Source organism: Dryobates pubescens, chromosome 10 (assembly GCF_014839835.1).
Source record: "Dryobates pubescens isolate bDryPub1 chromosome 10, bDryPub1.pri, whole genome shotgun sequence".
Lineage (NCBI taxonomy): Eukaryota > Metazoa > Chordata > Aves > Piciformes > Picidae > Dryobates > Dryobates pubescens.
Genome location: NC_071621.1, coordinates 35,707,258 through 35,764,147, shown reverse-complemented (window position 1 = coordinate 35,764,147; position 56,890 = coordinate 35,707,258). Strand labels below are relative to the sequence as shown.

Here is a 56,890-nt window from a genome sequence, read left to right as displayed (position 1 = left end):
CACCAAGTGCCACGTCCAATCCCCTCTTGAACACCTCCAGGGATGGGGACTCCACCACCTCCCTGGGCAGCCCATTCCAATGGCTAACAACTGCTGACAGGGAGCTTGGGCTTGAAGATCTCCAGAGGGCCCTTCCAGCCCCTACCATCCTGTGACCCTGTGATCATGTCCTTAGTCCAAAAGGATACCAAATTATGACTGTCTCTGTAGAGCCTCTGCTTCTGATTTTGCTGTGCAGTTTACTGTCATGACAGATTGCTCAAAAGACTACAATAGGACAACAAAGATAAGACAGAGAAATGTCAGAACATCAAATCCCTTCATCTGACAGTGCCACTGGGGGCGTTGCTAAGGTCTTCAACAGGGGGTTATGTTTTGTGCCATTTGATCTGCCATTCTAGCTGAGGCCACCAACATGACTCAGAAGACTGTCCCACAGTCTGATGGTTTTCCTTAACACCTCATTCATTCCTAAGTATTTCTACTCCTCACATGAAATCCCTTTAGGCAAGTTACTGCAGTTAAGTCTTTATTTTACTTAACTGTTGGTCTTTTCTCATACAATGATGCAGTTTATTATATAATGGGAAGTGTTCTTATAAGCACACTTACTGCCCAGTTGTTCTCATGCAAAAGCAATTGGAGCAGAACCCTGGAGCCATGTCTGCCCTAGAGCTGTATCTTCCCTCAGACCTAGTTGTGCTAATAGGAGACATTGCTGTTTCTAACTGGTTTATCACAGCTGGCTGCTCCACTGCTCCTCTGGCCAGTGAAGGGTTCATGATGACAGTCTATAATCCACCTCTGGCAAAATTAACCTGGTTAGTTTTGATCATCATTTAGGCTAACCTAGAGGGTCTGATGTCTGCAGCAGTCAAGGGAGTAACAGCACAAATCCATTGTGTAGCAGCAGGTGGCAATGAACAGCTTCTCTTGAGCAGATGGATACGAAAAGAGACTCCCAAATTATGGAGATCCTCCCCTGAATGACCTAAGCTTTCTGAACACTGTATTCTCTCAACCCAAGAGATGTATTTTTTTATCCCTGGCCTAACCTTAGCATTGTTTTATTTAGGGTTTAGTTGGGGCCCATTTTGGCAATGGCTAGCAGATAACACACAATGGCAGGACCCAGAACCTCACAAAATCCTGAGATAGTTACATTTTCAAACTGCAGCAAAGTCCATTGGAGAAAAAATGTATCTGTAGGCTGTCCTCTAACCACTGCAGGGAACAAGGTATAGGGGTAGAAACTCTCGCTCTCCTATTGACCCTATCCTGCTGCACATAAAAGCATTTAAAGCTAGCTGGCCCAGAGAGAGGCTGGTTGTGAGAGTTTGTGTGATGTTTTTGGTGAGGTGCAACTGAAACTGTCCAGTGCCTTCTCCCAGGTCTGGGTCTGCTTTGTGATCCATCCTGGTTCAGTGAAAAAACCCACAACCTGCAGCAAATGAATTTTTCAAACAGATAAAGCTTTGATTACTTTTTTAGAAGACTGTCTTTAGATGGACTCTGTCCAGCTCCTGCCCCAGCCCCTAACCCAGTCTTTGAGAGATCTGAGATCAAAGACTCAGTGTTCCATGCTGTCAAAGAAGGTGTTTCCCACTTGCTTTGCAGCATGCAGCTTTTTTGATCTCCCTTCTGAAAAGCCTAATACTTCATGCTGACTCCTCGTGAGACAGCCACTGTGATTCTTACCCTTAGCTTCTCCAGCATGATCTTGGATGTTCCTGGCCCCACTACAGAAACCCAGCACAACTTACAGATTTATTATGACAGGCCAGAACTCTTTCTGGTTTTCTTCAATATACTGGGCTGCAACTTCAGACTGTTATAACAGCTGCTTCTGAGCTGGTAAGATATCTCTGCATCTTTATCTAGCACTTGCTGAGAGACAAGACAGACAGGAGTTGGTAAGCATGGTAGGTATTCCATGGTAAGCTGTTCACACTCCTAAGGGTATACCTTGGACTCCTTTGTGTGAAGAAGGAAGCACAGATGTCTAGTTCTGCAAGTCCTAAGTTAGACATGGCAGCATCTACTATTCAGACACATTATGACCCACTCTGAAGTTCTTGATCAATTTGTAAATTTAGAATCAGAATCGTTAAGGTTGGAAAAGACCTCAAAGATCATCAAGTCCAACCTGTCACCCAACACCTCATGACTAACTAAACCATGGCTTCAAGTGCCACATCCAATCCTTTTTTGGAATACTTCCAGGGATGGTGACTCCACCACCTCCCTGGGCAGCACATTCCAGTGGCAAATTACTCTTTCTGGGCAGAACTTTCTCCTCACCTCCAGTCTAAACTTCCCCTGGCACAGCTTGAGACTGTGTCCTCTTGTTCTGGTGCTGGTTGCCTGGGAGAAGAGACCAAGCCCCACCTGGCTACAACCTCCCTTCAGGTAGTTGTAGAGAGCAGTAAGGTCTCCCCTGAGCCTCCTCCAGGCTAAGCAACCCCAGCTCCCTCAGCCTCTCCTCACAGGGCTGTGCTCCAGACCCCTCCCCAGCCTCCTTGCCCTTCTCTGGACACATTCAAGTGTCTCAATGTCCTTCTTGAACTGAGGAGCCCAGAACTGGACACAGGACTCAAGGTGTGGCCTAACCAGTGCTGAGTACAGGGTTAGAATGACTTCCCTGCTCCTGCTGGCCACACTATTTCTGATGCTTTTTAGTCTTCAAGAACTTCTATGGAAACACTGATAAGAACATTCTTCTCTGTAAATAATTTCTTATTGCCAGTTTTGTATGGAGTACAGATCAGGCCACTGCAGCCTTCAGTTCCTCAAAGACTGTTTCAGGCAGTTGTGACTGGTGCCATTACTGGACAACAAAGGACAAAGCTAACTGCTGAATCTGCATGATTTGTGGATTCAAACCATATGCCAAAATGCATTGATGCATATGCAGCTGTCCACTTCCACTATGTGTCACTAGGGTTATCAGCTCTAAATCAGTTCTAAACAAACAAACAAGCAAAAAAACCCCAGAAAAGGACAATTGTGTATGCACTGAGGAATGCCATTTCACATGACTCATTTATCAGGATGATACAAAGGAGCAAGGGTCACATTCCACAGGTAGGAATAAAGTGAGGCCCACTGACATGTGCCAGCAAGTGCAGACATCTAGTTCCTACCAGACAAGCAGGGAACAATGGTTACATAAATAAGCAATATTCATTAACAGTCTGTTAGTGTGTTGTTGCAAACTCTGTAGTTGCACTCAGAACCATTTCCAGTCCATTGATTCTTAAAGGTCAAAAAACTGAACCAGCCTTATGAGCAAGGAGATTTATGCTATGAAGCAATCTACTAAGGAAAGCCCAGTGACAAGCCAGATACTCTTTAAGCATCTGTGTTCTTTGTTAGATCTGTCAGGGTATCTCAGTGGTATAGTTATTAGCTAACTCAAGCCCTGAGTGTGAAATCCTTTCCTATACAAGAAGTCAAGATAAGCTTTCTGTGCTGATTCTCCTTCAGTGAAGTGGAACTTTAAACAACATTGTAAGTGGGGGTTACTTTCCAGACTACTACAGTGAGTTGAAATTCATCCTTAACACTGCCAAGTGATCTTGACTACATTAGCTGTTTTGGCTCTCAAGCTGTGATACTATCCCAGAGTAATTGGCCAACAGGGACTGTTGAGTTAAGTAAAAAAACCTTAAATCCATTGTTAATAAGAGCAAAGGCCAAAATCAACCATGCTGAATTGTTTAGTTTATTGGTCACCCAACCTGAGCCAGCTTTTCATGTAACCAGATGTTTTCAGCTAGAGATGGCCATCAGCACAGTTGTTTACTATAATCGTTTGTTTTCTAAATGTGCTGTGATTAATACTTGGAAGAGCTAACATGGAATGTCAGAACATGCCACAACTAATAACTAATAGTACCAAGACTATATTTTAACTGGTGAAAGCCACTTGGTTGCTGCTATTGTTCATTATTAATATTACTGATGTACTTATGACTTTAGAAAGATGTAGGCATAGAAATAAATGCATTTCATACCTTCTGACTGGTGCTATTCTTACCTTCTTCCTCCACTGATGTTATCATCATGTGAGGTCTAATTTAGATAGTAATATCCAAAAGCTCCTGTCACTTTACTGTCTATTATGTGCCAGTCCTACACCTGTGGTGCTGTATAAAAGCTAATAATACATCAATATGCTCATTCTTTGCAAGTTCTGTAGGTGGAATTCCATCTGGTTTGTATATGTCATGTGAGATGTTAGTGTGAAAAGTCCTTGCTGTTCAGAGTTTGGGATGGCTTAGGAGCAGTTGGGAAGTGGCAGGGAAAAAGGATCACAAACGTGGACATGCTTATCATTTAAAAAAGCCATGCAGACATATGTTTAAGACAGTGGCTGTGACTGGTGCAGAATTCCCAAGTGCCATAAATCTTCTCTAATCTCTGCAAAGCCTCACTGAGGTTGTTTGGACATTAGCCAGTCTTTTCAGCTCTTTCTGGGTATTTTCAATATTTCACAACGTTTTGGTACTTGGAGCACTGCCATTTCTTTCACAGAATATATCACAGAATCATAGAATCAATAAGGTTGGAAAAGACCTCAGAGATCGTCAAGTCTAACCTGTCACCCAACACCTCAGGACTAACTAAACCATGGCACCAAGAGCCACATCCAACCCCCTCTTGAACACCTCCAGGGATGGTGACTCCACCACCTCCCCGGGCAGCACATTCCAATGGCTAACAACTCTCTCAGTGAAGAACTTTCTCCTCACCTCAAGTCTCCACTTCCCGTGGCGCAGCTTCAGACTGTGTCCTCTCGTTCTGGTGCCCTCTGCTTTTGGAGTCAGTGGTAAGAACTCAAAGCGTGACTATGCTCCCAGCAAAGTTTTCCTGTCTTCAGCCAGATAACTGGTCTTGCTTGGGCAGGTCCTCACTTCCAGAAAGATCATTTTTAGCTTCCAGGTATCCATGCAGGAGCCCAGGGAGAGTGTAGAAAATATGGAGATTTGATGATTCTGTAAAAATATCTTAACTATTCCATGGGCTGAAGTTGTGTCCTTTCCCATGAGGTATTTATGGATTTGGCTGAATTAGACTAGGAGAGCGTGACCCTAAGAACCTTGTAATCCAAAGTGTAAAAAGCTATACAGTATAGGGAACATTTCTGCAGCTTTTCCCAGTTGCAGATTGGATGATGTCTGGATGTCTCCCCATTGGCTAATTAAATTGTATTCTGAGTTGCTCTATTTATCACTTGCCAAGGATTTTACTTACTGTAACCATGGATTACAAGGGGAGCAGTTCAGTGCTTCATTGGTAAAGAGAACACAAGTTTTCCCTTCCTCCACTTCACCTCTTCACCACTTCTACTGAAACAAATACTGGTTGTGATGAAGCCTAAACCAGGAACTTTCAAAACCAGAAACTCCTGATAATTAATAAAAATTAGCCCTTAAATGCCACTTAATGCCTTGCTTGGTGTGCTGTCTAGATGGATATTTGTTTCAGAGGTACACATACAGCTACACACAAGCTGTCTTGTGGGGTAAGACTAAGAAATGGAGGTGTTTCATTGCACTCGAAAAAGTCGGATCGTCACTATCCAGTGATTAAGGCTGGTTAGGCAAAACGAGAGCTGGGAAGCACAGAAGCCAGGGCCAGCCCTGAGGCTGAGGGCGGGAAGAAGAGGAGAAGGAGGAGGAGGAAGGCGGCTGCTTGCCTGTCCTCCCCGCCGCCTGCAAAGCTGCAGGCAAGCAGTGCCCCCATGGCCAGGAGCGAGGCCACCCTCCGCACATGGCTGGGCTGCTGCGGGCTGCTGGGCTGTTTCTTGCTGGGCTTTCTTGCAGGTGAGTACAGAGACACCGGGCTTCCGCCCGCAGCCTTTGTCCTGTACGGAGACTTGGTGCAAGCCCTGATGCGATTAACTCCCCATCATGGAGCTTCTGCTGCTTTTTTAGGGACGTTATAAAACACTCTTCCCACTGCTCTCCCCAGAGATTGTTCTCTTAGCAGTCTTGGGCTTTGGGGAATGAGGAACAGAGGCGGCTGCGAGCTTCGGTCCAAGATCAGCCCTGGCGACTTGATGGCTTCTCGTAACGGGCAGTCAGACGCTCAAAGAGGAGAGATCAACAGAAGAGTTCTTAGACTTCAGTGCTTACAAACCCTCCTGGGCTATTTTATTTTATTTTAATCTGTACTTCCTTTTTTGTTTTTTACTGAAGAGCTCTTTAAATGCTCCTCTTCAGTTGCTGTTTCAGAGATTGAGGGCAGAATGCAGGGGAGGAGGAGTTTTGACTGACAGCCAAGAGTGGGGCTGCGGAATTTGTCATCCTGTACAATGAAGTTTACTAGAACAGTAGATTCTTTGCTGCAGTCACTTGCAGCATTTCAGTCTAAAAACTGCATGCCTGCATCCAGCTTTTTAAAAGTTGTGTTGTAGCACACACTTAAAGGTGAAGCATGAAGGGAAAAAAAATACATGAGGGCTATTAAGTAGATGGTTTTAAAACTAAAATGATTCTGGTGCTTGTGCTGTGCTTCTGCTTGTTCCTGAAAGCAAGATGCTGGGCAAGATGGACCTTTGGTCTGGTCTAGCATCGCTGTTGTATTCAGAGTGTTACCATAATTGCATTTTGTGTAACAGGTCATATATATTGTGCATGTGGCAGCACTGATACTTGGCTTTAGTATGACAGCAAGTCCCAGCTATAATAATAAAAGGATTTGTTGGGGGTTTTGTTTGCTTCTTTGTTTTTCTGGGGGTTTTTTGGTTGTTTGGTTTTGTTATTAAAGGCAAATTCATATAGTTTATATGCTCTCTTCTTTCAGAATTATGGCTGCTGAAATATCTTTTAACTTTTTAAATCTGACTTGGGTCACATTCACATTTAACTTCACTCTTTTAATTATCAGATAGACTAACCACACTCTCCAGCCTCTGTAGCTGTTATAATGCTGGCAGGGTGGCTGTTGAGTCTGACACCTTCACTTCAAATACCCTTATACATGGATTTGGGAATAAGTGTATAAATTACATAAATTTCATCATGAGCACCATGATGAAATGCATCAGGGGATCAATCCTCACACTGCAAACAGTTAACTGAGAATTTAAATTAGAGTTTCAAATGAAGCAAAGATGAATCTACCTTGGAAACAGTTAGCTGAGAATTTAAAACTAGCCTGGAGAAGAGGAGGCTCAGGGCAGACCTTATTGCTGTCTACAACTACCTGAAAGGAGGTTGTAGCCAGGTGGGGGTTGGTCTCTTCTCCCAGGCAACCAGCAAAGGAACAAGAGGACACAGTCTCTAGCTGTGCCAGGGGAGGTTTAGGCTGGATGTTAGGAAGAAGTTCTTCCCAGAAAGAGAGATTACCCAGTGGAATGTGCTGCCCAGGGAGGTGGTGGAGTCACCATCCCTGGAGGTGTTCAAGAGGGGATTGGACGTGCCAGTAGAAGCCATGGTTTAGTTAGTGATGCGGTGTTGGGTGATAGGTTGGACTTGATGATCTCTGAGGTCTTTTCCAACCTTATTGATTCTGTGATTCTAAACTAGAGTTTAAAGTGAATGATGAATCTACCTTGAAAAGATGACTACATTTACCAGAGATTTAGAATATACTCTTTCAATTATATTGCACCTTATTGGCAATTCAGTCAATGAAGTATACTTTACTTTTCTGCCTTGCTTCTACATTTGAGCCAGCAAATACTGACAGAGGGTGCTCTAAGCCCTGTACATTCTTGTGTTTTTAATAAGGCAGTTCAGAATGAGCAATGAATCTACCTTGAAAAGAGGACTGCATTTACCAGAGATTTAGAGTATACTCTTTTAATTGTATTGCACCTAATTGGCAACTCAGTCAATGAAGTATATTTTACTTTTCTGCTTTGCTTCTACATTTGAGCCAGCAAATACTGACAGAGGGTGCTCTAAGCCCTGTATATTCTTGTGGGTTTAATAAGACAGTTCAGTACTTCAGGTTGCATGTGGAGGATTTGTTTTCCTGCTAAGTGGGAAGCTCTTCAAATGTGTTTCAGGATGGTTTACAAAGCCGACCGAAAAACGCCCCGACCCTTCAGACGTCTATCAAAATGCACGACAGAAACTTGTGGCTGAGATGAAAGCAGGAAACATCAAGCAATTCCTCCAGTAAGTGCTGAGCAGCTTAGTTGTGAATAATTTTAAACAGTCACAAAATCCAGAACATGATAACATCAGCTCTGAGGAGCTGCCTCTGAAAGCAGAGCTGTTAAGATGCTTTGCAATTACTTGGGTTTGTGCAGAATGTCTGGGGGGAAGGAGAAGGCAGAGCCTCACAACCCTTCTGTTCCTCTCTTCCCCATTTTTGAAGTTGCCTGTTTGGAGTGCTTGTACTGTTCAATGCACTTCCCACAGGCTGCAGTTCTGCCAGGGCTTATGCTTTTTTACTCTGATTTTCCACACTGTAAATTTAATGCGGTGTCTGTTGGGGTTTTTTTCTCTTGGGTTTTTCCCCTTTTGTCTTTTTTTTCCTTTCTCAGAAGTGTCTGAAGCTCTAGCATTTGATAGCTTTGCTTTGTTTCAGACTGAGATTATTTTACTGTCTTTGGCATACACTGATTGCTATTACATTTGTTCGCTTCTCTGCTCAGTCTCTCATTAAACTTTCAGTTTGAGCAGCTAATAGAACTAGAAAAGTAATAGCTTAAAAATTATACAAACTTTGCAGGATGCTGAGTTCCATGTATACAGAGCACAAAATACAGAATACAGAATTAACCAGGTTGGAAAAGACCTTTGAGATCACAGAGTCCAACCTATCACCCAACACCATCTAATCACTAACCCATGGCACCAAGTGCCCCATCCAGTCTCTTTTTAAACACCTCCAGCGATGGTGACTCCACCACCTCCCTGGGCAGCACATTCCAATGGCCAATCTCTCTCTCTGGGAAGAATTTCTTCCTCACATCCAGCCTAAACCTCCCCTGGCACAGCTTGAGACTGTGTCCCCTTGTTCTGGTGCTGGTTGCCCAGGAGAAGACACCAACCCCCACCTGGCTACAACCTCCCTTCAGGTCTCCCCTGAGCCTCCTCTTCTCCAGGCTAAACAACCCCAGCTCCCTCAGCCTCTCCTCATAGGGCTTGTGCTTGAGACCTCTCCCCAGCCTCATTGCCCTTCTGTGGACATGTCCAAGTGTCTCAATGTCCTGAGGGGCCCAGTTCTGGACACAGTACTCAAGGTGTGGCCTAAGCAGTGCTGAGTACAGCGGCAGAAGGACTTCCATTTACTCTAAAACCAAAAGGTTTCATTTCTAGCATTGATTAGCTTCTTAAGTCTATAGGCCTTATCTTCTCTTGCATTTGTTGCTCTTGATTGATTGAAGAGTTTCTCAAGATTATGTTTGACTGAGAGGGTAGGCAACACAGAGATTGAGGGCAGCATGAAATAGCTCTGCAATTATGCTAAAGTTTCTTGTCCACAGGGTATTAATTGTATCTTTTTTGTCAATTTGCTTTGATGATGGGCCAAATGGTTCTTAGTGTTTGCTGGGTTTGTCCCTAAGACCAAATGCAAAGCAAGAACTGCAGAAAATAAATACACTAATGCACTATTCAGAAAGTTTGTTAAAACATTAAAATATGTGAGCTCAAACATTTTCATTGATAGGCTTAGTCTTTTGGGCTTTTAAATTTGCTTTTATGAAGTGGAGAAAATAAGCAATGAGTCTCAGAAAATGCAGACACTTTTACCTTAATATTGAATGCTAGCTCTGGAAAGGAAAAGTTAAAAGGCAGCTATCATGTGTTGTTCAATTCATTTTTCCTTATAGCATATGCAGTAGTTAAACTAGAGTGCCTGAGGAATTAAGAGGTACTTAAAACACTCTAGAAAATTAAAGTACAAAAAGACAGGCAGCAGGCTTTGGGAAAGCTTGCTTCCAGACCTCAGTGCATACCCTCATGGATTAAAGAGAAAGAAGGACAACAGTGGGGAGCAGAAGGATGTGGTCTATTCTGATGCCTTCAAATTCAGAGGGCAGGCAAGATCCACGTGAAAGAGCTGGATGTTACAATCTCAAGGCTGCTGTCTGTGAGTAGTTCTAGCAATTGAAAGAGATCCCTGGTGGCTGGAAAAGGCTGATATAAGTAAGGCAAGAATGACAACCTGGGGGACTGTGGGCTGGTCAGCTTCACCTCAGTCCCTGTAAGGGTGACCAAACATCCTTCTGAAATCTGTTTCCCAGTGCATGAAGGACACAAAATTAGTTAGGAGTAGCCAGCATTGATTTACTATTTGTTTATATGATACATAGAATAAACCAGGTTGGAAGAGACCTTCAAGATCAGCATGATCACCTTCTCTGAGGAAATAACTGGCTACAGAGGTGAGTGGAGACATTCAGGGGAGACCTTATTGCCATCTACAGCTACCTGAAAGGGAGGTTGTAGCCAGGTGGGGGTTGCTCTCTTCTCCTAGACAACCAGCACCAGAACAAGAGGACACAGTCTCTAGCTGTGCCAGGGGAGGTTTAGGCTTCAGGTGAGCAGAAAGATCTTCACAGAAAGAGTGGTTGGCCATTGGAATGTGCTACCCAGGGAGGTGGTGGAGTCACCATCACTGGAGGTGTTTAGGAAGAGCCTGGATGAGGCACTTGGTTTAGTTGATTAGATGGTGTTGGGTGAGAGGTTGGACTTGATGATCTCAAAGTTCTTTTCCAACCTGGTTCTGTTCTGTTCTATTCTATTCTATTCTATTCTATTCTATTCTATTCTATTCTATTCTATTCTATTCTATTCTATTCTATTCTATTCTATTCAGTGGCTGTAACATCTTTGACTTTAACAAGGCTTTGGACACCTTCTCCTGCAGCATTCTCATTTGGAAGCTGAGGAAATACATATTGAAGAACAAGCTGCTGTATGGGCAATAAATAGTCTGAACTGCCAGGCTGAAGAGGTACTAATCATGGTATTTGGTATCACTAATTAGTGGTAATTAATGCTAGCTGACATCTGTGGGGCACCTATTAACCCATGTAGGCTTCTGGGAAATTGAAGCCAGTGCTTAGTACCCAGCTGACAGCTCAGAGTTAACAGTAACAGATTTGTGTTGGGTGGCCCAGTGGGGCTGGATGTTGTTTCTGACTATTTATCATCATTATGTGTTATGTCTGCTCTGGATTTAAATGTTGCTAGAAGGCTTTTATTAGTCAGGCTTTTGATTAATTAGAAAAAAAAAGAAGAAATCTGTGCAGATAATTTGACATAATTATTTCCAAGTGGAACTTATTAGTATATATTATGCCAACAATGTGCAAGCTCATCATCAGATACCAGAATTATTTGGAGGACTCCTTTCTAAATGTGTGGCTTTTCTGTATCTGTTTCTGCTCCTTGCATACTCTTCATGTTTTTCCCCCTTGAGTATCTCTGATTTTTGTGGTTTGTGTGTAGACCTGGCTATTTCTGTTCTGCAGAGAGAACAGTTCAGCTGACTGATATTAAAGCCTCAGGAAAGCTTTTCTGCTCTGGCTACATTTTGTGCTTATCCTGATGCAGACTCTGATAAACAATTATGTTGCACAGCTCAGACTTTAACTGTAAGACCTTACTTTCCATGCATGTGACCTATAGATAAGCTTCATACACACTGATCCTAGTTCACCACTCTGCTTCTCTGTATTTGCTGCTTACTAATATCTTTCTCTTTCATTCTAGCTCATTCACCAGGCTGCCTCACCTGGCAGGAACTGAACAGAATCTTCTTCTTGCCAAGCAAATTCAAGGCCAGTGGAAGGAATTTGGACTAGATTCAGCAGAACTCGTTCATTATGATGTACTTCTTTCATATCCAAATGAAACTCAGCCAAACTACATCTCAGTAATTGATGATCAAGGAAATGAGGTGATACTTTTAATGATTAAACTGTATTTAAGACTTCTTTAAAGAAATAGTGTCTTCCTCTTTTCCCACCCTCTCATCCCAGCATGTGCTTTATAGTTTGATAAAAAATCCAGTGCAGAGGGAACTTATACTTACAAATGGTTTTCCAGGCTGCAGAAAAACAACAGTATGAGAAGTCTTAGTTCCCCAAACAGCCAGCAGAGGATGTGTGGAGAGGCTGCAATTAACAGCAACAAGCCACAAGGTGTAAGAATGGCCATACTGGTTCAGATTAAGGCCAATATCCTGTTTCAATAAAGAGTCATAAGTGGAAGCATGGGGAAATTCAAGCACAAAGAAATCCATTTAGGGCATGCACTTCTTCCAGTGTCTAGCTGTTTTCAGAGCAGGGATTCCTTGATGTGGTGCAATTAACCTCTTTAAGAATTCTCCTTAGAAATCTTTTCCAAATATTTCCCCAGTTAGTGACCCTCCCTGTTTCATGTACCTGTCCACTCTCTGCTTGACATCTGTATGCTTTTTGCTTCCACAACATGCTGAGGTAAGGAGTGCCACACAGCTACTATGCACGTTGGGAGCAGGTGTTGATCTGTTAGAAGGTAGAAGGGCTCTCCAGAGGGACCTTGACAGATGGGCATTGTCCAACATGATGGCATTTAGCAACTCCAAGTGCCAGGTGCTGCACTTGGGTCACAACAAACCCATGCAGTGCTACAGGCTGAGGACAGAGTGGCTGGAGAGCTGTCAAACAGAAAGGGACCTGGGGGTACTGGTTGACAGCCAGCTGAACATGAGCCAGCAGGGTACCCAGGTGTCCAAGAAGGCCAGTGGCATCCTGGCCTGCTTCAGGAATAGTGTGGCCAGCAGAAGCAGGGAAGTAATTCTGCCCCTGTACTCAGCACTGGTTAGGCCATACCTTGAGTCCTGTGTCCAGTTCTGGGCCCCTCAGTTTGGGAAAGATATTGAGACACTTGAAGGTGTCCAGAGAAGAGCAACAAAGCTGGGGAGGGGTTTGGAACACAGCCCTGTGAGGAGAGGCTGAGGGAGATGGGGTTGCTTAGCCTGCAGGAGAGGAGGCTCAGAGGAGACCTTATTGCTGTCTGCAACTACCTGAAGGGAGGTTGTAGCCAGGTGGGGGTTGGTCTCTTCTCCCAGACAACCAGCACCAGAACAAGAGGACACAGTCTCAAGCTGTGCCAAGGGAAGTTCAGGCTGGAGGTGAGGAGAAAGTTCTTCCCAGAAGGAGACATTGGCCGTTGGAATGTGCTGCCCAGGGAGGTGGTGGAGTCACCATCCCTGGAGGTGTTCAAGAGGGGATTGGACGTGGCACTTGGTACCATGGTGTAGTCATGAGGTCTGTGGTGACAGGTTGGACTTGATGATCTCTGAGGTCTTTTCCAGCCTTGCTGATTCTATGATTCTATGAACTAGGTGTCTTCTTATTGTCACCACCTTTTGGCAAATCTCAGCTACTTCTTTGCTTAGGTTCAGGCATTGACTGATAAGCATCTTCTGATAACTGATATATCAAGCAGTTCACAGCTGGACTCAGTGATCCTAAAGGCCTTTTCCAACCCAAATGATTCTCAGATTCAATGATTCTGTCTCTCTGCATTCTTTTGTAAGAATTCAGCTGTGTATCCCTAGCTGTTTTTCTGCTTGAACTTATGCATGCTGGTTGGAATAGTTTTGCATAGCACATCATTTGCAATAACCATGCTTAGTGTGCAAGCTTCTGCCTGCAGGCAGAGTGTTTGACCAAGGGTTCCTGTTATTTCTTGCTAGATTTTCAATACATCGTTGTCTGAACCACCTCCACAGGGGTATGAAAATGTCACTGATATACTGCCACCATATAATGCTTTTTCAGCACAAGGAGTGCCAGAGGTAAGAAAAAAAATATGTAAGAGTATTGTTAGCTGAAGCTGTACTTTCAAATAAACTTGCTGGGCTAGATTGCTCCAGCTTTTCTTGCAGTAGCTTTAATTAACCATTAGGATAAGAAAACCCTTGGGGACACCTAGGCCACACATTGTGCAAAGGTCAGAAACCTCCTCTTACAAAGAAAGCTTTCTCAAATTACCAGACCATAATAAGTGAAAGGCTTTTATCTTTATGGAGAAGAGGAGGCTCAGGGGAGACCTTCTTGCTCCCTACAACTACCTGAAGGGAGGTTGCAGCCAGGTGGGGGTTGGTCTCTTCTCCCAGTCAGGTAGCACCAGAACAAGAGGACACAGTCTCAAGCTGGGCCAGGGGAGGATTAGGCTGGATGTTAGGAAGAAATTCTTCCCAGAAAGAGAGATTGGCCATTGGAATGTGCTGCCCAGGGAGGTGGTGGAGTCATTGTCCCTGGAGGTGCTCAAGAGGGGATTGGCCATGGCACTTGAAGCCATGGTTTGGTTAATTCATGAGGTGTGGGGTGATAGGTAATAGGTTAGACTTAATGATCTCTGAGGTCTTTTCCAGCCTTATTGATTCTATGATTCTGTGGAAAATGCTGGATACCTCTCAGATTACTCCACATTACTGAATCATATGGAACAAACTTGTTTACATCTTAAGTAGAAATAGCTATATATAAATGAGGCTGGAAGACATTTCAGATTAAGTGAATGCCTGCAAAGGCCACAGAAGTCCCTCACTTAATCTGGTAATCCATCATAGAAAAACAAGTCAGGGACAAACTTGCATTGCATAGATGAATGAAATTATATAACAGGGAGTGTTTGTGGATGCAGGTCATACCACTGCTTTTTCATGGCCACACAAGTTTGTCAGCTTAGCAAAGACCTTTGGCTTGGTGTCCCACCTTAGTTTATAGGGCTGCTGTTAACTGCTGTTAGGTCAGCAGTTTGGGCCAAGGAGTCCTATAGAATAGGAGAGGCTAAGGGAGCTGGGGTTGTTTAGCCTGGAGAAGAGGAGGCTCAGAGGAGACCTTCTTGCTCTCTACAACTACCTGAGAGGAGGTTGTAGCCAGGTGGGGGTTGGTCTCTTCTCCCAGGCAACCAGCACCAGAACAAGAGGACACAGTCTCAAGCTGTGCCAGGGGAAGTTTAGGCTGGAGGTGAGAGGAAAGTTCTTCCCAGAAAGAGAGATTGGCCATTGGAATGTGCTGCCCAGGGAGGTGGTGGAGTCACCATCACTGGAGGTGTTCAAGAGGGGATCGGATCACAGAATCACAGAATCACCAAGGTTGGAAGAGACCTCAAAGATCATCAAGTGCAACCTATCACCACAGAAGCCATGGTTTAGTTAGTCCTGAGGTGTTGGGTGACAGGTTGGACTTGATGATCTCTGAGGTCTTTTCCAACCTTGTTGTTTCCACAATTCCATGAATATTCCAGGTCTCTCTTGCAGTTGTTTTTGTGAACACTGGATCGCATTTGTACAAATAAATAAACAGATAAATAAAGCCCTGTGTCAGATCTAATGACTGAAACTGTTGATATCTGAACATAAGTTGTTGGGTTTTCTGCTTGAATGCCTGTTGTCATGGAACTCCTTTTGTGTGCAGGCAGAGCTGGTGTATGTGAATTATGGCCGTACTGAAGATTTTTTCAAGCTGGAACGGGAAATGGGAATTAACTGTACAGGGAAGATTGTCATTGCCAGATATGGAAAGATATTCAGAGGAAACAAAGTAAGAGTTGTGGCTTGCTTTTTTTTTTTTTTCCATCTCTGAGCAGACCCTGCTGATGGTGGAGCCAGCAGGAGTTAATGAGGGCTGTAGATTGGAACATAAAAGCAGAAGGAAGCCTGCAGTGTATCCATTATGACTGCATTTTACACATAGCTTTCAGTCTCCTGAGACTGAGATAACTGCAAACTCCATAGAAAGTTCTTGCAAGAGATCAGTTTAGGGAACTAGCTCTTTGTAAAGCCAGAAAGTTCAAAAAAGGATTGGATGTGGCACTTGGAGCCATGGTTTAGTTAGTCATGAGGTGTTAGGTATTAGGTAATAGGTTGGACTTGATGATCTCTGAGGTCTTTTCCAAGCTGGTTGATTCTGTGAAAACCTTAAGGGCTTTACAGCCACAGAACATCACTATACAGGAGGAAGTTCTACACAGAGAGAGTGATTGCCCATTGGAATGGGCTGCCCGAGGAGGTGGTGGAGTCACCATCACTGGAGGTGTTCAAGAAGAGACTTGATAGGGTGCTTGGTGCCATGGTTTGGTTGATTACGTGGTGTTGGATGATAGGTTGGATGCAATGATCTTGAAGGTCTCTTCCAACCTGGTCTATTCTGTTCTATTCTATTCTATGCTATGCTATGCTATGCTATGCTATGCTATGCTATTCTGAAGAAGTATTTGACAGGGAATTGGATGCACAGAGATTGAGTAACTACTGACTTGAGGCAACAACTGTGACAAAACTGGTGATGGTGGGGCTGTGGGGACACTGGTCAGTTGTGCCTCAGTTTTATGTCCTGTGCTTTGAGATGTGAGTAAAGGTGTGACACAAATGATACTGTGTGATGGGTTGAACAGGATGATCTTGAATGTCTCTTCCAACCTGGTCTGGTCTATTCCTATTCCTATTCCTATTCCTATTCCTATTCCTATTCTATTCTATTCTCTAATAACACATTGTTTTGCTGTGGTGAAACAGAGCAGACTCGCTCCTGCTGAGTCTGTGGTCATTTTTCACTCTTGTACATACACGACTCCTAAAGCTCCATCCCCATGGATGTAAATTGCAGCCTTTGGATTAATTACTGCACTGAAAATAAAACAACCAAACCAAAAAAGAAAAGAGGTATTTCTTAAAAGCAAATAATTTCACAGGTTAAAAATGCCATATTAGCAGGAGCCCAGGGGATCATACTTTATTCAGACCCTGCTGACTACTGTGCCCCAGGAGTAGCTGCTTATCCAGGTGGCTGGAACCTTCCAGGTGGAGGAGCCCAGCGTGGGAATGTGTTAAATCTAAATGGAGCTGGGGACCCTCTGACCCCAGGTTATCCTGCAAAAGGTGAGTGAAAGATCTGTACCCTGGGCCATCAAGTGCTTTGTAAACTGGTGCTGAAGTTATTGTAGCACTGGAAATTCATCTCTTTTTGCATTTGCACTGAAAACAGATGAAGTTATTTTTTAGCAATAGTTCCTTTCCCCATTGCTAACTAATTTCTATCTCTGTGTCATTTTGACCTGCAGCTTTTGAGTTAGGTAAGTAAAGCAAGTTTGTAGGAAAATCTCTTTGTATGAACATAGCCTTGTAACTCTTGGAAAAGCAGGACATGCAAATTTGCAGCCTGTGAAGCAGCAGAAAATGGCTGAGAATTTATAGCCATTTAAAAATATCTATGCTTCTTAAGAGAACCTAAGTTAGAGTCTCCCATCCAAGAGGAGTGATGACTTTGCTTGGAGGTATGTTTCCACGTTGATCCTAAATTTCAAGCAGAATAACTGTTCAAAATCCTCTTTACAGGGTGTTAACATTTCTGTAGTAACAATATCAGTAGCCTGGAGTCTTTGGACAATTGGCACCCTGTGCTCGTCTTCTCCTTGTAGGCATCCTGAGCTCAGTCTGAATGAAGCTGCCTCACACTGCTTTCTGGTGGTGGGATGGGAATACAGGGGTGCTGCTGGAGAGCTCACTGCCTTCTGTGGATATTGTTGGGGGCATAAGACAACAACCTCCTGTAAAAACAGGATAGCCTGTGTGTGCCTGGCCCACCAGATCCAGAGAGACATAAACTGTCTTCAGCACAGATAAATGCATCATCCGTGGGTGCCTTCTGTAGCTTGACAGCTGGCTGCCCAGGGGCCACCTTCACCTCACACGCTCTCTTGGTTATCCCACAGTCAGTTTTGAGGAGGTGTAATAGTATGAGTGGGCAGCAAATCAAACTTTGCATCAAAAGTGAGGACTTCTCTTACACAGCTGTGCAGATGTGCTGTTGTTTCTGGTTCTGTCACTTTGTGGAAGTGTTTACAAAGAGACTGGATGAGGCACTCAGTGCCATGCTTTAACTGATGAGATGGTGTTGGGTGATAGGTTGGACTCGATGATCTCAAAGGTCTTTTCCAACCTGGTTAATTCTGTATCCTGTATTCTGTGTTGCAATATCTAAGAAATGGTGTAAGAATACAAAAATGGATGTACATTTGTGGCTGCACTGTTCAAAAGTATTTCCAGTTTGGTGGAAGTTGCTAAGAGCATTACAAACCTGACAATTTGTTCTGGTTTCTCAGAGTACACTTTCAGGTATAAAGTTAATGAAGGTGTAGGGATTCCCACAATCCCAGTTCATCCTATTGGATATCATGATGCAGAAGTACTGTTGAGGTGAGTATACATCAGTCCTCCTCACCAGAAGTCAGTATTGCAAATGTACAGCAGAATTCTGCTTATTAAGATGTAAAATCTGTGCTGGTGCTTGCGTTAGCACCAGAACAAGAGGACACAGTCTCAAGCTGCACCAGGGGAAGTTTAGGCTGGAGGTGAGGAGAAAGTTCTTCACAGAGAGAGTCATTAGCCATTGGAATGTGCTGCCCAGGGAGGTGGTGGAGTCACCATACCTGAGGTGTTCAAGAGGGGATTGGACGTGGCACTTGGTGCCATGGTTTAGTCATGGGGTCTGTGGTGACAGGTTGGACTCAATGATCTTTGAGGTCTCTTCCAACCTTGGTGATTCTGTGTGAGTCTCTCCTTGGTAGCAATGTGTACTTCAGAAAATGTGGAAAATGCAGAGAAATCTGTTACTGGTGTAATAGTTTTAAGACTTTTGTAACCCCACTTCATTTTAGGTTCAGTTATTGTTAAGAAAATTTGAAGTTTCGGCCTGCTGGTCAATGTTTGTCTTGGGTTTTCACTTAACAGTGCAATGGGAGGACCTGCAGCTCCAGAGAGCAGCTGGAAGGGAAGTCTCAATGTGTCTTACAACATAGGGCCAGGATTTGCAGGCGAGTTTTCTACAAGGTCAGTATCACAGTATCACAGTATAACTAAGGTTGGAAGAGACCCCAAGGATCATCAAGTCCAGCCTGTCACCACAGACTTCATGACTACACCATGGCACCAAGTGCCACGTCCAATCCCCTCTTGAACACCTCCAGGGGCGGTGACTCCACCACCTCCCTGGGCAGCACATTCCAATGGCTAATTCCTCTTTCTGGGAAGAATTTCTTCCTAACATCCAGCCTAAACCTCCCCTGGCACAGCTTGAGACTGTGTCCTTGTTCTGGTGCTGCTTGCCTGGGAGAAGAGACCAGCCCCCACCTGGCTACAACCTCCCTTCAGGTAGTTGTAGAGAGCAAGAAGGTCTCCCCTGAGCCTCCTCTTCTCCAGGCTAAGCAACCCCAGCTCCCTTCAGCCTCTCCTCACAGGGCTGTGCTCCAAACCCCTCCCCAGCTTTGTTGCCCTTCTCTGGACACTTTCCAGCATCTCAACATCTTTCTTAAACTGAGGGGCCCAGAACTGGACCCAGGACTCAAGGTGTGGCCTAACCAGTGCTGAGCACAGAGCAGAATGACTTCCCTGGAGTATTTAATGTACGAAGAATCAGAATCACAGAATCACATGGGTTGGAAGGGACCTCTAAAGGTCATCTAGTCCAATCCTCCTGCAGTGAGTGGGGACATCCTCAACTAGATCAGGTCACCCAGAGCCCTGTTGAGCCTCACCTTGAATATCTTCTGGGATGGGGCTTCAAGAACCTCTGTGAGCAACCTGTTCTGGTGCTCAACCACCCTCATTGTAAAGAATTTCCTAGCATCCAATCTAAATCACTTCATTGATTATAATTTGTTTCTGCTCTGTTTTAACACTAGCTGAAAATTAGCAAATAAGAATCAATGAATACCTGACATAATTAAGGTGGTGTTTAGAATGCCTTTGAGAGTAACAGTGAGAAAAACAGTATGATTCATGCACAAAACATACAGATGGACAGTATTTTTGAATGCACTTTCTAACATCTTCCTCCTTGATGTGGTAACAGTTTGTGTAAATACGGGCTAATCCATCATATATTTCTCAGAGTAGTTTCATATCACAACAAATCCTTTGAGCCTAAGTAGAAAGTCACTTGCACATGGGAAGTGTGCAACTACATGCATGCTCAAGGCACTGGTGTCAATTATTTTCTGGGCAAAGATCCAGTAGCTGTCCTGAAGTAGGTTTTGATTTTGACAACCATGCAGATTTGCTGCTGAAAAGTTAACTTCAAATGTGAAGCTCTTGGGGTTTTGCCAGACACACAAAAGGCGTTGTTTGGTGCTCTGATTGCTCTGCAGGTTAAGAGGGGCTGAATACTGCGTTATTCTTAGCTGTCCTAATACCTGAATTTCCTTCCCTTTTAGAAAATTTCACAAGTGGCTTTTACTGTCAGGGAAGGGATGGAGGATCACAAGCCTCCATCAGTCAGATCTACATCTACATTTAGGAAAGAGGTTGAGTTGCTGGAAGGTGGCCAGAGAAGGGCAACAAAGCTGGGGAGGGGTTTGGAGCACAGCCCTGTGAGGAGAGGCTGAGGGAGCTGGGGTTGATTAGCCTGGAGAAGAGGAGTCTCAGGGCCAACATTCTTACTGTCTCCAACTACCTGAAGGGAGGTTGTAGCCAGGTGGGGGTTGGTCTCTTCTCCCAGACAACCAGCACCAGAACAAGAGGACACAGTCTCAAGCTGTGCCAGAGGAAGTTTAGGCTGGAGGTGAGGAGAAAGTTCTGCCCAGAAAGAGTAATTGGCCACTGGAATGTACTGCCCAGGGAGGTGATGGAGTCACCATCCCTGGAGGTGTTCAAGAGGGAATTGGATGTGGCACTTGGTGCCATGGTTTAGTAGTCATAAGGTCTTGCGTGACAGGTTGGACTCGATGATCTCTGAGGCCTTTTCCAACCTTATCGATTCTATGATTCTATGAGGTGTTAGATCAGTGCTGAACACACACACAGAACAGAAGCACAGACTTTCTGCTTACAGGTAATTAATACTAACTTTTAATTGCCTTTTCACTCAGAAATGGTTCCCCCACACTGCTTTTCATTTCAGAAAAGTCCGAATGCACGTGCACACCACCAGCAACATAACGCGCATTTATAACGTCATCGGCACCCTCCGAGGGGCTGTGGAGCCTGGTGAGCATTCACTGCTTGGTGATCGCACTTTCTGCTTTATTTTGTGTTTGGTGAAACTCCTCTCAGGTTGTAAGAAATGTCAAGGCTTTGAGATAGACAGATAATATGGAATCTGAGAAATCCTCGATAGCTGCCCATTGGAGTGGGCTGCCCGGGGAGGTGGTGGAGTCACCATCACTGGGGGTGTTTAGGAGGAGACTGGATAGGGTGCTTGGTGCCATGGTTTAGTTGATTAGATGGTGTTGGGTGATAGGTTGGACTTGATGATCTTGAAGGTCTTTTCCAACCTGGTGTAGTGTATTGTATTGTATTGTTATTCCATTCCATTCCATTCCATTCGAACTAGATGATCCTTGTGGTCCCTTCCAACCCTGACTGATACTATGATTCCATTCCATCCCATTCCATCCCATTCTATTCTATTCTATTCCATTCTATTCTATTCTATTCCATTGGAACTAGATGATCCTTGTGGTCCCTTCCAACCCGGACTGATACTATGATCCCATCCCATCCCATCCCATCCCATCCCATCCCATCCCATTCCATTCCATTCCATTCCATTCCATTCCATTCCATTCCATTCCATTCCATTCCATGCCATTGCAACTAGATGATCCTTGTGGTCCCTTCCAACCCTGACTGATAGTATGATTCCATTCCATTCCATTCCATTCCATTCCATTCCAATTGTCCTGTCCCTCCCATCCCACTGCTTTTCATTGACATTCCCAGGAACATATTTGAATGGAATGCTGGAATGATCAATGTCAGAGATTTGTTGTTTTAACAGCCCCTGTCATTTTACAGTAGGTTTCCACTTAATTCATTCATATCTTTTGCCTTTGCAAAAAAAAAAAAGAGAACACAAAGAGAAGTACAGAAAAAAAACTATTGATGATTTGGAATCTCAGCATCCTATTGTTGCTACTTACTACCAGGTCTTAGACAGGAAAGAATTTTAAGTGGCAAGGAAAAAGAGGTATAGCCTGTTGCTTGTCTGCAGTTATATACTTCAGTAGAGTAAGTGAATTGTTGCAGAATACCTCAAAAACTGTATTGGTATTAAAGTTCATATTTTCTTTAGCACAAGTAGGGATGCAATCAAAGGAAATATAGACTAGACTAGACTAGAATTAACCAGGTTGGAAAAGACCTTCAAGATCAAGTCCAACCTATCACCCAACACCATCTAATCAACTAAACCATGGCACCAAGCACCCCATCCAGTCTCTTTTTAAATCCCTCCAAGGACAGTGACTCCACCACCTCCCTGGGCAGCACATTCCAATGGCCAATCTCTCTTTCTGGGTAGAACTTCATCCTAACATCCAGCCTAACCCTCCCCTGGCACAGCTTGAGACTGTGTCCTCTTGTTCTGGTGCTGATTGCCTGGGAGAAGAGACCAAGCCCCACCTGGCTACAACCTCCCTTCACGGAGTTATAGAGAGCAAGAAGGTCTCCCCTGAGCCTCCTCTTCTCCAGGCTAAGCAGCCCCAGCTCCCTCAACCTCTCCTCACAGGGCTGTGCTCCAAACCCCTCCCCAGCTTTGTTGCCCTTCTCTGGACACCTTCCAGTAACTCAACATCTTTCCTAAACCGAGAGGCCCAGAACTGGACACAGGACTCAAGGTGTGGCATAACCAGTGCTGAGCACAGGGCACAATGACTTCCCTGCTCCTGCTGGCCACACTATTCCTGATGCAGGCCAGGATGCCATTGGCCTTCTTGGCCAGCTGGGCACACTGGTGGCTCATGTTCAGCCTACTGTCAACCACTACCCCAGGTCCCTTTCTGCCTGGCCGCTCTCCAGCCACTCTGACCCCAGCCTGTAGAAGCCAGCACTTAGATGTGTTAAATCTCATGCCATTGGTAACCTCAATGCATTTTTAGTTAAGATTGGTGTTATCTGCTTGATTCCAGACAGATATGTCATTTTAGGAGGTCACAGAGACTCTTGGGTGTTTGGTGGTATTGATCCAACTACAGGTGCAGCTGTTCTGCAAGAGGTTGTACGGAGTTTTGGTAAAATGAAGCTGGAAGGTAACTTACTTATTACAAACATGAAACGATGGGCATGGAAAGCAGCAGCTTTGAAGGTCTTGGCTTAATGTTTCCATGAGCAGTGGTGTTGATTTAACTTTTCACCTCTGCAGATAGTTTTATTTCATATTCTGAAAGGTGCAGATTAATTGAAAAGAGGAATATGGAGCATTGCATCTTGGCTGGCTGAATTTATTCCCTCATGTCCCTCATCAGGCTTTGTGGAATGAAAATATTGCATTAAGAAGAACTGCCTCTGTAATAATGTGTTTCTCTGAGGAGTTTGAAGATGATTATTTTTTTCTTACTGATATATTAATTAAAGTATATTTTACAAGTGATTCAATTGAACTTTGGTGATCTTTCCCTGCAGTTCCTAACTTTCAGCTGGATGTTGAAGTTTAACTCTGTCCTTGCAGGTTGGAGACCTCGGCGAACTGTTATTTTTGCTAGCTGGGATGCAGAAGAATTTGGATTATTGGGTTCCACAGAATGGGCTGAGGTAAACAAAAATCAGTATAAAAAAAGCAAAACTTGAAAGTCTGTTGCAGGCAGCTGCAGGACCCATGCTCTTTAATACCTTTATCGATAATCCCGATGAGGGGATTGAGTCCATCGTCAGTAAGTTTGCAGATGACACCAAGCTGGGGGCAGGAGTTGATCTGTTAGAGGGTAGAAGAGCTCTGCAGAGGGACCTTGCCAGGCTGCACAGGTGAGCAGAGTCCAAGGGCATGAGATTTAACACATCAAAGTGCTGGGTTCTACATGTTGGCTGCAACAACCCCATGCAGTGCTGCAGGCTGGGGTCAGAGTGGCTGGAGAGCAGCCAGGCAGAAAGGGATCTGGAGACCTCTCCCCAGCTTTGTTGCCCTTCTCTAAAATTATGTGAGGCTTGCTCCCTTTCCACCTTCTTCAGAATCCCCTACTGTTTTCTACTGTTTCTGATCTACTGTTTGTTTTGATGATATTAATTTTATTATGAAGTTATCAATTACCAATTCAATTTTCAGTTCATGTGACTTGACAAAGGCTTAGTTGGGTTTTAAACTGAATGAATCAAGTAACAATTAGTAATCTAATTAGAATATCTATCACAAAGCCAACACTTAGTAAAGTACCACTTGCTGATTAGAATATCAATTTCAAACATAATTGCCAGTTTGCAAAAAACCACAGCAGCGTGTGTATGCATGTAGCATGAAAGCAATGCTTAGTTGACTCAAAACAGATGGTCAAATTCATCTGAATAGGAAATGTCTGTGCTTTGACTCTTCCCTTTTTGAAATGGAAGAGGCCCAGGTGGCCAAGAAGGCCATTGGCATCCTGGCCTGCATCAGAAATAGTGTGGCCAGCAGGAGCAAGGAGGTCATTCTGCCCCTGTACTTAGCACTGGTTGGGCCACACCCTGAGTACTGGGCCCAGTTCTGGGCCCCTCAATTTAAGAAGGACATTGAGATGCTTGATCATGTCCAAAGAAGGGCAACAAGGCTGAGGAGGGGTCTTGAGCACAAGCTCTATGAGGAGAGGCTGAGGGAGCTGGGGTTGCTTAGCCTGGAGAAAAGAAGGCTCAGGGGAGACCTCATTACTCTCTACAACTACCTGAAGGGAAGTTGTAGCCAGGTGGGGGTTGGTTTCTTCTCCCAGGCAACCAGCACCAGAACAAGAGGACAGAGTCTCAAGCTGTGCCAGGGGAGGTTCAGGCTGGAGGTGAGGAGAAAGTTCTTCCCAGAAAGAGTATTTGGCCATTAGAATGTGCTGTCCAGGGTGGTGGAGTCACCATCCCTGGAGGTGTTCAAGAGGGAATTGGATGTGGCACTTGAAGCCATGGTTTAGTCAGTCCTGAGGTGTTGGGTGACAGGTTCGACTTGATGATCCCTGAGGTCTTTTCCAACCTTATTGATTCTATGATTCTATGAAATGTCAGCAATCCTCGCTTTATCCATGTTAAATCTGAGTTCAGCACTGGGAGCTCAGGTGAATAATTCGGGATTAAGGGTGTAGAGGAAATCTGGCTCACCACATGGTCAGAAAACACAGTGTTGTGTGATCAAAAAGCACTGCAGCCATACATACATAGCTTTAATTTACCCTGCTACAGTGCCCTTCAGTCATTCTCCTGTTCCTTCTTGCTCCTGTGTGATGAAGCAGGCAGCACCTACATTTTGTGGATGTTTTCCTCAAGAAATGAAGTCCCAGAATGCAGAGGTGGATTTCTTATTCCCAGATAATTGACACATCCTCAAACATTAATTTAATTAGTGAGGTTCGTGTGCTACTTATCCTGGCTGGGTTCTTGAAGGTAATGCTGTGTGAAACAGTGCTCTTAACATGCTCTTGTCTTAGTGTCACTAATTGAATGCAATAATTACTCTTTTACAATCCTAGGAAAATTCCAGAATCCTTCAGGAACGGGCAGTAGCTTACATCAACTCGGATTCTTCTATAGAAGGTGTGTCTTTTGTTTGCAAACTCACTTTACTTCACAGGTGCCAGTGTTAATAGTTCACTGTGTATTGTTAGTTGCATCCAGATCAGACAGAGTCCAACATGATGGCATTCAACAAATCCAAGTGCTGGGTGCTGCACTTTGGCCACAACAACCCCAGGCAGAGCTACAGGCTGGGGACAGAGTGGCTGGAGAGCTGCCAAACAGAAAGGGACCTGGGGTGCTGATTGACAGCCACCTAAACATGAGCCAGCAGTGTGCCCAGGTGGCCAAGAAGGGCAATGGCTTCCTGGCCTGCATCAGGAATAGTGTGGCCAGCAGGAGCAGGGAAGTCATTCTGCCCCTGTACTCAGCACTGGTTAGGCCACACCTTGAGTCCTGTGTCCAGTCCTGGGCCCCTCAATTTAAGAAGGACAATGAGATGCTTGAACGTGTCCAGAGAAGGGCAACGAGGCTGGGGAGAGGTCTGGAGCACAGCCCTGTGAGGAGAGGCTGAGGGAGCTAAGGTTGTTTAGCCTGGAGAAGAGGAGGCTCAGGGGAGACCTGATTGCTCTCTACAACTACCTGAAGGGAGGTTGTAGCCAGCTGGGGGTTGGTCTCTCCTCAGGCAACCAGCACCAGAACAAGAGGACACAGTCTCAAGCTGTGCCAGGGGAAGTTTAGGCTGGAGGTGAGGGGAAAGTTCTTCCCAGAAAGAGTAATTGGCCACTGGAATGTGCTCCCCAGGGAGGTGGTGGAGTCACCGTCCCTGGAGGTGTTCATAAAAGGATGGATGTGGCACTTGAAGCCATGGTTTGATTAGTCATGAGGTGTTAGGTAATAAGTAATAGGCTGGACTGGGTGATCTCTGAGGTCTTTTCCAACCTTATTGATTCTATGATTCTATGATTCTCTGTGTATTATGGCAGGGCTCTTCTAGAAGAAATAACCACTAAAGTATGTGTGTCAAAAACACCTGCTCCATCATTATCTAGTTTTCTATGCTCTGCAGATCAGGAGAAGACTCCGTTGTAGAGGACTGCTTTCCAGAAAATGGACTTTGAATTTTGGACCTAAGTTACATAGTCCTTAAATTACACTGAGCTTTATTACAGAAGGTCTTCATTCACTGTTGTCTGTGTTGAAATAAATATCAGTAGAGTCTTATAAAGTTGTCCTGCATCTTAACCTCAGTGATTCAGGGCATTGCTCTTCCCATGTTAAACCAAACTCATCTGGGCTTAGTGTGTGTGAATGACATGGATATCACCAGGCACATTTAAGAACTCTTCTTGTTCCTGTCAGCTGAAAATTCTGTCTGTCACTAAAGGATTTCAAAGGAAGAAAAGCCAAACTCAGTTTCTCCATGCTCAGTTGAATTGGGCTATTGGGAAGGGTTAGAGCTGTTCCTTCAATTATGCAGCTGACATGCTGGGTAAAAAAAGTAGGGCAGAATTTCACACCTAGAAGATGTCACAAATGAAATAATGGCTTTACAACTGCTTCATGTTCTCAGCAGTGATTGTAACACGTAGTTTTCAGTTGGTTTGCAGCCAACATGCTGCTGCCTTAACAATTTTCTTCTCAGTCTTCATTATTCAAACATGTTCCTTGCCTTATGCATTAAAGAAAATGTGAAAGTAAAACCACTGGCAAAGAGAAATGTAATAAGAACACTGTATTCAGTGTACTGTTCTAACTATCTTGGGCATCTTTCACCTGGTACCATGCTCAGTGTACTGGTTTAAGTACCTTGGACATCTTTCATGTGAGTGAGCACTAAAACCTCCTTTAGAGCCATAGTATCTATGGCTATCTATGGCTATCATCATACATTCTCCACAGGAAATTTTGTGCTACATTTTGGTCAGCATATTATTTCTATTCATTGTCCTCTAGCAATGAAAAGAACAGTAGGCCATCTTTTTGAGTGTTTCTGTGACTTCAATTTCAGTTCAAATATAGAATCATAGAATTGTTATGGTTGGAAGGGACCTCAAGGATCACCCACTTCCAACTCCCACTGCCATGGGCAGGGACACCTCACACTACAGCACGTTGCTCACAGCCACATCCAGCCTGGCCTTAAAAACCTCCAGGGAGGAGGCTTTCACCACCTCCCTGGGCAACCTCTTCCAGTGTCTCACCACCCTCATGGGGAAGAACTTCTTCCTAACATCCAATCTGAATCTACCCATTTCTAGTTTTGTTCCATTCCCCTTAGCCCTGTCACTCCCTGACACCCTAAAAAGTCCTTTTCCAGATTTCTTGTAGTCCCCTTCAGATACTGGAAGGCCACAATGAGGTCTCCTCAGAGCCTTCTCTTCTCCAGACTGAACAGCTCCAACTCCCTCAGTCTGTCCTCATAGCAGAGCATCTCCAGCCCTCTGCTCATCCTCATGGCCCTTCTCTGGACATGCTCCAGCACCTCCAGATCCTTCCTGTAATATGCAATCCAGAACTGGACACAGTGCTCCAGGTGGGGTCTCTCCAGGGTGGAGTAGAGGGGGAGAATCACCTCCCTCGACCTGCTGGCTATGCATGAGACCAGGATGTGGTGCGGGACAGTGTCGAAGGCTTTGCTCAGGTCCAGGTAAATGACATCAGTTGCTCAGCCTTCATTTATTAATGTAGACTCTCCTTGGAACCTTTGCTAATATTATCTACCATTTTTCCATCATCATGGGGCTTTTTGTCATTGTCAGTCTAGTCCTTTTGTGAGTACACACTGTGCAAAGGATGAGCCAGAGGTCTTGAGTCATATCAAACCCCAATAACTATCTGAGAGCATAGGTGTGCTTTGTTGTCCCAGCCTCCTCATCCCTCTTCTCCTCTTTGTTGTTTGTTTCTGAGGACAGAGATGTTTTCTCAGCTGCCTTCCAGTGGCTGTAGTCTATAGAGAAGAATGCTTTACGCTCTTGCCTGCCTCAAAAGTGGTGATAGTTTCTTTTCCACGAGGCTTTTGGTGCTGTAACTCATATTATCGCAGTATGGGATGCTTTAGCATAGCCTGGAGGCAGTGTGGAACCAGAAGAGACAGCTTGGGAGACAGTACATGAACACATTATTCTGCACCTTTGTTGCCTCCTATTTGGGTGAGACTTAGTTCTGAAATGTAAAATGCCAAATGTCTTGCAAGTCTTACTCAGCTGACTTCTCTTTCAGACACAGTCTGCAAAAACTTAGAGAAAGCAACTCTTTATGATAAGAAGCAGCTGCATTGAAAGACTTCTTAAAACCTCTTGCAGGGAATATGTCTTTCCTCCTGCAGAGATCCTGAATACATTATTTTTAACACTACACAAAAAGTAGGATGTTGCCTTTGCTACAAGCTTCAGGGAGCACAAGTGACAAGGGCTTGTAGCTGATGAGAGATAGTTAGGTGTATTTTAGAACTGTGGGAAGGCATAACCACATCACTGTGTGTGTACTGTAAGCAACATAGAATCACAGAAGCACACAGAATGTTAGGGGTGGGAAGGGAGCTCAAAAGATCACCTAGTCCAACCCTCCTTCCAGAGACACATTATTTATTGTGTAGTAGCAGCAGTTTATACAACATGACCAAGTAGTCTATTGCTGTATATAGTCTAAGGAAAGATCTATATTCTTGCCTTGGAGTTTACAACTTTATGTAAGAAAGGAGTGCAGGGTTTAATCTGTTATGAAGATAACACCACTGGCACATGAGGGGAACATTTCCATATCTTTGTTTTGTTTTCAGGTAACTACACATTAAGAGTTGACTGCACCCCTCTTCTCTACAAACTGGTGTACAACCTGACAAAGGAGGTACAGAATCAGAATGGCTCTTATTTGTGGCTGCAAGCTTCTTGGATTAAATTTGATTATTGATTAATATTTGGTTTATCTTGTCACTGTGCTTGAAGAATTCTGATCCTGCCAAAATCTATGGCAAAGCATCCCATCAGGGGTACACAGCCCAGACCCCCACTTCCTCAGTATTCTTAGAAAGGTCGAAGCATGTCACTGACAGAAGTGGAAAATCATTTACAATATAGTAAAATAATAATAACAACAACAATGATCAAACTAAGAGAATAAAACCCTTGAGCAAGATCAGCTATCTAAAGTGATAAGCTTTCAAGGAAATACATTGCATTTAAAATTTCCATTTCATGTGGAAAAAGGAATCTGTTCATTTTTACACTGCCTAGCTACTGTTTTCTCTCTGTCTTTTCTCCCAAATTCTCTGTCATATCTCACTGAGCCCTTGAAATACTGTGAGAAAGATTTAAGGGCTGAGTGGATTGTATAGCAGGCCAGATGTATGGAAATGCATGATTACAAGTGATCTAACCATGTCTCCTTTGCTTGCACCTCTCAGGGTGAACTGTCATAAGGCTGAAAGATTGTGATCCATTAAAGCATGAAACTTCGTTGTTCTTATGAGAAGTTAACCAGATTGTCACTATCACTCAAGTCTGGATTAGTCTTAATTAACAAAAGATATGTCTGACTTAACACAGGCTTCCTTTAGAGGCAATGGGTAGAAATGGGTACCTTTAGGATGAGATTAGTTTAACCAATTGTGGTTAAATATTCTCCTCCACCTGCAGAACTCACAACCTGCTTTTCCCCCTTGACATGAAGGGAACCCAGCTGACTTGATCCAGTGTAAAAATCTGCACTGCAATGGCAATTGATAGGATGACTCCAGCTACTAGTCTTCCATCCCAATAGATGGATTTGTCCTGAGATATTGGAATGTGCTGCCCAGGGAGGTGGTGGAGTCACCGTCCCTGGAGGTGTTCAAGAGGGGATTGGATGTGGCACTCGAAGCCATGGTTTAGTAGTCATGAAGTCTTGGGTGACAGGTTGGACTTGATGATCTTTGAGGTCTTTTCCAACCATATTGATTCTATGATACAAATGCAGTACACTTTCTTTTAATAGTGGAAAGGCCATGGTTTGAATCTGGGGTGATTTATCTTTGCAGTTTCATGTTTTTCTTTTCTTTTCTATATTTTATTACCAACTCTTTCTGTGTCTCTCCCTTGCAGGGGAAGAAGCTGTGCTTGTTCAAACATTAGCTGTGACACTTTGCACACTGAAGGGCCTTCTGCTTCACCTATCAAAATTTCCATGTTCATAGAGCTGCAGGGCCCTGGATAAAAAAACATCACTTTCTGTCTGCAGCAAGCCACTTAGCCAGGGATAGCTTCTTCTGCAAAAGACAAAGTAGGAAAACTCTCCAGAGTAAAAATAGTACCTCACTCCTGATCTTGTAGAAAACTTCCATGCAGGTACCATGTGAAGTACTCCAGAGTGGCTTTTTTGCAAATGTTCCTATTCAGTATTGTTGGAGCTTTTAACAGTAGAAGCATAATGTAAACAAGAGAAAACCTGACAACTGTTCTGTCATTCCACTCTTTCTCTCACACTATAAAGCTCCTAGAAGTACATTGTATTCATCCATATTCTTCATAGCTCCATTTATAAAGGGGATTGTGCTATGGTAGAGAATGGAATGGAATGGAATGGAATGGAATGGAATGGAATGGAATGGAATGGAATGGAATGGAATGGAATGGAATGGAATGGAATGGAATGGAATGGAATAAAATAGAATAGACCAGACCAGGTTGGAAGAGACCCTCAAGATCATCGTGTCCAACCTACCATCCAACACCACCTAATCAACTAAACCATGGCACCAAGCACCCTATCAAGTCTCCTCCTGAACACCTGAGAGAGAGTTGACAGTGAGAAGTCTATTTCCTGAGCTCCTCAAAGCCACCATTGGAACATCTTAGATTGATTTATTTTTATTTGCCAGCTCATTAGAGACCATAGAATCATAGAATCAGTAAGGTTGGAAAAAACCTCAAAGATCATCAAGTCCAACCTATCACTCAAGACCTCATGACTACTAAACCATGGCTTCAAGTGCCACATCCAATAATTATGATGCGTTGTAATGTACTTAAATAGTTCAAATCCACAACTGCCTTTCTGTTGTTCCACAGAGCAGGATTCTGCAACAGCATTCCAATTCTTTGTTGTGCTCTGCTTTCTGTGCACAGCCAAAGATCATTTCCCCAAGTCTTATGGCATTGTCTCTGTCTTGCTAAATAAATCCGAGACACTCCTTGCCCCATTTGTCTACAGGAGTGATTTTGTCCTACTGCCAAACCCTGGACTGCCTCTCATCTATTTGAAAAAGAAACCCCTGGTTCCATTTTTACAGCGATTCAACATTGTAGTTTTCCTTTCCAAACTACCTTTCCTTTACCAGTGCTGAACTTCTCTCTATCATTCATGGAGAATTGTGGGATTTTCCCCAAGAAAAACATGTTTTAGTGGACTCTTGGAGACAAGTCAGGGATACCAAAGTGTGTTTGCTGAATGATCACTACTAGCAAGGGCACTGTTCTTGTTGGCAGACCCTGTGGAAATGTAGCATGTCTTTTACTTGGCTTTACTGCTTCTAGCATCACAAAATAAAATTCACTTAAAGAATCAAAAATCTCTGTTCTCCAGATGGCAAAAAATATCAGTGAAGTGCATTGGATACAGAGAGAAAGGATATAAAGCAACAGTCAGGATAGGGAAGCTCTGGTTTCCAGAGGCATCTGCTTAATTTACCTTTTCCCCTCTTCATTTGCATTCAGCCAGCCTTTTACACAGATAACCAGAGTACAGTCTGTACCTTTGCTAATCAGCTGGGGCTTTTCCACTAATCTGGAAAACCCCTACATTTTTGTAAAGGTTAGAAGGACTAAGGCAGGGTGATTCTGTTCTTAGTTTTGCTGTCTCGACTGCAGTGCATTTGAGTTTGGATGACATGGGGAAGACAGATGTGCACAACAAAGCCTCAGCTCATCAGGTGTTTGCATATCCCAGTTGTGAGTTTCTTGAATAGGAATCGTGAGAAGTCGTGTGCACCTCAGGAGTCCTAGATAATTCTTGGGAAAAGCATAAATGGGATGGAAATGATTCTTATGTTTTGTAGCAGGCTTTTGCATGGGATTGAATTGCCTTCAGGAAGCACAGTGTGTGAAAGAACATCAGTGCAGACGTGGGTGACTCTGCATAGCCAAAGAAAGGCATTTCTCTTCCAAGTATCCAACATTTCAAGATCTCTTTGCTCTTCTTGGTTTTCAGTGAGCCATTTCCTCACACAAAAAAAATGTAGCATACACAGGAAGTGTCATCTTTGAAGGAGCTCTGCACTTAAGTGTGATCCTTGGCATGCAGGTAGGACATTTAGATGCTGACAGCATTTCTGACCCTACTCTACAGCCAAGCTTTAGACAATTGGCCACTTCCAGCCAGAGTCTGCAATAGTTCAACTCCAGTTTCCCTGTTCTGATCATCACTTCTTGCTTTGATTTATACTTAAAGAACCCTGCATCTTCCCTTGAGGTAGCAGCAAGCTCATAGTGATTCAGACTTGGATCTAAGTCAGAGCACACAGCATGGTTTCCTAGGCTTTCAGTGTGATGTGAAAAAGCTGGCCAATGGTTTTTACATGACCAGAGCTGTCAGAGTAACATCTCTGCCAGAGCATGGAGTGCTCTCACTCCCCTATGTCAGAGTTCAGCTTGCTCTTATTAATGTGCCATTTTCAATTTAGCCCTAGAACTTGACCTCAGTGCCCTGAAAATGACAGCAGCCAAGCAGTTACTTCACAAAGTTGTTATTTTTCTGCAAGCTGCTGACGTAGCCTCAGAGGTCAGGACCCTCTGGATTTTCAGTTTGAAGTCTGTACATTTTTCAATGCAGCGTTTAAGCCTCAACACCATTGTATGACCATGTATCTAGCCATCAACATTTATGCTTTGTATTTTGGGGGAGGAAAAAAAAATCCCAATCCTCTGCACTTCACAATCTATTTTATATTTAAAAGACCATGTCTGTTAAAGATTGTTGAAGTCTAGGTGGAGCCCAGGGTCAGAGCCTGGGTTTATTTTTACTTCTGTCACAGATTTTTCTAAGCCCTTTGGTCAATTAATTTTATACTCTTTCTTTCTCTTTCTTTATACCCTCCCTTCCTCCCTTCCTTCCTCCCTCCCTCCCTCTCTTCCCCTATTTATTTTCTTTCTTTCTCTTTCTTTCTTTCTTTCTTTCTTTCCTTCTTTCCTTCTTTCCTTCTTTCCTTCTTTCTTTCCTTCTTTTCTTCTTTCCTTCTTTCCCTCCTTCCTTCCTTCCTTGCTTCCTTCCTTGCTTCCTTCCTTCCTTGCTTCCTTCCTTCCTCCCTCCCTCCCTCCCTCCTTCTTAGTTTTCCTGGCTGTGTGATGACTGTACTGATATTTCCTTTTGCTAGGGTGGGAGCTCCATTTGTGCATACACTGTGCTGTGCAATGATTCTCCAGTCTTGGATGAGTTCTCTTGGCACTTCTGTAGTATAGTTAGTGACTTGTTTTGATCCTTTGCTATAGGGAAGGCAGTTAAATTTCTAGCTCAGCCTGTTGAGGCAATATTGCTGCTGTGTGGTGCAAACCTCTACAGGGTTAGGGCTGTTGTCTGCCTGCTGAAAGGAGAGCAGCTGGGGCACCCTGGCTGCTGAAGGAGTTCCACAGTGTTACATGTGATGTTTTGTATGTAGGTAGTTCTATAAGGTGGTAAGAAGTCCCAGAAATCCCAAAGATCCACTTCCCCCAGAGGTGAATGTGTCTCAGCTAGTGTCCTTGAACTTTTAACCCGTTCTTTCCCACTGTCTGTGGTTGGTTCCAAGTGCCTGTGAGATGCTTTCTGTGGTTGGGATCCCTAAATGTATGTAACAAATACAGATAGTGTATGTGGACTCCCCTGCCTGCAGCAAGGCTGCTGTTTAAAAGAATGATGCATGTAGCTGTAAAGGTCTCCTTTAATAATGCATTGGGTTAGAGGTACTTCCAGTGAGATTATAATATTTTCCTCTCCAGATTGTAAGCCCTGATGAGGGTTATGAAAATAAGTCTCTTTATGAGAGCTGGCTTGACAAAGATCCTGCAGCTGAAAATAATAGCTATCCCAGGTACGTTGTTAATCTCTGGTTTGCTTTCCCATTTTTTGCCTTCCCCATTTTTTTCTTCATATCATAGCATGGCTGCTCTCCAGCATTGTTCAAGAGGTGCTATTGATGACAGCAGTACAAAACCTTTTAGTACAAGGTGACTCTCTGGCAATATCTTTGAAAGTAAAATAAAGCAATGTTTTATCACTTCTTTTTTCCAATGCCAGTGACATCTATGCCTGCTGTAAAAGGAAACCTCACACTCTTTAAAGGCCTTTTGTTAGTAGAAAAGCAACCTGGAAAGCAATCCAAAAGAGCAGAGCAGGGAAACTGGTCAAAATATAGTTTAGTCACTCTACCAGAGATAATATCAACATTGTTAGGATAAGCAAATGCTCAGTTGAAAGCAACTGCCTAGAGTGGTAATTAAAAAGCTCTTGTGACCCTTGGTCTTTGTTGATACAATGGATGTAAATGTAATATATTAAAAATCTACATCTGAGGGCATGAAAACTTCATATTTGAAGGTATTAAAAATCCAAAGCTCTCTTTCAGCCTATGACTCACAAGACTCTATAGTAAGAAGCAATAGGACAAGAGGAAAAAGCCTCAGGTTACACCAGGGGAGGTTTAGAATACAGAATCAACCAGGTTGGAAAAGACCTTTGAGATCACTGAGTCCAACCTATCACCCAACACCATCTAATCAACTAAACCATGGCACCAAGTGCCTCATCCAGTCTCTTCTTAAACACCTCCAGTGAGAGTGACTCCAGCACCTCTCTGGGTAACACATTCCAACAGCCAAGATTGGATATTAGGAAAAATGCATTCACTGAAAGGGCTGTAAAACAAAGGAACAGGCTGCCTGGGGAAGTGGCGGAGTCACTGTGCCTGGAGGTGTTTAAAAGACATGTAGATGTGCTGAGGGACATGGTTTAGTGGTGACTTGGCAGTGTTAGGCTAAGAGTGGGACTTGATGATCTGAGAGCTCTCTTCCAAGCAAAACAATTCCATGATTCTGTGAGTCTTTGGCTAAATATTGACGATGTGGCACTACTCCTGTCAGGTAAATAAAACTGCCCCTTTGTGTGGTTTGACCAAACTGTTATGCACATGTTTCCCTATCTTTCATGCCCAAGCAGATGAGTTTCTAGATTTATTGGGCTCATTTGAAGGCCACAATATCTGATCTTTCTCAGTTGATACAAATAGTTCCTTGCAGAAATTTATAATAGCAAAAGAACTTAAAGTGGAAGAAGAGAATATTTTTTCCTTTGTTTCCAGCTGAGAAACATTAATTATTCACAAGGCTGGACATATAGACATGAAACTTGGAATACAACTTAAGTAAATATTTGAAAATACTCAGAATATTGAACATGAGCCAGCTGTGTGCCCAGGTGGCCAAGAAGGCCAATGGCATCCTGGTCTGGATCAGGCATAGCGTGGCCAGCAGGAGCAGGGAAGTTATTGTGCCCCTGCAATTGGCCATTGGGATGTGCTGCCCAGGAAGGTGGTGGAGTCACCATCCCTGGAGGTGTTCAAAAAGGGATTGGATGTGGCACTTGAAGCCATGGTTTAGTTAGTCCTGAGGTGTTGGGTGACAGGTTGGACTTGATGATCTCTGAGGTCTTTTCCAACCTTATTGATTCTATGATCTTTGTTAATTCTCTGTCTTGCCACATCTCCCCAGCAGATGGCAATGTTCGCTTGTAAGTAGCAAATGCTAATTGTGACTTCTGCAGTGGAAGGTTTTCATCGTTGATTCTAGCAGAATACACAAAGTATGTAAAAAACATCTGGTTTGACATGTATTGCTGCCCGATTTTTATTAGTTTGGAGGTAGCTGATGACTGCTTTAAGATTGCAGAGACACGTCTGGTACCATGTTGTAGCTCTTGTGCGTTATGTGTACTTCTTTTGTTTGTTTCAAATGTGTTCAGTGTCACAATCAGCATTGCTGCCTCTAAAAGATCTTCCAGCAATGCTGGATACTGAATTAGTCATAGAATCATAGAATCAACGAGGTTGGAAAAGACCTCAGGGATCATCAAGTCCAACCTATCACCCAACACCTCAGGACTAACTAAACCATGGCTTCAAGTGCCACATCCAATCCCCCCTTAAACACCTCTAGGGATAGGGACACCACCACCTCCCTGGGCAGCACATTCCAATGGCCAATCTCTCTTTCTGGGAAGAACTTTCTCCTCACCTCCAGCCTAAACTTCCCCTGGCACAGCTTGAGACTGTGTCCTCCTGTTCTGGTGCTGGTTGCCTGGGAGAAGAGACCAACCCCCACCTGGCTAAAACCTCCCTTCAGGTAGTTGTAGAGAGCAAGAAGGTCTCCCCTGAGCCTTCTCTTCTCCAGGCTAAACAACCCCAGCTCCCTCAGCCTCTCCTCATAGTGTGGTGGAATAAAATCAGAGTGATGAAGCTTGCCACTCATCTAGCCTCTGATCTTCCTGCTGTCCCTGGTGTGCCCTCCAGAAGAACTGACCTCCATTTCTTTGAAAAAAAATCTGCATTTTGCATAGGTTACTGCCCTGCTATTCAGTAAGTGCTCTCACTAAGATCTTGTCTCCTCTACATGCAGAATAAACAAACTGGGCTCAGGCAGTGATTTTGAAGCTTACTTTCAGCGGCTGGGCATTGCGTCAGGCAGAGTCCGATACACCAAGAACAGGGTAAGTATTGCAGGCTGCTTGGAGAAGTTTGCCAGTGATAAGCAGTCAGGTCTTAACAGCATTTATCTATGATTTAAGGAAAAAAAAGCTTCAAAGAATCTTTGGCTGTTTCATGCATTAGTGCCATTTCTTACCTTAGCCAGAAACCTGAATGGTTGGAGAATAAAACATGTTGCAGTGATGTGTATATAGAATGCAGAGTACAGAACACAGAATTAACCAGGTTGGAAAAGACCTTTAAGATCATCCAGTCCAACCTATCACCCAACACCATCTAATCAACTAAACCATGGCACCAAGTGCCTCATCCAGGCTCTTCTTAAACATCTCCAGTGATGGTGACTCCACCACCTCCCTGGGCAGCACATCCCAATGGCCAATCTCTCTTTCTGGGAAGAAGAGGAGGCTCAGGGGAGACCTTATTGCTCTCTGCAACTACCTGAAGGGAGGTTGTGGCCAGGAGGGGGTTGGTCTGTTCTCCCAAGCAACCAGCACCAGAACAAGAGGACACAGCCTCAAGCTGTGCCAGGGGAGGTTTAGGCTGCATGTTAGGAAGAAATTCTTCACAGAGAGAGAGAGATTGGCCATCGGAATGTGCTGCCCAGGGAGGTGCTGGAGTCACCATCACTGGAAGTGTTTAGGAAGAGAGTGGATGGGATGCTTGGTGCCATGGTTTAGTTGATTAGATGGTGTTGGGTGATAGGTTGGACTTGATGATCTCTAAGGTCTCTTTCAACCTGGTCTATTCTATCCTATTCTATTCGATTCGATTCAATTCGATTCCTTAGCTGCCATCAGAACACGGGGCACTAACAATTCTCCCTGTTCTTTTGCAGAAAACAGACAAGTTCAGCAATTATCCTGTTTATCACACTGTGTATGAGACCTTTGAGTTAGTGGAAAAATTTTATGACCCCACCTTCAAGAAACAGCTGACAATTGCCCAGCTACGAGGCAAACTGGTTTATGAACTGGCAGATTCCCAGGTCATTCCATTCGACTGCAGAGATTATGGGGAAGCTTTAAAAGAATATAGCAACAGAATTTATAAACTGGCCAAGAAACATGAAGAACAGATGGAACTGTACAACGTGTCATTTGGTGAGTAGTAGCCACAGGACTGTTTCTGCAGGGGATAACTTAGAAGCATGAAGAGACACATTTTGTCTGTTACAGCTCTGAGACTGGATTCCTTGCTTTCATGTTTCAGGAACAGTGTGGCCAGCAGGAGCAGGGAAGGCATTCTGCCCCTGTACTCAGCACTGGTTAGGCCACAGATTGAGTCCTGTGTCCAGTTCTGGGCCTCTGAGTTTAAGAAGGATGTTGAGTTGCTGGAAGGTGTCCAGAGAAGGGCAACAAAGCTGGGGAGGGGTTTGGAGCACAGCCCTGTGAGGAGAGGCTGAGGGAGCTGGGGTTGCTTAGCCTGGAGAAGAGAAGGCTCAGGGGAGACCTTCTTGCTGTCTCCAACTACCTGAAGGGAGGGTGTAGACAGGTGGGGGTTGGTCTCTTCTCCCAGGCAACCAGCATCAGAACAAGAGGACACAGTCTCAAGCTGTGCCAGGGGAGGTTTAGGCTGGATGTTAGGAAGAAATTCTTCCCAGAAAGAGAGATTGGCCATTGGAATGTGCTGCCCAGGGAGGTGGTGGAGTCACCATCACTGGAGGTGTTTAGTAAGTGACTGGATGAGGCATTTAGTGCCATGGTTTAGTTGATTAGATGGTGTCGGGTGATAGGCTGGACTCAGCAATCTCAAAGGTCTTTTCCAACCTGCTTAATTCTCTTCTCTTCTCTTCTCTTCTCTTCTCTTCTCTTCTCTTCTCTTCTCTTCTCTTCTCTTCTCTTCTCTTCTCTTCTCTTCTCTTCTCTTCTCTTCTCTTCTCTTCTCTTCTCTTCTCTTCTCTTCTCTTCTCTTCTCTTCTCTTCTCTTCTCTTCCCTTCTCTTCTCCTCTCTTCTCTTCTCCTCTCCTCTCCTCTCCTCTCTTCTCCTCTCTTCTCTCTTCTCTTCTCTTCTCTTCTCTTCTCTTCTCTTCTCTTCTCTTCTCTTCTCTTCTCTTCTCTTCTCTTCTCTTCTCTTCTCTTCTCTTCTCTTCTCTTCTCTTCTCTTCTCTTCTCTTCTCTTCTCTTCTCTTCTCTTCTCTTCTCTTCTCTTCTCTTCTCTTCTCTTCTCTTCTCTTCTCTTCTCTTCTCTTCTCTTCTCTTCTCTTCTCTTCTCTTCTCTTCTCTTCTCTTCCTTAACAAAGAGCCTCTAATTTTTGTATTTTATTATTGTCCTTAACACAGGTTTAACAAATTATTCTCTAGGTGAGAGTGTGTGGTGTTTTTAGGCTGTTAGTTAATGCTGGGGGGGGGGGGGGAACCTTCAACCCTATACAGAGTGCTATAGCAATTTTCATGCATATTATTAATTCTGGGTGGTAGTACAGTGCCCATGAGCAGTCAGGGATCTCAAATGCACAATAAAAAGATGTATCAGCCTGCTCCTCATTTTCTTACTTAAAAAAGAAGACAAGTTAAATGTTTATGGAACTTCAGAGACACATGTGCCCCATTCTTCCTCTGCCAAAGACTTGACTTGACCCTGGGAAACTTGCTTACCATCTGTCTCAGTGCCTGGCTACCACTTTCAGGCCACAGAAGCACTTCTCTAGCTCATCTGCATAAGTGCATCCATTTGCTGAGCACTTGACCACATTGCAATGAAGCTTATGAAACAGGCCTGAAGCAGCAAAGTGTGCTGGGTCCAAGGATAGGATAATTTCCAGAGTAATTTTCTTTCTCTCCCTCTCTCTTCTTTTGTTCTTTTCTCATTCACCCCTTGTTGTGAGCTCAACAGGAGCTCTCAGTGTGCACTTGCAGCCCAGAAATCCAATCACATCCTGGGCTGCATCAAGAGCAGCAGGGCCAGCAGGTCAAGGGAGGTGATTCTCCCCCTCTACTTCACTCTGGTGAGACCCCACCTGCAGTACTCTGTCCAGTTCTGGAGCCCCTATTACAGGAAGGATCTGGAGGTGCTGGAGCATGTCCAGAGAAGGGCCATGAGGATGAGCTGAGGGCTGGAGCTCCTCTCCTATGGAGACAGACGGAGGGAGTTGGGGTTATTTAATCTGGAGAAGAGAAGGCTCTGAAGAGACCTAATTGTGGCCTTCCAGTATCTGAAGGAGGCTACAAGAAAGCTGGGGAGGGACTTTTTAGGGTGTGAGGCAATGATAGGACTGGGTGGGATGGAGCAAAACTAGAAATGGGCAGATTGAGATTGGATGATAGGAAGAAGTTCTTCCCCATGAGGGTGGTGAGACACTGGCACAGGTTGCCCAGGGAGGTGGTGGAAGCCTCATCCCTGGAGGTTTTTAAGGCCAGGCTGGATGTGGCTATGAGCAGCCTGATGTAGTGTGAGGTGTCCCTGGCCATGGCAGGGGGAGTTGGAAGTGGGTGATCCTTGAGATCCATTCCAAGCCTAACAATTCTATGATTCTGTACCAAGAAGGATTTTCCATCAGTCCTAATTCACTTGCCATTTGATGGAGCCATGGTTCAGAGCTCTGTGGAGATGCACTACTCTTTTGTGAACTTGAATCTTCCTTTGGGGGGAGCTAAAAATCACATTTAAAGCTTCATGCAGTGGTTTAGGTAAAAAAGTTCTTGACTATTTCAAAGAGACACTCATTTTTGCAAAGAGGGCACCAGAGAGAGAGGAAGCCTTGCATGATGGATCATTTTGTCTGAGGTTTTTGCATAACACAAGGATTTATTTCAATATGTTGCTGTGTTTACTGCAGCATGTCTTGTAAGGAAACATAAAATCTGAAATATCCTTCTGCAGTGGTAGGACACTTAGCAAAGTTTTGTGTTAAACCTTATCTTTTCATTATTTGGGTTGTTCTTTTTCCTTCTCATCTCAGATTAGACATCACCTAAACTACCTTCTGACCAACACAGCTATTTTTTCCTAGATTCCAGAATCAATCTTTATCTTCCTTTTGTCTCCTAAATATCACTTAACCCTCTCTTTAATAATTGTAAAGATGTGTCATTCTTACTTTTATTTTATAAAACAAGTCCAGTCTTTCAATTATTTTTATATCTTTTCTTCTGGAATCCTTGCTTACAGCATACAGAATTAACCAGGTTGGAAAAGACCTCTGAGCTCACAGGGTCCAACCTGTCACCCAACACCATCTAATCAGCTAAACCATGGCACCAAGCACCCCATCCAGGCTCTTTTTAAACACCTCCAGTGATGGTGACTCCACCACCTCCCTGGGCAGCACATCCCAGTGGCCAGTCTCTCTTTCTGGGAAGAATTTCGTCCTAACATCCAGCCTAAACCTCCCCTGGTGCAGCTTGAGACTCTGTCTTCTCGTTTTGTCATAGGTTGTCTGGGAGAAGAGACCAACCCCCTCCTGGCTACAACCTCCCTTCAGGTAGTTGTAGAGAGCAAGAAGGTCTCCCCTGAGCCTCCTCTTCTCCAGGCTAAGCAACCCCAGCTCCCTCAGCCTCTCCTCACAGGGCTGTGCTCCAGACCACTCCCCAGCCTCATTGCCCTTCTCTGGACACATCCAAGTGTCTCAATATCCTTCTTAAATTGAGGGGCCCAGAACTGGACACAGGACTCAAGCTGTGGCCTAAGCAGTGCTGAGTACAGGGGCAGAATGACTTCCCTGCTCCTGCTGGCCACACTGTTCCTGACACAGGCCAGGATGCCATTGGCCTTCTTGGCCCCCTAGGCACACTGCTGGCTCACATTCAGCCTACTGTCAACCAGTACCCCCAGGTCCCTTTCTGCCTCTAATATCTGATCACTTTTAAGTTATTCCTTGAATAACTTAACCTTGGATTCATCTTTTTTGTTCAGTCTGTGGTACCAGAGTACATTACAATATATAGGCAGTTTTCTCTATACTGTGAAGATTAAAATTCCTTTCACTCAGTATTTCCATGGAGCTGCCTACTGCCAACATTGAATGTTAGAATATTGTTAATTAAGCCTGAATAAATCATGTAGTTGTCCTTCAGAATAATAGATTAAGTTTCTTATTTGCCTTTGGATTCACATTTCAGCTGCTCCTCTGCAACAACAAAGGCTGGAAACTGGGTTTTTTCATGAAATATATGTACTTGCTACCAGGAACTGAAGTTTGCAGGGGGCAGGGGGAAGAAATGCTGTGATATTTGCTGAAGTAAGTGGCACTGACAGCACTGAATATCTGGTGAACATGATCACAAATTCTTTCATGGATTTTCAGATGATCTTTTTTTTTTCCCTTCTCTTAAATCCCCTCCTACTGCTTCTGAAACATAAGCTGTTGCCATGATATGGAGATGATGTCAGCGGGGCAGGACTCTGTCCTCTGGCAAACTCGCAACTATTGCCACCATTGTGGACAAGTGCAAATTCCCACCCTCCCAAGGTGACTTGGGTCTGTCTGTATTGCAGTTTGTAAACAGCTTGCATGCATAAAATCTCTGCCTCTCATGATATAAACCAGACAGAAATATGAATACAAGGACAAGCAAGTGTGGGCTGGTGATCAGTAAATAAGTTTGCTGGAAATAGACATGCAGGCAAGACTGCAGAGCAGCTTTGGGTAGGAGTCCTGTGGACAGTAAATAGTGTGATAAATCTCTCTACAGAAAGCCTATCACACTAGAGTAGTGTGATAAACTTATAAATAGGGAAGGGCCACAGCTGCCAGTGGAGGACTGGGTTTAGGAGATGACCTAATTGTATGCCCCATATTCCTGTGTGAGGAAAGACACATTCCTGCAGTTTGTCTAAAGCTTTCTGAAACTAGTGGGCAAAACCTGTGTTGTAAATCTGCCTTCTTTGTAAATGACTTGAGTTAGGGTAAGGCCAGAAATTCTTCTCCTCGTAATATTCCCCCTCTTACTCCCCAAAAAGAAATGCAGAAAGTGATACTTTCCCAGCTCTGTATTAAATCATAGAATCAATAAGGTTGGAAAAGACCTCAGAGATCATCAAGTCACCCAACACCTCAGGGCTAACTAAACCACGGCTTCAAGTGCCACGTTGAATCCCCTCCTGAACACCTCCAGGGATGGTGACTCCACCACCTCCCTGGGCAGCACATTCCAATGGACAAGAACTTTTTCCTCACCTCCAGCCTAAACTTCCCCTGGCACAGCTTGAGACTGTGTCCTCTTGTTGTGTCACAGGTTGCCTGGGAGAAGAGACCAACCCCCACCTGGCTCCAACCTCCCTTCAGGTAGCTGTAGAGAGCAATAAGGTCTCCCCTGAGCCTCCTCTTCTGCAGGCTAAGCAACCCCAGCTCCCTCAGCCTCTCCTCGTAGGGCTCCTCTTCCACAGGAAAATCCGCAGCTGATATTGCCATTAACTGCTTCTTATTTCACATGGCTTGGACATACTGCCAGGGACAGAGGCAGGAAGAAGGAATTGACTTACTGGGCAGCCTGCCTGCTGACAGTCAGGCCAGTGGGGCGGGCAGGGGTTGAGCAGCAGCACCATAGGGTGCAACGCGTGCTGACGGCAGAGCCGCGCTGTAATTCCCGGGCACGGGCAGAGCAAGCGTGGGACCTGGCTGCTTTCATCTACCTTGGCTATCCCTGTCTTCCCCAACTGTTGTGTCTTTTATGCCTCACCTAATACTATTCAAAATACGTATCACACTCTTCTGTCATGATGTGAATAGGACATAATGTTCCAAGGGGGAATCCCTGCTGTCCTGCTGGTAGGTTTTGATGGAAGGCAGAACTTTTATACCTAAATGCTGCAGCGCATCCCTTTGTTACAGAGGCAACTGCAGAGCTCTCTGTCAGCAAAGCCAGCCAGGCTTTTCCTCACCAGGCAGAAGGAAGATGTGAAAGCTTTATTGCTTCATTGTGGCCTTGTTGCACAAGGTCTTTTCTATTACTGCTAGTAGTGTAGAGTCTGCACCAGGGAAACTAATGAATTATGGAAACCCAACAAATTAATGCAGTTTCATCAGCTAAACAAACGAAGATTTTTCTCTCACTGGGCAATTGAATGGTAAATTGAATTCAGCAGGAGCTCTGAAGTTGCTCACAAAGCTCTTCTTTTTCTAGATTCTCTTTTTTCTGCTGTGGTGAACTTCTCAAAGGCTGCTGCTGAATTTCACAGGAGACTTGAAGCAGTCAACAAGAAAGAGTAAGTCTGAAAATACATAAATAACTCAATCAAAATGATGTGTATCTGTCTTAGATAGCCAGGGCAGCCCTGGCTCTCCTGAGACGACACAAGGAGTCCCTCTGATTAGTGTCAAATAGAGCCCTTGAACTCTGAGTCAGACAGTATCTGCTATGATTAATTCTGCTTCCCATGCTGAATAGTATCAGCCATAGAGTTTATGACTGGTATCAACTTGTCATTAAATTGTTATAATATATATGGAAAGGCAGGCAGCAGTGAGGGTTAAAGTTGGGCTGAGCTCTGTGTTTAGATACCTGCACTGTTGTGTTGTGATGCCAGAATTTCCACTTTCAGCACACCTCAAGGAGACAGGATGATGCTTCAGAACATCTAAGATATCCATATGATGCTTGCAAAGCTAAGGACCTTATGAGACTCATGCCCTCTGAGTGCAGTGGCTAGTGGCCAGGTTCTCCTGGGCACCCGGTGTGGTACCAGATAATTGTGGTTAGGCAACTGAACCCCATCCTCACTAAGTTACTGAGAACAATGTGAGGAGAAAGTTCTTCCCAGAAAGAGTAATTGGCTATTGGAGTGTGCTGCCCAGGGAGGTGGTGGAGTCACCATCCCTGGAGGTGTTCAAAAAAGGATTGGATGTGGCACTTGGAGCCATGGTGGAGTTGTCAGGAGGTATTAGGTAATAGGTTGGACTTGATGGTCTCTGAGGTCTTTTCCAACCTGGTTGATTCTGTGATTCTGTGATTCTACTGTACCAATTAGAGCAGGAGTTTAGACACTTGCCTTATGGCTGTAAGCCAAAGTCTAGCTATCTTCATCTTGATCCACATCTCAGCCTTCTTCTCCCCTCTGTAAAGTGGGAACTTTCTAGTGCCATTTCATACGAAGGAAGTATCTGATGCTCTCAGAAAGTCTCCTATTCCATTTTGCACAGTGTAGTTGTGTTTTGCAACAGAGACATCCCAGTGCAGTGATACAGCATTTATGGAATACTCCATTTGCAAAGCCTCACCTTTTTTTCAAACTGTAGGCCATCTTCATAATTGTTGTTTCTCTCTAAAGAAGAGGAAAAGTGTTCCAATGAAACCAGGAGGTCGTGTTTCTTCATCCTGTGAAACGTCTCTGTCTCCACTCTCTGCAGCCCGGTTGCAGTGCGAATGATCAACGATCAGCTGATGCTTCTAGAGAGAGCTTTCATTGATCCTCTTGGCTTACCAGGAAGGAAATTTTACAGGTGAAGCAGGAAGTTTCTTGACCAGCTGTCTAAGGCACTGTGTTTTTGCAGGTGAACCCCACCCTAACTAAGTGGTCACTTAAACTGCGCTATAGGCCTCATAGGAGTTACAGTTCAACAGCTTAAGGTACAATCCAGTGAGCGATGGGATTTGTTTATAACCCCCAAGGAGAACTTCTTGACTGCAGCACTCTCGTGGTGCCCAATGCCTTTCCATAGGCCTTGTAGTGGTTTTAGGCTGTGCCTTTAAAATTTAGTTACAGATTTTGAGCAGAAAAGTAGAAAAATATAAATAAATCACTGTTGGGTGTGAAAAGAAAAACAAGAGAGTATTCTAATCAAAGTCGTTGGGTAAACATCTGCAATTAGAGGAGCTGTACCATAACAATTCTTCTCTCTTCTCTTCTCTTCTCTTCTCTTCTCTTCTCTTCTCTTCTCTTCTCTTCTCTTCTCTTCTCTTCTCTTCTCTTCTCTTCTCTTCTCTTCTCTTCTCTTCTCTTCTCTTCTCTTCTCTTCTCTTCTCTTCTCTTCTCTTCTCTTCTCTTCTCTTCTCTTCTCTTCTCTTCTCTTCTCTTCTCTTCTCTTCTCTTCTCTTCTCTTCTCTTCTCTTCTCTTCTCTTCTCTTCTCTTCTCTTCTCTTCTCTTCCTCTGGCTGGCTTTGCTTCACTCAGGAGAGATAACCTGCTTCTGGCTGGCCTTGGCTAAGTCTAACTTCTCTGCCCCTTTCTCTTGTCCCTTTTGTAGAGAGGAGGGGGAGGCAGGGAGGGAGAAGCTAGTAGCTTCCCCTGGTCCTTGGCCAGGGGGGTCCTTGTGCTGTCTATCAGTTGTAAACATCTGTATGATATTGTAACTCCTGTATATTTTGTACATATTCATTGCATTCCATCCCAGAGTGTAGATTTTGCTTTCATTATCCATCATACTCCACAAGTTTCACTTGCAAGTGTGTAGTACTATTTCTGTTACCACTTGCTTTTTGAAAGCTGTACAAAGTAAGGACTGAGTGAAGAATCAACTGTATTGAAAAGAAAGGAGAAAGAGGGTAGGGGAAAAGCAAGAAGAGGATGAGAACAGAGGTGCAGTGAGGGTGAGGTGAAGAGATAATTCCAGAAGACAAGAGTTTGAAGAGAAAGAGACCTTTGAGCCCAGGATAGATAAAGGCCCATGAGCTTGCACAGCAGAGCCCCCAGCTGTCCAGCTTTGGCTGCTGCTACAATTGCTCCTATTAGTTTAAACCTTTAACTTGTTATTCTTGAGGTTTTCTCTCTACAAGCCCATGTGTGCAGAGAAACACAATGTTTGGTGCACCACAATGCCCTTTAGAGAACCCCAGTGCATGTATTAAGAACACTTGACAAAAAGCTAACTTCCAGTGTAAGGCATCAGACTACCTCACTTTAGTCTTGGCATCCCCCTTTTGCTAATGACTGGATATGTCTGACTCATTGATTGATGGCTTTCACACCACATCAGAAGTCCCTCAGGCAGGTGGAATTAAGAATCACACTTCCATCCTCCTAGGATAAACTGTTGTTCACACTTCTGGAAGAATGAGATGGTTGTTTTCCACAGTTCTTGTTGGCTGTCAGATAACACTGAGAGCTGCCTGCATTTGTTGCTTTGGGTTTGCTTGCTTGCATTTATTAAGGTAGTTTTGGTGTTTGTTTGGATTTGGGATGACTCTTTCACATGCTACAAGTAGGCTTTGATATCTTTTAAGAACAAAATACATTTAAAAGCAGATCTGCCACTGTACATTATTTAGGAATAAAAAGCCCACCAAAAAACAATCCAGCATGATCACTTCTCTGAAGACTTCATGCTCCTCTGAAGAATTCTCCCATAGCTATTTTCCCCTCTTTTTGCATTCCTTTACCAGAGCTGTTGACCATCACTCAACTGCTTTGCTACTTTTTTGAGCTCTCTGTTTCACTTCTCACTAGGCTGCCATAACTAGGTTTATTCCCTGTTCCAGACTGCCACAGCTGGCTGAACATGAGCCAGCAGTGTGCTGGGGGCCAAGAAGGCCAATGGCATCCTGGCCTGCATCAGGAATGGCATCAGGCCAGCAGGAGCAGGGAAGTCATTCTGCCCTGTACTCAGCACTGGTTAGGCAACACCTTGAGTCCTGTGTCAGTTCTGGGCCCCTCAGTTTAAGAAGGATATTGAGACACTTGGATGTGTCCAGAGAAGGGTAACGAGGCTGAGGAGGGGTTTGGAGCACAGCCCTGTGAGGAGAGGCTGAGGGAGCTGGGGTTGCTTAGCCTGGAGAAGAGGAGGCTCAGGGGAGACTTTATTGCTCTCTACAACTACCTGAAGGGAGGTTGTAGCCAGGTGGGGGTTGGTCTCTTCTCCTGGGCAACCAGCACCAGAACAAGAGGACACAGTCTCAAGCTGTGCCAGGGGAAGTTTAGGCTGGAGGTGAGGAGAAAGTTCTTCCCAGGAAGAGTAATTGGCCATTTGAACGTGCTGCCCAGGGAGGTGGTGGAGTCCCCATCCCTGGAGGTGTTCAAAAGGGGATTGGACGTGGCACTTGGAGCCATGGTTTAGTTAGTCCTGAGGTGCTGGGTGATAGGTTGGACTTGATGATCTCTGAGGTCTTTTCCAACCTGATTGATTCTATGATTTCTGTGATTAGTCAAACAGGTTTATGGAGCTCCCATTAAAAAACCAAGTAACATGCTTTCATTCCTAATTAGACAAATGCATCACCTCTTCCCAAGGAGAAGGCTGCTTGTCCTTAATTCATGCCCTTTCCTACAGATTTTGCCCTTGGGGCTAATTATTTCTGTCTTTTTAAAAACAGGCCCAGCTAGATTTTTGTATTTGGTCAGTTCTGCTCTTCATGGGGTTCATTACTGCTTTGTGCAGCACACACACTGTTCCCTGCACTGAACACCCCCCTGCTAATGGCTACTTTCATTTAGTATGACTACATATTTTTTCCTTCTTTTCCCACAGACACACCATCTTTGCTCCAAGCAGTCACAACAAGTATGCTGGAGAGTCCTTCCCAGGGATCTATGACGCCATGTTTGATATTGAAAGCAAAGCAGCTCAACAGGACGCCTGGGAAGAGGTCAAGAGGCAGATTTCCATTGCAGCCTTCACCGTGCAGGCAGCAGCAGGGACGCTGAAAGAAGTAGCATAGACTCATGGCTTCCAAAAGCTCAAACACCAAGGTCTGAAATGCAGTGGCACCAGGCTACTGCAGTGACCCAGTCTCTCCTGACTGCCTGCTTTAGCTGAATATTCAACCTTCTGAATGCATGCAAGTGTCCTGGCAGGGTGAGCAGGAGCTACCCTACTCCTGAGCTAGGAAGCACAGCTTCTCTCATACCAACAAAACTATAGCTCTTAGAACAGCCCTGGGTGGAAGTAAATTTGGGAGGTGGGGAGGGTGTGGAGAAGTGTGGATGTATAACTACAAAAGCAGTTATTAAGCTGCTTGTAAACTTTGTCTGTAGCAGTGATCAATTAGCACACACTTCAGGACACAATATAAAACTCTCCTGGGCATGTGCGTCTTTCTTGTCCTGGTAATTGCTGTTGTAATATAAGACCCCAAAGGCATCTGTATTTCAGAGTCTGTTCTGCAGGACAGGGCAGTGCCTAGGACACTGGCTGGCCTTGTTATTTCCTTTCCTGAAAAAAACCATAAATGACATACTGTCCCTCCTGCTGCTTGCTCAGGCAGTGTGAACCATTGCTGATAATCAGAGAGAGCAGGGGATTAGGTGCAGAAATCCAGAAGCATTTTCTCGGGGAGCGAGCATACCTCCCCCTGAAAGTCACTGAGCACCTCCATGCTTTATTTGCACTTGCAAAGGGAAGATGTGGGGAGTTAACCAGAACCTGACCTCTCTGCTCCTGTTGGCAATTTCACTAGTCACAAACTTCTGGCAGCTTTTGTTCCTAGTTTCTTTTCACAGGAGATCTCTTTCACAAAGATATCTTCCTCGAGCTAAGGAACTGAAGGACCTTGTCATGAATAGAATAGAATAGAACAGAATAGAATAGAATAGAATAGAATAGACCAGACCAGACCAGGTTGGGAGAGACCTTCAAGATAATCACATCCAACCCATCATCCAACATCATCTAATCAACTAAACAATGTCACCAAGCACCCCATCAAGTCTCTTCCTAAACACCCCCAATGAAGGCAACTCCACCACCACCCTGGGCAGCCCATTCCAATGGGCAATCACTCTCTCTATGAAGAATTTCTTCCTAACATCCAGCCTAAACCTCCCCTGGTGCAGCTTGAGGCTGTGTCCTCTTGTTCTGGTGCTGGTTGCCTGGGAGAAGAGACCAACCCCCACCTGGCTACAACCTCCCTTCAGGTAGTCGTAGAGAGCAAGAAGGTCTCCCCTGAGCCTCCTCTTCTCCAGGCTAAGCAACCCCAGCTCCCTCAGCCTCTCCTCATAACCTCATTAGCATTGGGCTTGAGATTATTCTGCCTTCAGATAAGACCTGAAGGAAGTTTCCCATCAGGAGCTACTCTTATGTTCAAAGAGCAGCTGAAAGCATGAGAAAGGCAATTGTTCAAAACTCTTTAATTTGCAAAAAAATTGCTTCTTGCTTTGTCTGCCCTTTTAATGCATTTCTTATCTGTGTGCTTTACAACTAATAAAATTGCTGGAATTCTATTAAATCCCATTCCAGTTTGTGTGAGCTGATGATAACCAATTTCTTCTTATGTAAAATAGCTGCAGCTTTTCTCACAACCATAAATTGCACCAGGTTGTGAGGATAAAATCCTTTTTGTTTTATGGGGAATAGAACAGATGTGCTACTGAACAAGCTAGAACTGGGGAAACAGGAAAATTATTAGGCTACAGAAGGAATTGTTCTCATCTCAAGTGCCTTGAATTCAGACAAAGGAACCAGAAATTCCTATAGTTCACTCCTTTGGGAGGCTGGTTTTTTTTTGGGGGGGTATACAGCATCAAGAAGAGAGGCTTTAATTGGCATCACTTCGAATAATCCCCTCTGAAGGATGAAGGACTGTACCTATGGGTGTTGTGCTCGTGCTTTACTGCTAAACTGCTTTTCACAAATCAAGCCTGAGGCACATGAGGAGCAGATTATATTTCCACAGTCCAAGCTTTACTACTTCTGTTGGAAAAAGTAGTGCTTACCTGACCTTGGCAGCATGCACATAGGAAACATTAACAGTCAACACTGAGGGCACCAGAACACTGACTACATTTTTGTTGTTCTCTTTACTTCTATGCAACTGAGGCCACTCACAGTTTGAGAGTTGTTCTGAGGGACCTTGACAGGCTGGACAGATGGGCAGAGTCCAACGGGATGGCATTTAACAAATCCAAGTGCCAAGTGCTGCACTTTGGCCACAACAACCCCATGCAGTGCTACAGGCTGGGGTCAGAGTGGCTGGAGAGCAGCCAGGCAGAAAGGGACCTGGGGGTACTGGTTGACAGTAGGCTGAACATGAGGCAGCAGTGTGCCCAGGTGGCCAAGAACGCCAATGGCATCCTGGCCTGCATCAGGAATAGTGTGGCCAGCAGGAGCAGGGAGGTCATTCTGCCCTGTGCTCAGCACTGGTTAGGCCACACCTTGAGTCCTGTGTCCAGTTCTGGGCTCCTCAATTTAAGAAGGACATTGAGAGACTTGAATGTGTCCAGAGAAGGGCAACGAGGCTGGGGAAGGGTCTGGAGCACAGCCCTGTGAGGAGAGGCTGAGGGAGCTGGGGTTGCTTAGCCTGGAGAAGAGGAGGCTCAGGGGAGACCTTATTGCTCTCTACAACTACATGACAGATGGTTGTAGCCAGGTGGGGGTTGGTCTCTTCTCCCAGACAACCAGCAGCAGAACAAGAGGACACAGTCTCAAGCTGTGCCAGGGGAAGTTTAGGCTGGAGGTGAGGAGAAAGTTCTTCCCAGAAAGAGTAATTGGAGGTGTTCAAGAGGGGATTGGACGTGGCACTTGAAGCCATGGTTTAGTTAGTCCTGAGGTGTTGGGTGATAGGTTGGACTTGATGATCTCTGAGGTCTTTTCCAACCTGATTGCTTCTATGATTCTATGAGCTCCACATTTGTAGCTTAAGGTGTTGCTGAAGGATTTGATACCCTGTGATGCTTTGGTACATGGATGTTTTTCTTCCCTTTTCCTGAACAGCCTGCTCTTCCTCTCTATCATGCCTGTGTGTTAACTGCAATGGGCAGGAACTGAATGTGCCCCAGGAAGGGTTTTGATATCTAGATGGTGGGGAAAAGCCACTAGTGCCTCATCCTTGTGAACAGCAGCCAGCTTTGGATCTGTCAGTGGTTGCTGACATGGAATCATCAGAGGATAAGGCCAGCCAGGAATTTCCACATGAGAGGAACATATCTGATGAAACATGCTTCCTCCTTCATTTACAGAAATCTCCTTAATAGTATAAACCTCTGAACAAATGTTTCACCAGGAAATGTGCTTTTAAAGTTATAGTTAGCCTTTGAAGTTCTGTGCCCTTACCTTGCTGCTGCAAAAGAATATGCTGTCTCTTCTTGTTTCCCTGAACAGTTTGAAGCTACAGGACTAAATTACAGCTCACATCCGCTGAATGCACAGCTGGCATCGATCGCTTTGTTCTTCTCCTCAGCTTAATTGATAACTCTGAATGTACAATTCATCATGGCCAGCTACATCCTGAGAAGTATACAAAACAGCTTAACTCTGTTTCCATTCCTCTCTCTTGAATTCCACTGAGAGAGACTGATATCCAAACCCTCATAAATAAGAAAAGCAAACCACTTATGTGTGGCTTATACTCACTGATTTCCACAGTCCCATATTTCTGGTGTTGGAAGGACCAGTGCCTCAGAGCTGAGATTCCCTTCCCTGCCTCAGTTAGTGGTGTATGGGCAGCCAAGCAACTGTGTCTGTCTCCCAGCCCAAAGGCTGCTGTGTCTGTGTAGCTCTGCTCTTGCCAGCAGATAACACTGGGTCACCTGCTGTGTCCTTCCCTAACTCCATCTGCAAAGTTCATTAGCTCAAGCCGGCTGAGGCAACGTGTGAATCGTGCAGCTGGGCAAAACAGACCCTTTGGCCGAGAGTGAGGCCGCAAAACAATTTGTCAGAGTAGACTTGGATGAGCCACATTTCACTTGGATATTTTGTTTTACAGTTGTCTCTGTAGAAAATCACTTTCAAAGGGACAGTGCCAGCAAGTTTATTTGAGATTCTCTTGGCCTCTCTTTGAAAAGGAAGCTGCAACACTTGATCAATTCAGGGATGGCTGGAGGGCGGTGATAACCTACATGCTCCATTCTCCACTGCTTAAGTGATAAACACAATCCAGTTCCAACTCATTTGTTTGCACCCAAAATGGTAGGAGTTTAAATTCTTTATTTTTCAATCATTCAATAAATAGAACCACCTTAAAAAATGCTCTGCAGATCCTAAGCTTAATAAAAACTCAAACTCATTGAAAACCCTTGAAGATTAAGTGTTTGGGATTAAGTGATGCCAGCACTTCTCTTGACACCCTGCAATTTGGCAGCCCTTCCCAAAGCTGCCTTTTGCATCAGGGGGCTGCTTTTTGTGGAGCAGTGACATTAAAATTTCCCTCTCCTGGTATCCTGATGAGTGAAGTACAAGTACAGCAGCTGAACAAGTTTCATAACTCTTCTCAGCACCTATGGAGTTCACAGTATCACAGAATCACCAAGGTTGGAAGAGACCTCAAAGATCATTGAGTCCAACCTGTCACCACAGACCTCATGACTAGACCATGGCACCAAGTGCCACATCCAGTCCCCTCTTGAACACCTCCAGGGATGGTGACTCCACCACCTCCCTGGGCAGCACATTCCAATGACGAACGGCTCTCTCTGGGAAGAACTTTCTCCTCACCTCAGCCTAAACTTCCCCTGGCACAGCTTGAGACTGTGTGAGTTGAGGTATTAGAACAGCCCATTTGGATTTGTCTGGGTGTTTTTTGTTCAGTCAAAGCAATTTGTCATGTCTAGGTCAGATACTTAAATTGCTTCACCTGATCTAAAATGACTTCCTTTGACAACAGTGATTAAAATAAAGCACACTGTGTAACTCACAATACCTATGAAGGAAAAGGCATTGCAAGAGAGGTCCTGAAGCAGTCGATCAGCCCATTAAGCAGATTAGCTCAACCAGTACCAGTGCTATATGCAGAGTGTGCTACAGACCTAATTTCTTTTATTCTGTCCTTCTTCTATAGATAATCTATAAAATAATCTTTTCATGTTCATAAGGGTCAAGAGAATGTGAATTCTGTGACTGTATAGTTCTGTTACAGAATACAGAATTGAGCAGGCTGGAAAGGACCTTGGAGATCATCAAGTCCAACCTATCACCCAGTGCCATCTAATCAACTAAACCATGGCACCAAGTGCCTCATCCAGTCTCTTCTTAGACACCTCCAGTAACTGTGACTCCACCACCTCCCTGGGCAGCACATTCCAATGGCCAATCTCTCTTTCTGGGAAGATTTTCTTCCTAACATCCAGTCTGAAGCTCCCCTGGCACAGCTTGAGACTGTGTCCTCTTGTTCTGGTGCTGGTTGCTTGGGAGAAGAGACCAATCCCTATCTGGCCACAACCTCCCTTCAGGTAGTTGTAGATGGCAATAAGGTCTCCCCTGAGCCTCCTCTTCTCCAAGCTAAGCAACCCCAGCTCCCTCAGCCTCTCCTCACAGGGCTGTGCTCCAAACCCCTCCCCAGCTTTGTTGCCCTTCTCTGGACACCTTCCAGCAACTCAACATCTTTCCTAAACTGAGGTGCCTTGCTAGCAGCCCTCAGTGGCCTGAAAATCTTTCCTTGTGTGGAAGACCTACTGCTGTTCCTATCCAGGCTGCCTAATAAAATATCTGGCAGAAGGTTTAAAACAAAAGGATAGCTCATACTCTATGTGATGATGTGGTAAAGCTCATTGCTACAGGAGCCTGTGGAAGGTCAAATGAATTAAAGATCAGACACATTGCAAGGAGTGCTCATGCCTAATGATCCAGAAGCAATCTTTCATTGAGAAGGCCCTGAAGCATCTGGGAATTAAAGCATACGTAACTATAAAGGGATTAAAATATACCTGCTTCTTTCCTTGCTTCAAGCATTTGCCATGGAGAGGCCATTGGGCAAGACAGTGCTTTGCTCTTGCACTGAGTGCTTTGCTCTTGCACTGGACAGGCAGTCCCCAGTGCTGCTGCTGTTTGTGTGCACTTGATTGAAAGGGTGAAAACTAATAAACATGTCTTTAAAAGTTGCTTCTTCTTCTCTTCAAACCAAGGTAATGATTAAATCAGTCAGAGGTCTTTTTAAATGAATAAAGTGGTGTCATTCAGAGGGTAAGAGATGCTATGCAGCATCTGCAGAGAAGAGTTACTGCCATCACCCCGCATCATTCCCAAGGAAAACGGCAGCAGGATGAGGTGCTGGATAATCCAGGCCGAGTCTGAAAGTCACTGAGGACTTTCTGCACCACCAAGGCAATGCTATAGAAACCCTCAAGGAAGCAGAGCTGGAGTCTCCAGGCGATACAGCATCAAAAAGCAGCTGGGGACCTCTCTGCAGCTAGTAGGAGCAGGGTATACTCAGCATGACCTGGTTTTTCTCTCTTACTTTAAATTCCTCTGCTTTTATTCATGGGATTCTTAACATACTCTTAAGAGTGCCATTAAGAGAGCTGAGTGATGGTGAATGGCATGGAATCCCCTACAGCAAAGCCGAGGAAACAACACTAATTAAATGGAGTACAGAAATCTTGCTTCTGCCCCACTGTTCTCTCCTGAGAGGAATCGAAGTGCTGCATTCCTCACTGAGCAACACCTGCTACACAGAATCCGGCCCTTGAGAGACCAGGAGGAGCTGAATTTAGTGAGCTGCCCTTTTTTAATGCAAAATACTTTTCCCATTACATCACTGGGACTCAAAGCAACTCCAATCAAGCAAGAGTGGCTGTCATTTAACTCTGTGATTTGGCTGTAAGTCTATGATGTATTAAAGTTAAGCTCTAAAGTTCATCAGTAACTTCTGTTAATCAGCAGCTGCAGGAGGAACTTGGAAAACCTCAGCTGTTTGGGAGCTGTCTCATGGATTGATTCTGTATCTGCCTGTGCCAGTCATAATCTTTGAAGTCAAGGCAGCTCCTGCCAGTGTCAGCACAGTGTTTGTCCTGTTGGATCACACACCTTTAAGCATTTTCTTCCTTCTTCAGCCTAACCCATAAGGCACATTCATTTTCTGGATGAGTTTGGGGGGCTCAAACAATGGAGGAGGAGAAGGATAAGTTTGCTGAGCACCTCAGGCAGGAGGGGTTGGACCTTGCTGAAGTAAACTGCAAACACGTTACAACCTTCCATAAAGGGAAAAAATGGGAGGGGTGATAATGGGAAAAGCTTTTCACAGGAGGCTATTAGATAAGAATAGACTTGCAGTGTTTACATGGCACTGCCTCCAGATGTGCTTTGCAAGCTTGCTGACAGTAACCTGCTGACACTTTCCTGATGCTGCCATCCATATTACCTCCAAACTTGGCTGTGTTTTTAGAAGTCAACTCAAGCCACAGTTGCTGGTCACAGTGACTGTTGTGACAACACAGCACTATGTAACCCACAAGCAGCAGGACATCAGGCTGGGGAATGGCTGCCAGCTGTGAGCACTGCGCGCTGAAGGATTTAGCTCTGAGATCATTTGTCCCTTCGGATACTTCTGGAACTGGCACCCCTCTCCTGAAGCACTGCTTTGGCTTCCTCAGCTTTCTCTGTGTCCCAGGCAAGGCTTCCATGGTCTTTACACCCGAGTCTGCATGGCCTGGCACCTCCTGCCTGCACTAAAAGCACCAGCTTCAGCTCACAGCCCAGACAGAGCTATGCTGGCACGCAGCCTTGCAGGAGTGTGGGCACTTGCCTAGCCGTGCCCACTGCCACAGCAGAGGAGTGAGGCGTGAGAATCCTGCCTGTCTCACTGTGGGCAAGAAGCAGCAGCTTTGAAAGTGAAGACAAGTTCACTGTTAATCTACCTGAAATATTAACTGGTGTGATCAGAGAATGCTGCCTCTCTGTTTACTAAAGGGAAACAAACAATACTAACACAGACAAACCTTTCAGTAACAAAAGAGCTAACATGATTATGGGCTGCTTATCTTCTTCCACTATTATCCTGAGCCTTCTCTATGGTCTCATGCCCATGGTCCTCTCAGCACATCCTATGCCCAAGTTTACAAGGCCCTTGCCTGTATCATGCTTGTATTCATAGAATCATTAAGGCTGGAAGAGACCTCTAAGATCAAGCCCAGCTGTCAACCTAACACCATCATGACCACCGAACTGTGTCTCAGAGTGCCATGTCTACAGATTTTTTCAGCAGCTCCAGGGATGGTGACTCCACCATCTCCCTGTGGAGCCTATTCCCATGCCTGACCACTTTTTCTGTGAAGAACTTTTTCCTAATATCTAATCTAAAG

General features: G+C 44.5%; 1 protein-coding gene across 1 annotated transcript; it reads left to right on the top strand.

Annotated features, from left to right (window-relative positions):
• Nucleotides 1-5,637: 5,637 nt before the first annotated feature.
• Nucleotides 5,638-48,801, top strand: LOC104301158 (N-acetylated-alpha-linked acidic dipeptidase 2). Its single transcript, XM_054164705.1, has 17 exons — nucleotides 5,638-5,828; nucleotides 11,685-11,871; nucleotides 13,657-13,758; nucleotides 15,386-15,511; nucleotides 16,662-16,848; nucleotides 18,072-18,165; nucleotides 18,700-18,798; nucleotides 20,867-20,952; nucleotides 22,875-22,994; nucleotides 23,414-23,496; nucleotides 25,380-25,443; nucleotides 29,144-29,211; nucleotides 34,311-34,402; nucleotides 36,981-37,071; nucleotides 37,908-38,172; nucleotides 44,134-44,215; nucleotides 48,411-48,801. The coding sequence occupies exons 1-17, from the start codon at nucleotides 5,776-5,778 to the stop codon at nucleotides 48,598-48,600; spliced, it is 1,989 nt and encodes a 662-aa protein (XP_054020680.1). The 5' UTR covers nucleotides 5,638-5,775; the 3' UTR covers nucleotides 48,601-48,801.
• The last annotated feature ends 8,089 nt before the right edge of the window (nucleotides 48,802-56,890 follow it).

Excerpts from the sequence above, each read along its gene's own strand:
- LOC104301158 (XM_054164705.1), top strand. The coding sequence starts at position 5,776 with ATGGCTGGGCTGCTGCGGGCTGCTGGGCTGTTTCTTGCTGGGCTTTCT. Across the intron at positions 23,497-25,379 it reads GTTCCACAGAATGGGCTGAG|GAAAATTCCAGAATCCTTCA; the intron begins GTAAACAAAAAT and ends TTACAATCCTAG. Across the intron at positions 34,403-36,980 it reads GAAAATAATAGCTATCCCAG|AATAAACAAACTGGGCTCAG; the intron begins GTACGTTGTTAA and ends CTCTACATGCAG.